At 38.8% G+C, this 56,694-nt stretch overlaps 1 protein-coding gene across 2 annotated transcripts; it reads right to left on the bottom strand.

The window, feature by feature from the left end:
• Positions 1-5,515: 5,515 nt before the first annotated feature.
• Positions 5,516-31,973, bottom strand: arglu1a (arginine and glutamate rich 1a). 2 transcript variants are annotated; one of them, XM_062067753.1, is made up of 5 exons: positions 31,374-31,973; positions 27,217-27,264; positions 23,874-24,099; positions 17,671-17,754; positions 5,516-6,531 (listed from the first exon to the last, which is right to left on the bottom strand). In XM_062067753.1, exons 1-5 carry the CDS (start codon positions 31,700-31,702, stop codon positions 6,367-6,369), a joined length of 852 nt encoding a protein of 283 aa, XP_061923737.1. In that variant the 5' UTR covers positions 31,703-31,973; the 3' UTR covers positions 5,516-6,366. The 2 variants fall into 2 exon arrangements, with proteins under 2 accessions (XP_061923737.1, XP_061923738.1); XM_062067754.1 differs by lacking the exon at positions 27,217-27,264 and having other exon boundaries at positions 31,374-31,968.
• Positions 31,974-56,694: the final 24,721 nt, after the last annotated feature.

Genomic DNA, 56,694 nt, shown 5'->3' with positions numbered 1-56,694 from the left:
CCTCCACAATTTTCAACCCACTTCAACCATTCCACCATCAAAACATTCCTCTAAATTAGGACAAAAACAAAGTTGTTTTTTGAAAAGGAAAAATTCTCGGTTTTCCCAAAATTCCAGGAATTCCGTAATACGATTTCTCAATTCAACATGTTACTACTTCAACATTTCTCGACCGATTTGAAAAATTTCAACACCAACCATTTCAACTAATTCAGGTTTTTTACCATTTTCAAAAAAATTCCTGCTTTTACCAAAATTCCCAAATGTTGGGGAAATTCCCATTCAAACCAATGGGACATTCTTCAAAGTTCCACAATCCCCACATTTTTCAGCCGATTCAAACCGTTCCAACTCCAAAATATTCAGCATGTTCGAAATTGTGTGCTCTCCTTCAACAATTAAAATCAATACCCAGATTTCCAAGAATTCATTTTCCCCATTCAAAATGAATCGTCCATTTGTTAAACTTCCACACTTCGCACATTTTTCAACCTATTCAAATCATCAACACATTCCACTCATCCAACTAACATTTTCCCAAGTTCCAAACCAAATTCTGGTTTTCCTGTAAATTCAAACTCTTCAACATTCAAACCATTCAAACCTTCAAACTATTCTTACATTCATACTACATTCTATCAGCATTTCAGTTCAACTTCAGCATTGGAGCCTTCACACACAATTCCTTCAGGAATTGCCTCGTCTAGTTACATTTGAAATTGTCTTTATTTGGATTTGTTTTTTAAATCTAAAGTATTTAAGTAATTCATCCATCCATCCATTTTCTACCGCTTGTCTCTCTTGGGGCGGCGGGGGTGCTGGAGCCTATCCCAGCTGAATTCGGGCGGAAGGCTTAGTACACCCTGGACAAGTTGCCACCTCATCACAGATAGACAACATTTCCACACTAGGGCCAGTTTAATGTTGCCAATCAATGATCTGGAAAAAATGTCAACTATCGGTATCGAAAATATTGGCTCAGTGTTCACTCGGTATCAGACTGATACCACCATGCGCATTCAAGTTCAGGGAAAAATGTGCACTGGTGGGTACCAAATTTGGTACTTTTATAGGTATAAATACTACTAATTCAGGTCAAATAAAATGTTACAATCATCCGATACCTTACACGTGATGTCACGTCCGGTTGCAGACCCAGAAACCAGTTCTAAACACTCGGCAAGTAAACAGGCGTATTCGTGGCAGACTGCCTTTAGGTCAGTGATTCTCAAACTGTGGGCTTCATTTAGTGGTACAACATATAATGTCTTACAAACCCCGTTTCCATATGAGTTGGGAAATTGTGTTAGATGTAAATATAAACGGAATACAATGATTTGCAAATCATTGTCAAACCCATATTCAGTTGAATATGCTACAAAGACAACATATTTGATGTTCAAACTGATAAACGTTTTTTTTTTTGCAAATAATCATTAACTTTAGAATTTGATGCCAGCAACACGTGACAAAGAAGTTGGGAAAGGTGGCAATAAATACTGATAAAGTTGAGGAATGCTCATCAAACACTTATTTGGAACATCCCACAAGTGAACAGGCAAATTGGGAACAGGTGGGTGCCATGATTGGGTATAAAAGTAGATTCCATGAAATGCTCAGTCATTCACAAACAAAGATGGGGCGAGGGTCACCACTTTGTCAACAAATGTGTGAGCAAATTGTTGAACAGTTTAAGAAAAACCTTTCTCAACCAGCTATTGCAAGGAATATCATCAAAGGGTTCAGAGAATCTGGAGAAATCACTGCACGTAAGCAGCTAAGCCCGTGACCTTCGATCCCTCAGGCTGTACTGCATCAACAAGCGACATCAGTGTGTAAAGGATATCACTACATGGGCTCAGGAACACTTCAGAAACCCACTGTCAGTAACTACAGTTGGTCGCTACATCTGTAAGTGCAAGTTAAAAATCTCCTATGCAAGGCGAAAACCGTTTATCAACAACACCCAGAAACGCCGTCGGCTTCGTGGGCCTGAGCTCATCTAAGATGGACTGATACAAAGTGGAAAAGTGTTCTGTGGTCTGACGAGTCCACATTTCAAATTGTTTTTGGAAACTGTGGACGTCGTGTCCTCCGGACCAAAGAGGAAAAGAACCATCCGGATTGTTATAGGCACAAAGTTGAAAAGCCAGCATCTGTGATGGTATGGGGGTGTATTAGTGCCCAAGACATGGGTAACTTACACATCTGTGAAGGCGCCATTAATGCTGAAAGGTTCATACAGGTTTTGGAGCAACATATGTTGCCATCCAAGGAACGTTACCATGGACGCCCCTGCTTATTTCAGCAAGACAATGCCAAGCCATGTGTTACATCAACGTGGCTTCATAGTAAAAGAGTGCTGGTACTAGACTGGCCTGCCTGTAGTCCAGACCTGTCTCCCATTGAAAATGTGTGGTGCGTTATGAAGCCTAAAATGCCACAACGGAGACCCCCGGACTGTTGAACAACTTAAGCTGTACATCAAGCAAGAATGGGAAGGAATTCCACCTGAGAAGCTTAAAAAATGTGTCTCCTCAGTTCCCAAACGTTTACTGAGTGTTGTTAAAAGGAAAGGCCATGTAACACAGTGGTGAACATGCCCTTTCCCAACTACTTTGGCACGTGTTGCAGCCATGAAATTATAAGTAAATTATTATTTGCAAAAAAAAAATAAAGTTTATGAGTTTGAACATCAAATATCTTGTCTTTGTAGTGCATTCAATTGAATATGGGTTGAAAAGGATTTGCAAATCATTGTATTCCGTTTATATTTACATCCAACACAATTTTCCAACTCATATGGAAACGGGGTTTGTACTTTTATACCCAATCATGGCACCCACCTGTTCCCAATTTGCCTGTTCACCTGTGGGATGTTCCAAATAAGTGTTTGATGAGCATTCCTCAACTTTATCAGTATGTATTGCCACCTTTCCCAACTACTTTGTCACGTGTTGCTGGCATCAAATTCTAAAGTTAATGATTATTTGCAAAAAAAAAACTCTTTATCAGTTTGAACATCAAATATGTTGTCTTTGTAGTATATTCGACTGAATATGGGTTGAAAATGATTTGCAAATCATTGTATTCCGTTTATATTTACATCTTACACAATTTCCCAACTCATATGGAAACGGGGTTTGTATATATATATATATATATATATATATATATATATATATATATATATATATATATATATATATATATATATATATATATATATATATATATATATATATATATATATATATATATATACATATATATATACATATATATATACAAACCCCGTTGATTATGTGTGTGTGCATGTGTGTTTTATATATATATATATATATATATATATATATATATATATATATATATATATATATATATATATATATATATATATATATATATATATATATATATATATATATATATATATATATATATATATATATAAAACACACATGCACACACACAGCATTATTGACAATAACAAAGCAAAAATGAAACAAATTGTCTTACAAATAAAACATGGCACTCAGGATTTGAGGAAAAACGCCACCTTTGAGGCACTGAAGAATAATAAAAAATAACGCCATCTAAAAAAAATTAGAGTAAAATGTTTGATAAAATAAATTTAAAAATAAAATATAAATATTAGTAAGTTAACAAAAACATAACATGGAGAGAATATTAGTATGAATAATTAAAATATAAAACACAATAAAATAATTTAAAAAAAACAAGAGTTTAAGATGAAAATTAAAAAACCTGATGAAAAAGGTGTTTTTAACCTTTTTTGAAAAATGTCAACAGTCTCTGCAGTCCGGAGGCTCTCTGGCAAGATGTTCCACAGGCGGAGGCCATAGTGGCTAAATGCCGCCTCACTGTGGGTCTTTGTTCTAATATTTGGTAAAGATAAAAGGCCAGTGCCAGAAGACCTTAGGGATCCTATCCTAATACGGTAAAAGCATAATTAAAATCTAATAATAGAACTTTAAAATCGACTCTGAAGCGGACGGGGAGCCAATGCAGCGACTTTAAAACTGGTGTAATGTGCTACCGCCTCTGGCCCTAATGAAAACTGCAACTAAGACGCACGTTATAATCAAACAGCCGGTGTGTAATAAGTGCAATACCTACAATATAACAAAAGGCAAGACTGCGACATTGGACTTAATGGCAAAGACTACTTCCTAGAGACTCCGAAGTGTAAGAAAACCACTGGATAGCAGAGTTATGTGTTAAATGTTGAACAAACAATGTGATTGTATTATTTAACAGATGAATATTAGCACATATGTCTTCATTTATAATTAATTAAATTACACCTGTTGGTATGGTTTTACATGTTTTATCTTCTTTTTTTACCTTAACCTCTTTTTATTGAATGTTTCACTTTCTTTGAACTTACCTTTGCCATATTTTACCTACTTTTAGCCTTTTTTAACATTCTTGTTCCTACTTTTTACTTCTTTTACCAACTTTTTACTTACTTATACCTATTTATTTTACTTTAACTTCTTTTACCAACTTTTTACTTTATTGGTTACCTTCTTTTAACAACTTTTGACTTATATTTTTGCTGACATTTACCTACTTTTTACCTTCTATTACATTCCTTTAACTACTTGTTACCTAATTTTACCTTTGTTGACATACTTTTTATCTTCTTTTTGCTTTTTTTACCACCTTTTTATTTTACTGTCGTTTGCCTATTTTTTTATTTTCTTTTTACCTACTCTTACCAAATTTTAACTAATTTCTTAACTTTTTTTCCCTTCTTTTACCTGTTTTTTAAAATGTACTTTTTACCTTTGAACAACTTTTTACTTTCTTTTGACCTTTTTTGACCTACTTTTTACTCTCCTTTAGCTAGTTTTATTTTCTTCTAACCTTCTTCTACCCAACTGCTATCCAAGAATGCACAATAATTCTTCTCAACAAAAGAGGAGAAATACAACCTTAGAGAAAAATGTTATTTAAAACATTTGTATGCACGTACAACACTTAAAAGCTATAGCAAGTAAAATTAAATTATGGAATGGACTAAGCAAAGAAGTTCTCTCAGGGCCTTCAATCGCAACTGGACTGTTTGGTTTGTCTTAGAAGATGTTTTGCTGCTCATCAATGTGATTGTATTATTTAACAGACAAATATTAGCGCACATAAAGTGAAATAGACTTAGACAAACTTTAATGATCCACAAGGGAAATTGTTCCACACAGTAGCTCAGTTACAATGATGGAAAGTGTAAGGATGGAAAGGACAATGCAGGTATAAATAGACTAAATATAGCGATATAAAATATAACATATATATATGTAATATTTACATAATATATGTACATTATATTATGTATACTGATATATTATATTATGTCTATATCATATATATTTTATCATATATATATAATTGTATTGTATTGGTTCAAATGTGAAAGATAGCCTTCCCCACAAAGGTTTAATAGAAAAATGGGCAAATTGTTGCAAATACATGACAAAAACAGCTCCGTCAATGAAGATGTCTCAACAGGTTTATTGTTCATTTCTTGACAATTGAGGAAAATTACATGAGGTTAATGAATTAATTTGAAGCCAACATGTCGTGCACTCTCTCTCTCTCTCTCTCTCTCTCAAACACACACACACAATCACACACACATACACATGCACGCACACAGACACACATCAAATTATATCTTACCTGAATTTGGTTATCCACTACCCTTCCAGACTTACCAAGGGATGCACCTCGTCATGCTAGTTTGCAGTGACAAGGCTACAAAATAAAAAAAAACGTACACAGATCACCACAGAAGTTGATGAAATAACACCTTTGTCGTTGTCACGGTGACCTGTTGTGTGCTTGTGGAAATCATAAAAAAAACTACAAAACAAAATGGTACAGTGTGAGAAAGTTGGAACAAGATAGGGGAATGAGTCCATCGTCCACAAACATGACAGCAGGGGTTTGTGGGTAAATGGATGCCATGATCCCATCATCTTAACAGAACTTAAGCGTGCTTTTCAAGGCACCCTTGATTTGAAAGCAAATAGAGGAAAAGCAAGTTTGGCTTCATGATCCTCTTCAGGGCTCGTTGACGTCTATGTGGACCGGAGGAGCGTTTATCAGACAAAGTTAATTAAGACTTACAAGGAGCGGACATGTTCGAGCATTCTACAGCAAAGGTTCCCTAAAAATGAAATAAAAAGAACCAAAGCACAGAGAAAGATGGAGTGAGGTCCATTCAGGTCTTTCTCCTCTCCAAGTTCATGTTCCACCCACTTCTCCTCGCACGCTGTCAGCACTTCCAAAAACGAAGAGCAGGCGAGTTTGGAGGATTTGATGACGCTGGGGAGAAGTCCTTCACTCTGTGGCCTTGAGCGAGAAGGAGAGCTTGGGTCTGGACTTGCCTTTGCCCAGGATCATTTTCTGCTCCTCTTTTTGCTGCTTCTGTCGGTCTTGCTCCAGTTTCATGCGCTCCTCGTGAATTTTTCTCTGCTCCTCCACAATGCGCAACTGGTCTTCCGCCTGGCGAGAAAACAGGAGTGTGACAGTTATAAACGGTTTAAATAAAACTGTTGTATAACAGTTAGAGACAAGCAAACTTAACAAAATAGCATTTCGCAGGCTTTTATTGTCAATATTGTGGCATAAAATATTACAGCAGCATTTTCAAAAAATGTTGCAACATTTTAGGGCTTATTTTTTTTCAATAACATTTTATGAATTTGTAATCAGTGTTTTTTTTAAGTGTTTTTGGTAACCCAAACCCCAAAAAGCACGGGATTTCAACAAGTCCAAAAAAATATGCTTTATTTTCATCCTAAATTAAACCTTGTCAGTAGTTTTATCAACCCCCCTTACAGGGGAACTGCACTTTTTGGGGGGAATGTTGCCTATAATTCATGAGAGACAAGAGCACATTGTTAATGCATTCTAACTCGTAAATAAAAGTCTGCTTATATGGAGTCAATATAGCCCTCTAAACAACAGCCAAAAACCACCAATACTCCATTTACATTTTGTCACCTGAATATTAATTAAGTATTTGTGATATTATTATTATAAGCGCAAATGTTAAGGACCTATTTTTAGCGGCGCCTTGTCACAAAGAGCTAATTATGCTGCTGTATTGACGTCATCAGCTGGTGAGCCGCTTCCTCGCCTCAGAGCTCCCTAAAGTGTATTCTGGATTATAAATCATCCTCCTCACCTGTATGGTAAAAGGATGAGGACATAATCTGACCATGTGGTCAACTCTGACAGTCAATTTAGACCCGTAAATGGCAAAAAAAGAACCAAAAAGGAGTGGGTAATGAGTCATTCTTCATCTAAATTAAATATATCAACATTCTAACAGTCAGCATCCCAGTGACAGCAGACATTGCACAGTAAGTGATGTTTTATTGTTTGTTGTCTCTCATGAAGTCTGCAGTTAGTAGTAATCAGTGATGTTGTTGAAGAAAAAAGTGAATGTTGGGATGCGTTTGTAAAATGAATGCGCCAGCGTATGCTTAAAATTATCAAAATGCATAAATATTACATGTTACTATGAATGTGCCTGTTAGTACACTACTTATATACTTACAGCGTGTATATAAAATCTTGATAGAAATGTTTATATATATATATATATATATATATATATATATATATATATATATATATATATATATATATATATATATATATATATATATATATATATATATATATATATGTATATATATATTACTTTGGCAGCTTAGTCACAGATGACCATGCTAATTTACGCTCTTGTGTCAGACACTTATTTCGATTTGATGTTTAATTTTTTTTTATTTTTTTTTTTTATTTTGTAATGGTACTTTAATTATTATTAATAGTTTTTTTTTTTTTAATTGAAATAGTTTTATCATCCTATTTTAGTCAATTATTAGTAATATATTTTCAGTTTTATTGAGTGTTGTAATTATACAATGCACATATCTAATTATAATTTTCACATTTTAACTTGATGTTTTGTTGGTACGGTACATTCATGTTTGTTGACAATGCCTAGCATGGCTGTACAAGCCAATTCTTGAGTGACAGTCCCTGTTGCACTTAGTGCAACACACACTCACACACACACATATATATATATATATATATATATATATATATATATATATATATATATATATATATATATATATATATATATATATATATATATATATATATATATATATATATATATATATATATATATATATATATATATATATATATATATATATATATATATATATATATATATATATATATATATATATATATATATATATATTTCATGGCTGCAACACGTGCCAAAGTAGTTGGGAAAGGGCATGTTCACCAATGTGTTACATCACCTTTTCTTTTAACAACACTCAATAAACCATTGGGAACTGAGGAAACTAATTGTTGAAGCTTGGAAAGTGGAATTCTTTCCCATTCTTGTTTTATGTAGAGCTTCGGGGTCTCCGCTGTCGTATTTTACGCTTCATAATGCGCCACACATTTTCAATGGGAGACAGGTCTGGACTGCAGGCGGGCCAGGAAAGTACCCGCACTCTTTTTTTACGAAGCCACGCTGTTGTAACACGTGCTGAATGTGGCTTGGCATTGTCTTGCTGAAATAAGCAGGGGCGTCCATGAAAAAAACGGCACTTAGATGGCAACATATGTAGTTCCAAAACCTGTATGTACCTTTCAGCATTAATGGTGCCTTCACAGATGTGTAAGTTACCCATGCATTGGGCACTAATGCACCCCCATACCATCACAGATGCTGGCTTTTGAACTTTGCGTTGATAACAGTCTGGATGGTTCGCTTCCCCTTTGGTCCGGATGACACAATGTTGAATATTTCCAAAAACAATTTGAAATGTGGACTCGTCAGACTACAGAACACTTTTCCACTTTGCATGAGTCCATCTTAGATGATCTCGGTCCCAGAGAAGCCGGCGGCGTTTCTGGATGTTGTTGATAAATGGCTTTCGCTTTGCATAGTAGAGTTTTAGCTTGCACTTACAGATTTAGCGACAAACTGTATTTAGTGACAGTGGTTTTCTGAAGTGTTCCTGAGCCCATGTGATGATATCCTTTAGAGATTCATGTCGGTTTTTGATACAGTGCCGTCTGAGGGATCGAAGGTCACGGTCATTCAATGTTGGTTTCCGGCCATGCCGCTTACGTGGAGTGATTTCTCCAGATTCTCTGAACCTTTTGATGATATTATGGACCGTAGATGTTGAAATCCCTAAATTTCTTGCAATTGCACTTTGAGAAACGTTGTTCTTAAACTGTTTGACTATTTGCTCACGCAGTTGTGGACAAAGGGGTGTACCTCGCCCCATCCTTTCTTGTGAAAGACTGAGCATTTTTTGGGAAGCTGTTTTTATACCCAATCATGGCACCCACCTGTTCCCAATTATCCTGCACACATGTGGGATGTTCCAAATAAGTGTTTGATGAGCATTCCTCAACTTTATCAGTATTTATTGCCACCTTTCCCAACTTCTTTGTCACGTGTTGTTGGCATCAAATTCTAAGGTTAATGATTTGCAAAAAAAAAAGTTTATCAGTTTGAACATCAAATATGTTGTCTTTGTAGCATATTCAACTGAATATGGGTTGAAAATGATTTGCAAATCATTGTATTCCGTTTATATTTACATCTAACACAATTTCCAAACTCATATGGAAACGGGGTTTGTATATACATATATATATATACACACACACAGACACACACACACACACACACACACACACATATACACTACCGTTCAAAAGTTTGGGGTCACGTTGAAATGTCCTTATTTTTGAAGGAAAAGCACTGTCCTTTTCAATGAAGATAACTTTAAACTAGTCTTAACTTTAAAGAAATACACTCTATACATTGCTAATGTGGTAAATGACTATTCTAGCTGCAAATGTCTGGTTTTTGGTGCAATATCTACATAGGTGTATAGAGGCCCATTTCCAGCAACTATCACTCCAGTGTTCTAATGGTACAATGTGTTTGCTCATTGGCTCAGAAGGCTAATTGATGATTAGAAAACCCTTGTGCAATCATGTTCACACATCTGAAAACAGTTTAGCTCGTTACAGAAGCTACAAAACTGACCTTCCTTTGAGCAGATTGAGTTTCTGGAGCCAAATTGACCCCACATTTGTGGGGTCAATTAAACCAGGAAAAGAGAACTTTCGTCTGAAACTCGACAGTCTATTCTTGTTCTTAGAAATGAAGACTATTCCACAAAATTATTTGGGTGACCCCAAACTTTTGAACGGTAGTGTATATATACACACACACACACATATATATATATATATAGTGTGTGTGTGTGTATATATATATATATATATATATATATATATATATATATATATATATATATATATATATATATATATATATATATATATATATATATACACACACACACAATATATATATATATATATATATATATATATATATATATATATATATATATATATATATATATATATATATATATATATATATATATATATATATATATATATATATATACACACACATATATATATAATCTCACAGAAGTGAGTACACCATTAAACCATTTTTGCAACAGTACATCTTTTTGTGGTACAATATTAGAAATGAAGCTTGGATATATACCTTGGAGTAGTCAGTGTACAACTGGAAAGTGCAAACTGTCATTTCTATAGCAATGTCCTTTAAGATTATCACAACAATTAACACACAACAATCACAACTTTCCATTGCAACTTTTGGGAACAACTGCAAATTGTCTAGTACATTTGCACGCAAATAAGTTGATTGACCATATTGTGCACAGCAGTGCTCCCCAATTATTTTCTGCCATGACCCCCCCTGGGGCACAACATTTTCAGCAAACCCTGTAAATTTAATTAGCATTGAGAACTTGATTATATACATCTATTAATCTGTACAACACATTATGTGCGTTACGACAGCTCCGAGTCCTTATAGCGCTGCACAATTAATCGACATTACGGTTCTAATTACTGCAATAACCTAATTGCAAGAGGCTGAGTTTTTTTCTTTCTTGTTTTGTCTTTGAATCTGAATGGTCAAGCCTGGCTTCCTTGACCCGCTGGCCAATCACAAGTGGATGCAGTAAACAGCAAGTTTGTGTGCACTGCAGTCAATGCAGCCAGTGTGCTATTAAATACTACTTGCATTGTATTATCTGCAAAAAAAAAAAAGTAAAGTGACAGTGTAAAATGGCTGAAGGAACTTCTCCAGTGAGAGCGGTACAAGGCCTGTCAACTTAGTTCAGGTGGATGACGATGAAGATACAACAAGCAGCCAAGGACATGGGTGTTGTACACGTAAAACCCAAATATTTTTGAAAGCAGATTATTGCATATTGTTCTAAAGTGTGGCAACCTAAAAGAAGAATATGTTGATTGACAGTCTAAAAGTACAGTGGAACCCCTATTTAAGAACGCCTCAATCTGCGACCTTTTTGATCTACGAACCTTTAGATTGAGCCAAATATGCCTCAGTGTGCGAACAATGTCTCAGCTTCCGAACTCTTCATTCATTTATTCATACATTTTGTGCAACGCTGGAAGCCCTATGAGGGCTGCTATTTTGACGACATCACTTCCTGTACATGCGGGCACGGCCATTTTGAGGAGGCTGGGCTACCATCGTCGGACTAGTTTACATATTAGCACATGGATTGGCTCACAAATTAGAAGAAACAAGTCCACAATTGCAACAATTATAAAAAAAGAATGTGTATATTGTTGCTGATCTTTCCATAGAGGTTAAATATCTTTGCACGGACAACGAGAAAGTGCTAAACGAGGTCGAAAAAGCTGTTACTCGAAGGGCTAGCTGATATATTGTGATAAAGTTTTCAACAATATTGGTCAACATCAATAATTACTGCTATTTTTTATGGCCTATGGAAAATATGGACCAAGAAAAAAATAGATTAAATGTTAAAATGTGTATTTTAAATGTAACCTTATTCGGATTATAATGCCCTCAGCCATCATGGCAGAAAGGAGAGAAAATGTAAGCAACCATGGAAAACACTTAGACAATCAATGTAAACAAAATTCTAAAATCCCAAACATTTAATAACAACCTCTCTAAATTAAGATGCAAAGTTTAACAAAATAGTGCAAAGTGTGAAAATGTAAACAGAGAAATCTGAGAACAACAATATTTTGCAGGTTTGGTGCCAGGATGTTACATGGTCTGTGTAACATTTTAATTGTATTCTTATTTAAGTATGGAAATTAATTTATGTTATGTAGTAATTATTATTGGACAAAATTATTATTTGAAAGTAGTACATTTGTTATATCTTATTTATTTTATCAATAAAGTCCTGCACTTTAGTTCCTACCTGTTGTTTCCGTACATCCGAATAAGGAACGGATGTGTGTTGAAAAGAAAAGCGCTGCAAAGGACTACGGTCTATTGGGAAAAGTCCAAAAAACTGTGATACTGTCGAGGTGACTTGTCCTATTTTATCGACAATTTCTTCCCTCTCTGCAGCACTCATTTTTAATTTCTCTTCTCACTCCGGGCTTAGAATCAACAGCGAGACAGCTCAACCAAAGTTGAAAGTTGATTATTTTACCTGATTGTATGTAGGCGTGTCCCTCCTATTGTTCACTGACCCTTCCTGTTTTGCTACTTCACCAAACCGCAAGCGCAAGTTCATGCAACCAACCATGCTTCATTATTTCAGGTTTATTCCGACCCAAAAATATAAAAGTATCGAAAAAAAAGTTTGAACGCATTTTATACTGATATCGATTACATTTCTATCGCGATATACAGTACACTGTGTTCCAAATTATTATGCAAAATACATTTTACTCAAATTTTCATCAATAATTGATGCGAATGTCAGTCAGTATACCGTATTTTCCGCACTATAAGGCGCACCTAAAACCACAAATTTTCTCAAAAGCTGACGGTGCGCCTTATAATCCGGTGCGCCTTATATATAGATTAATATTAATCTTCATTTTCATAAAGTTTAGGTCTCGCAACTACGGTAAACAGCCGCCATCTTTTTTCCCCGTAGAAGAAGAAGCGCGCGGTGAATGCTGGGATATATGACGTTTCATTTCCATTTGTGTGTTTATGTAAAGACCCCAAAATGGCTCCTATTAAGTGTGTTGTCTGTCTAATTATAAATAATGCAGACGAGGCGTGTTGGCTGAATTCTCAACGTTTACTCACAGCGTGCTCATAACCACATTCTAACTGCCGGCATACAACTACGCTTCTCAGGGCTACCGCGCATGCTCGTCACTACCGTTGCATGCTGGGTAGTGTAGTTGTTATATTCGCTAGCTCATAACCTCACATTAAGAGACACACTTACGCGCTTAATTCAATACTCGCCGTCATTCCGGGTGGATTGACAAAAGAACTCCAGCCGCTAGATATTGGCGTCAACAGGGCATTCGAAGCTAGACTGCTAACTGCGTGGGAACAGTGGATGACAGAAGGCGAACACATGTTCACCAAGACAGGGAAACGGCGCCGGACAACATACGCCACTGTCTGCCAGTGGATCGTAAATGCCTGGAACTGTGGTCCGAGCTTTCAGGAAGACAGGAATTGTCACTGAACTGCTAAACAGCAGCGACACTGACTCGATTAATGACGACTTCGACGAGACGGAGCCGGCCATTTTGGATGCCGTATTCCCCCCATTGTTTCATTCGGACACTAAAGAAGAAGAATTTGAGGGGTTCGTGGATGAGGAAAAACTTCATAAAGTGAGCTTTACATGTTTATTTTGTGTGTTGTGTTGTGTTGTGTGACATTAACGTTTGAGCAACGTTGAGTTATTGATATATTGTTATTGCTCTGCACTATTTCGAGTGTTACTATATTGTGATAGCACTAACGTTTGATTTACGTAACACGAGTAAATCAGCTGTTTATTCATTTTGGGAGTGAACAGAGTTGTCAGAACGCTGGTTTGTAATCTATTGATAAAGTTTGACTGACCTATCTGACTGTTTTGTTGACATAGGTGCGCCTTATAATCCGGTGCGCCTTATATATGAACAAAGTTTTAAAATATGCCATTCATTGAAGGTGCACCTTATAATCCGGTGCGCCTTATAGTGCAGAAAATACGGTAATTATCAAGTCATCAGCCGTTACGAGTTTAATTAAAATTTCATTGAACAAATCTCGAAATGATAACAGTATTTTTTTACAATAAATAAATACAATAACTCAAAGTCCACTGTTCCAAATTATTAAGCACAACAGCGTTTGAAGACATTTTATAGGCTGTAAAGAACTCAAAATGGTCACATGTTGAATTTGTAGCATTATAAGACCATATAAATTTAAATATTTTTGATTGAAATAACTTTTGATTAAACAGGCTGAGACACATGTTAATATAGGACCCCTTGCTTGATATCACTTTCATAAGTCTTGCATCCATTGAACTTGTAAGTTCTTGGACAGTTTCAGCTTTAATTTATTTGCAGGATGTTAGAATAGCGTCCCAGAGCTGCTGCTTGGATACGAACCGTCACCCACCCTCATAGATCTTTTGCTTGATAATGCTCCAGAGGTTCTTAATAGGGTTGAGGTCAGGAGAGGATGGTGGCCACACCATCAATTTCTCTCCTCTTATGCCAATAGCAGCCAGTGACTCAGTGGTGTTCTTTGCAGCATGAGATGGGGCATTGTTATGCATGAAGATTATTTTTTGTTGTTCTTTTTGTACCATGGAAGAAAGTGGCCAGTCAGAAACTGTACATACTTTGCAGAGGTCATTTTCACACCCTCAGTAAAGGGACCTACCATTTCTCCCCATTTCTGAGATTGATGTCAATGATCTATAGAGCCTTGAGACACAATACCATCCATGAGTTAAACGGAAAAACAAAAACTAAAAGAAGTTTTTGACTTTTAAATCCAATTTGCATATTAATTTGGAACACAGTGTATGTTGATATCGTTTTATCGGCCCAGCCCTAGTTGCTCGTGTGGAAAAATTACAAGTAGCTGGCAGGTGATAGCATCTTTGAGGCTATCATTTGCAAAAAAGTCTCGCCACTTATAAGGCGACTTGATGTCCAGAGGTGACCATGCTGGAGCCAGCACGTACGTACATAGCAAAAGGAGAGCCGTGGGTGGTTGGAAAAGTTTAAAAAGAGGACGCCAGCACTCACAGGGTGGTGCACCATGGTGAGGCTGCTAGCTTCTGACAAACTTGTTGTGGAGGAGTTTATCAAGCACTTCGAGGATTTTATCGGCAAAAGGGGATTTCTACGGCAGCGAGTTTTTAACTGTGATGAGGCCGGGCTTCTTTTTTTTTTTTAAATGCCTAAACAGACTTACAGTATATTACAGCTGAAGTGAAGGCAGTACCGGGACACAAGTCGATAAAGGATCGCATCACACTGCTAGCTTGTGCTAACGCAAGCAGTGACTAAGGTGAGGCCACGCCGAAACTTCCAGACTGTTCAAAATTGCCTCAAATATTCACAGAGACAAGGTAAAAAGGATGATCCTTTTTTGTTTTTTATTGTAGCAACATGCTTGTTAATGTTCTGAAAAGACTTAACGAGACTTTTGTGTGTGTGTGTTTGCACGCATTGACATGTTGTGTCGTTTAAATAAAAGAGATTGTTGAGCCATTACCCCCTAAGTATGTTTGTTTGAGATATATATATATATATATATATATATATATATATATATATATATATATATATATATATATATATATATATATATATATATATATATATATATATATACACACACACACACACACAGTATATATGCACGCACACGCACACGCACACACACACACACGCACACACTTAAAGGCCTACTGAAACCCACTACTACCGACCACGCAGTCTGATAGTTTATATGTCAATGATGAAATCTTAACATTGCAACACATGCCAATACGGTCGGGTTAACTTATAAAGTGCAATTTTAAATTTCCCGCGAAACTTCCGGTAGAAAACGTCTATGTATGATGACGTATGCGCGTGACGTCAATCGTTGAAACGGAAGTATTCGGACACCATTGTATCCAATACAAAAAGCTCTGTTTTCATCGCAAAATTCCACAGTATTCTGGACATCTGTGTTGGTGAATCTTTTGCAATTTGTTTAATGAACAATGAAGACTGCAAAGAAGAAAGCTGTAAGTGGGATCGGTGTATTAGCGGCTGGCTGCAGCAACACAACCTGGAGGACTTTGACAGCAGACGCGCTATGCGACGCTAGCCGCCGACCACATCGATGATCGGGTGAAGTCCTTCGTCGCTCCGTCGATCGCTGGAACGCAGGTGAGCACGGGTGTTGATGAGCAGATGAGGGCTGGCTGGCGTAGGTGGACAGCTAATGTTTTTAGCATAGCTCTGTGAGGTCCCGTAGCTAAGTTAGCTTCAATGGCGTCGTTAGCAACAGCATTGTTAAGCTTTGCCAGGCTGGAAAGCATTAACCGTGTAGTTACAGGTCCATGGTTTAATAGTATTGTTGATTTTCTGTCTATCCTTCCAGTCAGAGGTTTATTTCTTTTGTTTATATCTGCAGTTAAGCCCGATGCTATCACGTTAGCTCCGTAGCTAAAGTACTTCGCTGATGTATTGTCGTGGAGATAAAAGTCACTGTGAATGTCCATTTCGCGTTCTCGACTCTCATTTTCAAGAGGATATAGTATCCGAGGTGGTTTAAAATACAAATCCGTTATCCACAATAGAAAAAGGAGAATCCAATGAGCCCTTTTACTTAAGTTACGGTCAGAGCAAAAAAAGATACGTCCTGCACTGCACTCTCGTCCTTCACTCTGACGTTCCTCATCCACAAATCTTTCATCCTCGCTCAAATTAATGGGGTAATCGTCGCTTTCTCGGTCCGAATCGCTCTCGCTGCTGGTGTAAACAATGGGGAAATGTGAGGAGCCTTTCAACCTGCGACGTCACGCTACTTCCGGTACAGGCAAGGATTTTTTATCAGCGACCAAAAGTTGCGAAATTTATCGTCGATGTTCTCTACTAAATCCTTTCAGCAAAAATATGGCAATATCGCGAAATGATCAAGTATGACGCATAGAATGGATCTGCTATCCCCTTTTAAATAAAAAAAAATCATTTCAGTAGGCCTTTAAGTGTAATCAAGTAATTCCATTAGTAATCTAATTTTTGGTTAAGTAACAAGTAACTATAATAAATTACTGTTTAAAAGTAATTTTCAGAACACTGGTAGTAACAGTAATGTGGCATTGAGTTTAAACTAAACACTTAGCACGTTTTGTTCAAAATACCGTTATATATTCGGTCTAGAAATACTGGGGTATCAGTTTTGGTCCTTATCGCCCAGTCCTAGTGTCCACAAAAGTAATTAAAATCTCCCCTGCAGCTTGCGACGCGACTCCCCTGACACGTCACCACAACACTCCACAATTTGAGAAACACTGAGCTCAACTGTTTTCTGTTGGGTCGAATGAGGTGACATACAAGTGAAGAACAATCTGTATTTTATTTAATGACCTTGTGTGGATGTTTAAGTGGCAAGTTATAAGTTAAAGAGTTTATCAATGCATGTGATCAGGACATCAAAAGTACAAGTAAACAAAAGTATAGTGGGGGACATACCAGCTTGACCTGAGCCTCGGCGATCTTACGGTTATTCTCCTCCAAGATTTTTTCCAGTTCCTCTCGCTTAGATTTTTCTTCTTCCTGGATGGGAGACACGGTGCTATGTTAGCGCACAAACAGGCTACAGGTGCACTATACTTTGTGCACATACTTTCACATGCTGTCCATTGTCACACGCACTCACCACCAAGACGCACACTCAGTTGACTTCGTACACCAGAGAAGTTTGTTCTCTTGCACAACACTACACTGTGGCACGCTTTGTAGTCAGCTCAAATTGTTTGAAATACAGAGTGCGGACACCTCTCCCCAGCCCCCACGCTATAGTTGTTCCAGAAAAGCGTAACCACATTTGGGGTATTTTGTAGTATTGTGAAATAATTAGCTAGTTCACACAAGGATTCAGGGGGAACCCACTCATCGCACTCAAAAAACATTAGTGACAGACAATTTAGAAATATTTACAATATCTGTCCTAAGCAATAATAACAAGATACAAATAAAATAGGGAATAGTTTTGGCTCACCGATGCATGTATACCTACGCATGTTCCTTGCCTGTGTACCTACACAACTGGTGAAAGCATTCAGCATAAACAGTTGAATATTTACTGTCTCGTCCGGACTGTGGCCCCTGCAGAGAGAGAAGCGCTCCTGGGGTGGGTGTGTAGGTAGGTATGGGGGAACTCTGCCAGACCGCACCCGCGGCATTCCTCTTTATAACTGATTTCTGCACTGCTTAGCCTGCAGCCACAGCTCACACTCATGTTTAGTTTATAGGTTTCTGTGCAGTGTCACAGCCCCAGATGACAGCAGAGTGAAGGAGAGAGTACAGCACAAAAGTGGTGTTTGTGTGTGTTCGAGGAGACCCGGACCACGGTAACACTTACAGAACAGGACACAAGTCACAGTTGAGCTGAAAGGCTGCAGGCCAGCTCAGGTCAAGTGCTAGTTAGGAAGGTGGTTACAAAATAACAATATCAATCTTTACAAACAGCCCTATAGAAGAAGGAAGTCATGAGTGAGACACATAGTACATTTCCACCTGAGCTTGTCTGTGTAAAATAGTTCATGTAAACAAACATGTCAAAACCTAAGATAGCTAATCATGTCATAGCAACATTTCTGCTATACATTTGTTTGTCTTAGCTAAAGGTGAAAAAGGATTGTTACTTGGAATTGGTGGTAAAGATAACCTGAACAGAACAAAAAGCCCCTTTTCCAAAGGAATTGTGCGTGTCTTGCCATTTAAATTTCGACTAAAATTGGTCGTTCTTGTAACCTTAATACCTCTTTTCCACTGTAGTGAACTTGGACCTGATGGAGATTGAGTTCAGTTGGACAGACACCAGTTTCCATTGTTCTTGGTAGCGTTACGTCACATGGCCATCCCATCAGAAAATAACAAAAGGGAGATCAGCATCAGCTGTGCAATTCAACTACGTTTATTTGGTCAAATTATTAATTAATTAAAAGCAAGGAGTTATCTGAAGTGCAGTTAAACTACAGCATTGTTTTGAACATTCTCTATATTCCGAATTTGGCAAACGACTAGCCAAACCCCCGGTCCTCCAAAACCACAGCTATCATTGTGTTTAAGGTTTTAGAAATGACTTAAAATGAAGTGGCTGGCTCAATGTCAAACTCAAACGTGTACGGCAGATCATAATTAATAGTCGTTTACGAAGTCGACTAACCGAAAAATTAATCGCTGACTAATAAAAAAAAATCATTAGTTGCAGTTCTAAGGCCCTGCTTACACTGGATCCCAAATTAGATTGTTTTGCCCTCAAGTGACACAGATCGGATATTTATATATCTTTAAGTGCTTCAAATCTCGAATTTATATTCGCATCAGATTTGGGCCACATCAGGCGCTCGCCAGACTCCGTTTGGAATCTAATCTTTCCAAATGTGACTGCAGTCTCAACCGCAATGCGACCGGTTTGCAACTTTTACATCATCTTTGTTCGAGCTACGTCATTTGTGTGCGCAGGAATGCAATTTGCAATTTCCTTCTTCCTCCTCCTGCAGTTGTTTTCCATCGTCTGCCTAGTTCCTCTACACAACAGCCACAGCACAAACCCACCAAAAGGCTGATCTTTGGCGTCCATGTTTTCTGATGTCGTAGTGACTTCCTTGTTCATTTATGGCATCTGGTCAACTTCCTTTGTTTTCACTTTATCTAACTGCACATGCAAGTTACGTCGGGGCCACATCGGTGTCTGTGCGCGTTTATACTGGAGTCTGATAAAAGATCAAATTTTACTGTAAACTAAACAGTCAGCTGGAAAAATTTTACATTTTTTAAAAATTGGATTCGCTTCACTTTGGCCTGCAGTGCAAACATAGTTTAAGTGGATGGCAATATGACATTTATCGCTTATATTTACAACAAAAAAGCTTTAAATAAAGATAACATGTGGGTACCTACTTGAGGCAACACCTCCAGCACTTCATTATGTAAACCGTTCAGAAATCAGCCAAGCAAACTGCGGCGCTAGGTGTGAACGCCAAAAAAAATCAAAAAATGACATCCACAGTTCGGCACCTCTGTGGTGCCTTTACAATAGAAAGTCGTAAAACCGCCACAGTGGAAAAGGGCTCTATGGTGCCATATGTAGAAATGTAATGTCAAGTCATCATTAAATGGCTGATATGTCAAAAGGCATTAATAAATCATGTTGTTTTCGAATACCTCTATAACTGATAATGGTAGTTCAGCCGGGATATGCTCATTTCAAAATTAGATTTACAGTACCAAAATCTTGTTATTGTTTTAATTTTGATGCCCCGCCCTCCACTCTTTGACCAATTAGAAAGTCAGTGGGTGTGTCACATCCAGGTTGCTAGTTACGCACCGCCACCTTCGTCTAGCTACTGCCACTGGTAAAGTTACTAAACATGTCAGACCTTAGTAAATCTAAAAAGCCTCGTTTAGATTTTCAACTTATTCATGACAAAGCCAGGAACAAAACGAGGATTTGTATCGGGATGCCTTTGAAAGATGGAGACGATTGAAGGCGGAGAAGATTTTTTTCATCTGATGCCAAACTTGCTAATTTCCCCCTTGATAGGTAAATAAGGCATTTACGTTTTCTTATTACTTTTAATAAATGGAAATGGACATTTCGTATGTAAACTATATCGTCCAATACAGTCTATGATCTTGTCTAACAAAACTAGTATGTCTGTGCAACAAATGCTTAGCATGCTAGCCCGGTCAATGACACATCAACATATAGGTTAACGGGGTAAATATATGCCCGTTTGCCTGTATGTCGATGTGTCATCCAACTGATAGGGCAAAATATATTTTCGAGAAATAAAACCTATGTTGATTATGGGTAGTGTCATTCTCAATATGCTGATACGCTGAGGAAATGCGTTCCAACATTAGCACGGCTAATTGCGGTTTCTGGTACTGTATGTGCATCAGGCACATATGAGGTGGTATTTGCTTGGCACAATATAATGCATTACATGTAATGATTTTCTACTTTGTGTATTGACATTGTAGTAGGCTATATGATTTATGCGTAACGTGGTTTATGCGTAACGTGGGTTGGCTCATAGAATCGCAGTCTGCACTGAAAAATGTGCGTAAATGGAAGAGAATGCAGTGCGTCAGGTTGGATGCAACATGGAGTTTTGCTGAACGAAATGTGGCGAACATTTTACTGTTGGATTTGTCATGCCATCAAAGTAGGCCTATGTGATATAGAATATATTATTATACATAATATATTTCGAAGGTGGTCCGCGCGGTCAAACTAGACATTTAACAGGGTAATGCCAACAATCTGTCCCGACTCCCGACTAAAATAATGCTGCGTAACTTTACAAATACATTTGGCTAATCGACATTAGTAAAATGTGGCATAATTACTTAGTAAACCATCTTGCAAGAAGCATAAACAAGACAAACCTACAGCGTTGGACTCGTCAATTGCCATTTGACGTTCCTTAGAGTAAGATTCGGATTTGGCTGCGTATCTGGCAACCTCAGTCATGGAGAGTGGGAGGGGACTACAGAATTTTGACTGTGATTGCAGTACCATTTTTGGCCACATTACTACATATGGCACCTTTAACATTTGTACGTTGTGTTACAAAACAGAACCACACAAAAAAGTAAGGGTTTAGGCTCTGTTTACTTTGCGATATAATAACGTTCTGTAAGAAGTGGACGACTAATTGACTAAATGTGAATAGATACTTTGTTACTGTAACTTTAAATGCTGCAACATTACCATTATATCGTGCTAATGTTCCGCTCGTTAAGGATCAACTTGCAGCAAAGTTAGCTATTTGCTAAGGGCTAATCTTGTATACTGACGCATAAAGTAAGTAAAAATATGACGTTTTTTTTCTCTAATGCACTTTCAGACACAACAAGCCGAGGCTGTTGTAAGCGAGCACGGGTTTCAAGCAACAGACGTCGAGGTAAATAACTGCAAAAGAGCAGTACTGTCGCTCAGGAATACGCAATATAACCTGATGTAGTGCTATTTCATTTGTGGTGGTATATTTCTGTGCGAACAAAAAAAACCCAACTATGACCCACAGTAACATTTAAGTGCCAAGAACTCCAAATACCAAAACTAAATGTTTCTGGATACTTGATGGAAAAGGGGCTAAATGCTGTGTCATAAAAAAAATAAAAGCATAAGAAAACAGGTCTATTTATATGTCTGTAGTGGGACAGGAAATCTGAACATAAGGAGTAGTAACATTAGGCACCCTTTAGTGTAGAAAATGTATGGTTAACAATTTTAACTGAAGAGATGTACTTTGGGTTACTGAAAAAGTTCAAATACTGTAGTACGTATCTCACTCTAGAAGTACTGGACCTCTAATTGTAATATAGTAGTGTTTTATCTAAACATAAAAAAGACTTCATACCATGGTACAATCCTCACAGTCAGGGTCAAAGTAAATGATGAATGATGCAAAGCAACTGTGATCTTTGGAAATATCAAACATCCTTTTAGTTAGGCAGGGATTATTTTTTTTTTGTTAAATTATGGAGTTCTTGTGTATACACCACAAGAAATGATTTGATCCCCGGCTGACAATTATTAAAATCTAATAAATTAATTTGTATTGGATTGCAGAAAGGAAGTATTAGACTTGGCTTAATTTTTGTGCTTGCCAATAAGTTTTTGTTCATCAAGCTGTCTTGTAGTTGGGATTTTGGTCCACTACCCATTATAAATCCTTTGTAGACTTTATTAATCCCACATTCATCAGTGTATATATTTTGCCAAACTTACGAACTTGGGGGGAAAATAGCCCTAGTTGTGCAAAACACAAAATTCACTGCAGAGGACGCTGGCTCAGTACACCATAATGAGATTAATTGACACTTTGTTTCCATGTATGTTCCGTCCAATTAAGTCACTTTTCTGTTTACGGTATATGGTTTCACTTTGTTGGCTAACACTAACACAACTTTAGAGTTGAGAAAAAAACAATTCCACCCGGTAGGACATCAAAGTTGCCACAAAGGGTTTACAGTGGGTGGTTTATGCTTCTGGGTACACCCGCCCGTCCCTTTTTGATACCATTGTGAACCTTTCAAAGTTCTACAGAGGAGTTGTACGTGTGTTGTGCAGTACTCCATCTAAGCACAAGGGGCAGTGTTTTCCGGTGGCACCATTTAAGGAGCAGCCATAATACTTGTTGAATATTTAGCTTGTTGGCTTCCTTCATTGCTACTAAACAATGGTAATCAAAAAGAGAAGGAGAGTGTTAAGAACTGAAAATAATCCATGTTTCATTTTTATAACAGTCAACTTCATGAAAGTGTTGATCAGAGATTGGAGAAGGCATTCACAAGAGCAGGCTGTACGCCCTCTAATCAAGTTGTCCACACAGGAAATTAGGTATTTAATGACGGTAATGAATGAGTGTCTATCGTGGCTAATTAGGGAAGCCAAAAAGTCAAATGGCACAGAGCAGTGAGACTTCCTTAACAAACTTTGACAACAGAAGCGCAAATTACCAACTCAAAGCCTAATGTACTATTTGGTGGAAACCCATGTTCGATTGCCCCAAGGGCAGTGAGAATTGTACCATGGCTGAGAGATAAAGGCCTCCTACTACAGCTTCTCCACAAAAAGTTGGAGAGGTTGATCAGAAGGATGAGGAAAGGATGGGGGGAAAGGAGGGACTGCGTTCCAAACGACCGAGTGTTACCTCTCTGGCCTTCTGTGCTGCCAACTCAGCATGCCGCTGCCTTTCCAGCTCCTCCAGCAACTGTCTCTCCATGATGCGCTTTGCCTCCTCAACGCGTCGCAGCACCTCCCGCTCTATCTCGTCCTTACGCTTCTCCAGCTCTTCTTCCACACGCTTGGCCACCAGCTCCTCCACTCGGCGCGCTGTCTCCTCTTCGATAAGTTTTTCCTCTATCTCCTGCTGACGACTAACAAACACATGAATTGAATTCATTAGCTTCTTTGAAGTCTGCATATTTTTGTTGCACATCACACAGTAGAAAAACTACTTTGAGAAAATAGCCTTAAAACGGTTCACTAAGTGAAAACAAGGCAAATATGAAAAATTGCACAGTATTTATATTTAATTGATTACTGTGCAAATACATTGCCCTTTCATGTTTAATAAGATGTGGGAACTTGGTACACTTAATCTGAATACAATTACATTTAATGCCACACCTTTAATGTCTAGATGGGTGTGAGAATATAGCAAGACAGTGGGTATGTTGGCCTCACTGATCCTGCCTGCTACGTCTTTTTATTCTCTGGCAGACCAGGTGCGCATCAGCTGTCTTAAAGGCCTACTGAAAGCCACTACTACCGACCACGCAGTCTGATAGTTTATATATCAATGATGAAATCTTAACATTGCAACACATGCCAATACGGCTGGGTTAACTTATAAAGTGACATTTTAAAATTCCCGGGAAATATCCGGCTGAAACATCGCGGTATGATGACGTATGCGCGTGACGAAGTCCGAGTAACGGAAGTTATGGTACCCCGTAGAATCCTATACAAAAAGCTCTGTTTTCATTTCATAATTCCACAGTATTCTGGACATCTTTTGCAATTTTTTTAATGAACTATGAAGGCTGCAAAGAAGACAGTTGTAGGTGGGATCAGTGTATTAGCAGCGGACTACAGCAACACAACCAGGAGGACTTTGTTGGAGCGCTAGCCGCGCTAGCCGCGCTATCCGCCGACTTCACCTTGACTTCCTACGTCTCCGGGCCGCCAAACGCATCGGGTGAAGTCCTTCGTCCTTCTGCCGATCGCTGGAACGCAGGTGAGCACGGGTGTTGATGAGCAAATGAGGGCTAGCTGGCGTAGGTGGAGAGCTAATGTTTTTAGCATAGCTCTGTGCAGTACGGTTGCTAAGTTAGCTTCAATGGCGTCGTTAGCACAGCATTGTTAACCTTCGCCAGCCTGGAAAGCATTAACCGTGTATTTACATGTCCACGGTTTAATAGTATTGTTGATTTTCTATCTATACTTCCAGTCAGGGGTTTATTTCTTTTGTTTCCATATGCAGTTAAAGCAAGATGCTATCACGTTAGCTCGTAGCTAAAGCATTTCGCCGATGTATTGTCGTGGAGATAAAAGGCACTGAATGTCCATTTCGCGTTTTCGACTCTCATTTTCAAGAGGATATAGTATCCGAGGTGGTTTAAAATACAAATCTGTGATCTACAATAGAAAAGGAGAGTGTGGAATCCAATGAGCCAGCTTGTACCTAAGTTACGGTCAGAGCGAAAAAAGATACGTCCATCGCTGCCTCTCAAGTCATTCACTGTAACGTTCCTCATCTACGAATCTTTCATCCTCGCTCAAATTAATGGGGTAATCATCACTTTCTCGGTTCGAATCTCTCTCGCTCCATTGTAAACAACGGGGAATTGTGAGGAATCCTAGCTCCTGTGACGTCACGCTACTTCCGGTACAGGCAAGGCTTTTTTTTATCAGCGAGCAAAAGTTGCGAACTTTATCGTCGATTTTCTCTACTAAATCCTTTCAGCAAAAATATGGCAATATCGCGAAATGATCAAGTATGACACATAGAATGGATCTGCTATTCCCGTTTAAATTAAAAAAAATCATTTCAGTAGGCCTTTAAGAAGCAGTTACGACACATACCATCACCTAACAGGAAACCGATAAACCTGCTTGTGGTGGGCCAAATGTTTTCGTGGCAGACCGCAACAAAAGGTCAAGAATATAAGTTTAATTTCCTCTATACAGCCCTAAATGTGGACACCCCTACAATAAAATAAACAATAACATAATGAAAAGTCGAGTCACACTACAGTTCTTCGTCTTGTTTTTCTTCAATTTTGAATATATTTATAAAAAAAATATATATATTTTTAAAGTTTATATAAGGTAATTAAGTTATATAAAAATCTATTAATAATTTTAATGCATAAAGAATAAATCAACATTGGCAACCATGCATAGCTAACTGGACAATGTATTGGGACTGGGCTTTACACAATCAGGACTTTGGGGGCAATCACCAATTAGTTGTTTTCGGCAAAAATCTTCAGCCAAAACATGGCTTCGTTTTTGTCTGTTATTATACAGTTAGGCCAAACATTGCGCGAAACAAACTTGCATTTGTCAGAATACCATTCTGCAGAATCGAGTACCCAAACAAAGAATCCCACACTTTGGCGTTTATCTGTGCTTCTTTGAGTACGACTGAAAAGTAAGCTCTTATGGGACCAAATAAAGTTGCGAGTGGGGCTCGGCGATTATAATCATGATCAATTTCAGGTTGATCATGATCAGCTGTGAGCATATTAACTTGATGAATCATGGTGGAAATCTCCACGACTACAGCCAAATCCAAGTCGACGTTTCCCCGCTCCACTTGTGGATGTTATTTGCCTTCACTCGACGATGATTGTTTGGGTGGCGAAAGTGTTGAAAAAGTACTACATAAAAGCATTAAGATGTGAGCCGAGTCTACAAAGGTAGACATAGCAATAGCAGTTTAGCTGCTACTAGTGGAACATATTTTAACTTGAAGTAGCTATCTGTACTGCTATTAATGATGATGCACATTTGCAAGTAGCAATGATGTTAACAGCGTATGTAGCATCATAATTTGAAAATGGTAACACTTACATTTTAAAACATTTTTATTATCCCTGACGAGGCGTGGTTTATTTTGTGACTTGCATTGCTGCACAAACACTCAGAACTGTAAAATAGTTAACTGTTTTATATTTTTCTACATTTGTTATTGTAAAAATTCTAAATATTAGTAATTAATCTATTCTATGTTCGTCTGTTTTTTATTGGCGTTGTTATTTAATCAGAATGTTAATAATAAAAAGTTGATTTAGATTTTAGTACAGATGCTTTAAAACTGGCAGATTAAAAATGTACATTTAAAAAAAAAAAAAGAGTAAAATAAATCGAGAACGGAAGATGTGAAACAATTAACAGTGATAATTTGTTTTGCCATAATGATCAGTACTGTGTGGAAAAATACTACTGGATTTCAAGAAAAAACTCATAGAAAAATACAACGGTACCTCTCCCCTCCTCCCTCTCTGTTCCTTGGCGTCTTCCCCAACAAGAGTCTTTAATAAAAGTAAAATTGATGTTAAATATTCATCCATTTCATTTGATCATGTATATGTATTTTGCATTGTTTTCTGCAAGCAAAATATGCCTATTCTTTGTCAAATGTGTTTTGTGTTCATGTTTGTGGGAGTCTGCAACAGATTAGATTATTTCTCAGGAAAATAAATTGTTGTGGTTTTCGCACTACTCTGTCTTGGTCTTTAGAACAGGATTTTTAATAGGACTAGTAGTTAAAAATCCCTAAAGCACAACGATTGAATGGGGTTGGAGATGTCCTCTTGGGTGGGGTGGAATTTGGCAATAATCACATGGTGCCACCAGTACGACACATCTTCAGTTGTGTTCCCCGACATCATTGGGTGTTTTGGCCATTTATCACAAGACACCCTCTGCCGTGGTTGGCCCACCACAGGCTGACTACTAATGAAAACCGATTGTGTTTATTGAGTGTTAACAAAAGCATTCGTAAACAATTTTTAGAAGATTTTTACTAACCCAAAATGCTTATATTTCGACTAAGATTGAAGATTCGGGTAAAATAATCCTATTTTGCCACTATAATGTGATTGAAATTTGATTTCCAATTGTCAGCCTGTATTCAATAGAGCTTCTTCTTTTTATACAGAATGAAATATAATGAATGATTCTTAAAGATGGTCAAATGGCACACAATTTAATGAATAAGTATTCAAGCAATTACTTAAAGGGGAGTTGCACTTTTTTAAAATAAATTTTGCTTATCGTTCACAATCATTGAGCGTTATTAGGATTTTAAAGATGATAAAAAATATTTGCAAGGTGCGGCTAATGGGAGTCACCATCGTAGCATTCACAACATTGTATATACAGAGTGCAAATATTCATATAATGTAGTAACAGACACATTCATAACAATATGTAATATGTTCAATATTTGCCGTATTTTGGTAATTTTAAGCAATACCGGACCTTATTTCCTCAGCACATTGATTTCCGTTTCCATAGCAGCACATTTCCGACTTCCAGCAACAAATACGTTCCTTCTTACGGAAACAAACGCAGGTGTGTTATAATAATGGCAGATTTGGTAACAGACGACAAAGACGACAATTTTTGGACAAGTGAGGATTCACAACCTTATCTTTTTTAACCTGAATATACGGAGGATGAACTGCTGCCTATAGTAGCGAGCACAAAGTAAGGGTGAAACGTTGAAACAGACGTAAGCCGAGACAGTGAAGTCGGCGTGACTAGACGCTGCAAATGTTGAACTTGGAGCCAAGCTATGCCAACAGAAATGGTGTGCTTACTCAAAATGAAACATAAAAAATGTCCCTGGCCAGCTAGAACAAACAGTCCATCAATTGAGTCACCATAATATTGATCATGATACATGCAGCCCACCATGCTTGTTATTACAACTCAGGGTTTCCCCTTATTGTAGTTGAATGTGGCGCGCCACCACAACATTTATATTACCGCCACACCTTATAAATCTGATTGTTGTTTTTTTACTAGCAAACAAATTAAAGTAATATAATATATTGTAGCCCCCAGAAGAAATCACACAAAGTCAGACGCAATTTTTAACTTGTATTACCAATCTTATGACAATAAACAGCACAATTCCAACAGGTTTTACCTCCCGTGCACACTCTTTCGTCTGTGTAGAGTCTGTGCTTCCCCGGATACACAATAACCATTCCTCATTCTCCGCCAATCACCTTTCAGGCACGGATGGTGTGTTTGTAAACATGGGAACAACTGACATCAAATCCAAACGACACGAACATAAAACGAACAAATTGATATACATATATAGCCTATTATTTGCACACTATTGACAAGTGATGTACCAAAAATTTGACCGCCGAAAACTGCGCTCCCGAAATCGAATGTAAACAAAACATGCATTGCTAGCCACCAAGAACGAGCCGATTATTTAAAATTAGAATGCAAAAAAAAACCTTTTGTCGTCTTGTCTCTCATAAGGATTGTGAACGATAGGCACAATTTTAATCCCCTTTAAATGTGTAATGAATAAAGAATAGAATTTCATTCATATATGTGTTATGAAATGTCATTAATGTATTAAATGTAAAAGTAGATACAATTATTTCAATATTTAATGATTTCATTAATTATTTCATGATCCAATGATTTATTTGAACTATTCATGAACCTATGTGTTAGCACTTGATTAATTTATTTGATTTGTCAAACTACTATTCAATATATCAATATTCAAGTCCATCCATCCATCCATCCAATTTCTACCTCTTGTCCCTTTAGGGGTCGCTGGAGCTTATCCCAGCTGAATTCGGGCAGAAGGCGGGGTACACCCTGGACAAGTCGCCACCTCATCACAGGGCCAACACAGATAGACAGACAACATTCACACTCTAGGGTCGTGAAATGTAAATGAGTATTGTTGGCCGTTTTTGGATGGTTATTTATTGGGCTTTATGGTCAGAATGGAGGACCTCTCATTGGCTCCATCGTGAGCTGACTTATTTACATTTATTTACGAGTTAGAATGCATTAAGAAAAATACATCCGCCATCATGTCTTTCATATTGGTTGTAAACGATAGGCACAATTCCTCTTTAAAGGAATCCAAAGTTTCAGGCTTCAGACTAAACCAATCATTGGACCAGATTCCGGTTAGACCCACCCACTGACTTTGATGGCTGAGTTTGACAAATAAAATACATGAAGCGTTGACACACAGGTTCTTGAAATATCCATCCATCCATTTTCTACCGCTTGTCCCTTTTGGGGTCGCGGGGGGGGGGGGGGGGGGCTGGAGCCTCTCTCAGCTGCATTCAGGCGGAAGGCGGGGTACACCCTGGACAAGTCGCCACCTCATCACAGGGCCAACACAGATAGACAGACAACATTCACACTCACATTCACACACTAGGGCCAATTTAGTATTGCCAATCAACCTATCCCCAGGTGCATGTTTTGGAGGTGGGAGGAAGCCGGAGTACCCGGAGGGAACCCACGCAGTCACAGGGAGAATTTGCAAACTCCACACAGAAAGATCCCGAGCCCGGGATTGAACCCAGGACTACTCAGGACATTCGTATTGTCTTTGGTATGACTCGGCCGGGGTTTGAACTCACGACCTACTTAAATGTGTCATTAAGTATGAGTGGAAATAAATACAACGTGTCATTAGTGTAGAACTACATTTAATTAGTTATTGATTTCATTATTTTACAGTTTAGATAATTATTTAATCAATTCACAAATTAAATATTTATCCAATGATTCCCGGGCGTTAAAAAGTTAAAGTACCAATGGTAGTCACACACACACACTAGGTGTGGTGAAATTACTCTCTGCATTTGACCCATCCCCATGTTCACCCCGTGGGAGGTGAGGGGAGCAGTGAGCAGCAGCTGTGGCTGCGCCCGGGAATCATTGGATAAATATTTAATTTGTGAAATGATTAAATAATTATCTAAATTGTAAAATAATGAAATCAACAACTAATTAAATGTAGTTCTACACTAATGACACGTTGTATTTATTTCCACTCATACTTCAATGACACATTTAAGTAGGTCGTGAGTTCAAACCCTGGCCGAGTCATACCAAAGACTATAAACATGGGACCCATTACCTCCCTGCTTGGCACTCAGCATCAAGTGTTGGAATTGGGGGTTAAATCACCAAAATGATCCCAGAGCGCGGCCACCGCTGCTGCTCTATGCTCCCCTCACCTCCCAGGGGGTGAACAAGAGGATGGGTCAAATGCAGAAGACACATTTCACCACACCTTAAATAATTACTTAAAGATGTATTAGTTTATTATTTTGTCCTATTTGACCCAACATAGATTTTAGCTCAATATATGCTAAGATATCGACTTACTGGCTTTGTGTTGTAGGTGAGAGAGCAAACTAATGGAATGTCTACTCATAAACCTCCATAGTAATGAATAATTGTATTTCTGCAATATGCTGAGGGCCAGTGATAGAGGAGTTTGGGGACAAAAACGACCCCTGGGGTCGCCTTTTGGACACAAACACCCTAGCATTGTCTGGTGCTAAAGCTAACTTAGCATGTTAGCTTCCGTGTAATGTGAGTGTTGATTAATCTCCGGTGAAATACACACATCTTTCTTTGCCGCTCCATCTCCGCTTTCCTTTCTTCCTCCTCCTTCCTCTGCTTCTCGTCGAGGGCATTTCTCTTGCTTAACGTCCGGCCGAAGATATCCATGCGCTCCGGAGGGGACGGAGGAGCCCTTTCCCGGCGAGCCGAGGTTGTGGCGGACCGAGACCGGGAACGAGAAGTTCGGCGCCGGTTCCTCTTCGCTTCTTTTGACTTGGACCTTTTTTTAGATCTCTCCCTGTCTCTGGATCGCGAGCGGCTCCTCTTCTTGCTGTGCTTGCTGCTTTTGGAGTGCTTGGACCGGGATGAGCTTCGGCTTCGAGAGCGGCCCATGATGATGACCACTCTTTAACCAACTATTAGGATCAGTCACTTGTGCGTGATCAGTAGCTTACCTGCACACACGCTGCTTATTCAATGATTATTATTTCTTAAAATTATAACCAGGACTCACGTACCAATTATGATTTAGCATAAATTGTCACTGAACGAGATTGTTTGCCCTACTAGCTTACAACAAGCCAAGATGGCGACGTGACGAAGACGGGGTTCCCGTCATGCACAGCGGCACTCGGTTTGTTTCGGCTGTCCTCGGGATTGCGCAACCTTTCTGAACACAAATTGTAAATACCGTAACAGTCATCCATAGAGATAAAAAAAAAAGCAACAACAACAACAACCATTGGAAATTAAATATATGTAACAGGGTCAATTATGTCTTATAAATAATGTATTTTATAATGTTGTATTCTTGATATAATTACACAAAATGTGTAAGTTACATGTAAAACCTGAATGTTGTTCGATGTTTTGTCAATGTGGAACAATTGTCTCGTTGTCCCTCCTACTGCAATAATTACTGTGACACCTGTCTTTTTATTTGCGTTGGACACGCCTTCCAACTTCCCTTTTGTCTACGATACGGGAGAGGTAGGCGTCCATGCGACGACAGGAAACTTAAATTCACTTTCTTGTTCATTATTATATTTGTGTAGGGGCTCGACGATGGCAAAAAGTTATTGACAAAAATTGTATTCTGTGTATTATCAGTAAAGTGCAGCTGAGCAACCCATTGTGTTCCATAAAATCCACACAACGCAGAGGAAAAGACCACCGGTTACATATATACAAAATATTATACTTATATTATAAACCTGCATAACGTTAAAAATAAGAGAGGCTATGTTATATATACTCTAAATATATATTTACACAGCGACTTGTCCAGGGTGTACCCCGCCTTCCATGGCACCCAAATGCAGCTGAGATGCACTCCCCATGAACCTGAAAGGGACAAGCGGTAGTAAATGGATGGATGGAACAACCATTGGAAATTAAATATATACAAAATATCATACTTATGTTATACACGTATATAACAATAAACATAAGAGAGGGTGTATAGTATATATACAAACCCCGTTTCCATATGAGTTGGGAAATTGTGTTAGATGTAATTGTGTTAGATGTAAATATAAACGGAATACAATGATTTGCAAATCCTGTTCAACCCATATTCAATTGAATGCACTACAAAGACAAGATATTTGATGTTCAAACTCATAAACTTTTTTTAATTTTTTGCAAATAATAATTAACTTAGAATTTCATGGCTGAAACACGTGCCAAAGTAGTTGGGAAAGGGCATGTTCACCACTGTGTTACATGGCCTTTCCTTTTAACAACACTCAGTTAACGTTTGGGAACTGAGGAGACACATTTTTGAAGCTTCTCAGGTGGAATTCTTTCCCATTCTTGCTTGATGTACAGCTTAAGTTGTTCAACAGTCCGGGGGTCTCCGTTGTGGTATTTTAGGCTTCATAATGCGCCACACATTTTCAATGGGAGACAGGTCTGGACTACAGGCAGGCCAGTCTAGTACCAGCACTCTTTTACTATGAAGCCACGTTGATGTAACACGTGGCTTGGCATTGTCTTGCTGAAATAAGCAGGGGCGTCCATGGTAATGTTGCTTGGATGGGAACATATGTTGCTCCAAAACCTGTATGTACCTTTCAGCATTAATGGCGCCTTCACAGATGTGTAAGTTACCCATGTCTTGGGCACTAATACACCCCCATACCATCACAGATGCTGGCTTTTCAACCTTGCGCCTATAACAATCCGGATGGTTCTTTTCCTCTTTGGTCCGGAGGACATGACGTCCACAGTTTCCAAAAACAATTTGAAATGTGGACTCGTCAGACCACAGAACATTTTTTCCACTTTGTATCAGTCCATCTTAGATGAGCTCAAGCCCAGCGAAGCCGACGGCATTTCTGGGTGTTGTTGATAAACGGTTTTCGCCTTGAATAGGAGAGTTTTAACTTGCACTTACAGATGTAGCGACCAACTGTAGTTACTGACAGTGGGTTTCTGAAGTGTTCCTGAGCCCATGTAGTGATATCCTTTACACCAGGGGTCACCAACCTTTTTGAAACCAAGGGCTACTTCTTGGGTACTGATTAATGCGAAGGGCTACCAGTTAGATACACACTTAAATAAATTCCCAGAAGTAGCCAATTTGCTCAATTTACCTTTAACTCTGTTATTATGAATAATTAATGATATTTATCTTTGTGGAAACACTGATCATCTTAATGATTTCTCACAATAAATATATATAGAAACAGATACATATCAATATGCAACACTTTATTTTTATATTTTCTCTAGGTGCACATTTTTAAAATTGAACATTTTCAAATGATCACTTCTAAGACAGTCTTGTGAAATCACAATATCCCATTTTAACTAGCTAGCCACTAACATTTTTTAACAAATCATGAATTACTTTGCACCATGTTTGTACAAATAATAACTCATGTAAAATACAAAAGTAAACTCTCCAATTTTTAAATCATGTCACACTTTGAACTGGACACCAAATCTGTTATCTGTTTCTTTGTCAGTGGGAAGCCTGGCATTGCATGCTGTTAACTAGTGTGTTGTACTCTGGTGTGTAACTTGACACTGCAACTCTGAGTGAGTCTTGCAGATGTGCATCAGTGAGGCGTGTTCTGTGTTTGAAAGGTTTTGTACAAAGAGTATGAATATGGGGGCCTGAAACTTCTCAACCTTGAAGCTATGTGTCTGTCTTTAAAAGCATCAATTGTTCCAAAGATGTATTTAAACATTGAGTGGTACACAAATGTCCTGTTGGACAAAAAACATGTACTGTATCAAAAGAAATTGTATCCTTTTTTACAAGTGATCCCCTCCCAGAGAGTCTGCTGGGAAACATGGCGGGGTTCATAAAGGAAACAATCCACTCATAGTGGTGTTTTCAATTTTATGTGCCAGAAAAAAGAGACAATATTTTGCAGCAGTTAATATGGATGAACTCTAATATTGTAATAGATGGAAAGCCTTTCTTTTGGAAAAATATGTTTGAAAGAGGAATCATTTTTGTCAATGATATTATCAATGAGAATGGTAAAATTATGAAGTATGATGAATTTAGAGCTATGTATGGTGATGCTTGCTCAAGCTTTTCATTTTATCAACTAACTGGAGTAATTGGGAAAAGATGGAAACAAATAATTAATTATGGAACTACTAAATTATTAGTTTGTAAACCTCTAATAAGAAATTCTAGTTGGCAAAAATGAACTAAAATAAATAGAAAAATATATAATTTTTATTTAATAAAGAAATCTTTGAAAGCTGCTTCATACAACACAAATGGAAAATGGGAGGACTTTTTTGACTGCCCGTTGCCATGGGATGCCATATTCAAACTAATCTATAAAACCACTATCGATGTGCAAAATCGTTATTTTCAAATTAAAATTATTTATAACTTCTTACCCACAGGGAAAATGTTAAAATGATGGAATATGACAGAGTCAGATGATTGATAATTTCGTTGTCAGGAGCCTGAATCCACCCTGCATTTGTTTTAATATTGTCATATTGTGTCTTTGTTTTGGGTGGAAGTTGAAAAAATGTGTTTAAGGATTGGTTTGTTTATGAAGCTTAATGTGGTTTCTGTTATTTTAGGAGAGTTCATTGACAATCATGATTTAGTCAATTTAATTATAGTACTCGGTAAAATGTTTATTTTTAAGGCCAAAAACAGATATTCACTTAGTATTACTTTCTTTAAAACATTTATTCAGTATTTTCTAACTTTAGAAAGTTACATGGTTGAAAACGATAATGATGCCAAAAAACATTTAAAAAAAATGAGAAGTCCTCAAAGGCTTATTTTGAAAGTATAATTATGTTTATAGATTATATGATATCTGTTGTTGTGTTCCCTAATTTGAGTGAGCTGCACATAATCTGGACTGTACATAAATGCTTATTTTGAAAATGTAATTTTGTTTATAAATTATATGCAATCTGTTGTGTTCCCTAATTTTTTTCTGTGTATATGAATGAACGTGTGTGTTGCTGAGTCCGACTTGGACATTATCTGGACTGGGCGTGGTTTAAAAAACCCTTTAAACAAATCTAATTTCATTGACAACCTGGTCTGTTGAAGATAAGGCCCTTTTTTAAAAAATAAAATAAAATAAGATAAATAAAAAAAACAACATTTTCTTGGATAAAAAAGAAAGTAAAACAATATAAAAATAATTACATAAACAATAGTAATTAATGAAAATGTTAGTGGACCAGCAGCCTATACAATCATGTGTGCTTCAGGGACTGTGTCCCTTGCAGATGTGTTGTCTATGTTGTGGGAACCAGAATATTGGTAGCAGAAAGAAATAACCCCTTTTGTGTGAGTGGATGAGTGTGCATGGGGGAGGTTGTTTGGGTTGATGCACTGATTGAAAGTGTATCTTGTGTTTTTTCAATGTAGATTTAATTTTTTTTTAAATTTATTTATTTTTATTTTTTTAAGAACAGGCCCGCGGGCGACTCATCTGGTCCTTACGGGCGACCTGGTGCCCGCGGGCACCGCGTTGGTGACCCCTGCTTTACACACTGATGTCGCTTGTTGATGCACTACAGCCTGAGGAATCCAAGGTCACGGGCTTAGCTGCTTACGTGCAGTGATTTCTCCAGATTCTCTGAACCCTTTGATGATATTACGGACCGTAGATGGTGAAATCCCTAATATTCTTGCAATAGCTGGTTGAGAAAGGTTTTTCTTAAACTGTTCAACAATTTGCTCATGCATTTGTTGACAAAGTGGTGACCCTCGCCCCATCCTTGTTTGTGAATGACTGAGCATTTCATGGAATCTACTTTTATACCCAATCATGGCACCCACCTGTTCCCAATTTGCCTGTTCACCTGTGTGATGTTCCAAATAAGTATTTGATGAGCATTCCTCAACTTTATCAGTATTTATTGCCACCTTTCCCAACTTCTTTGTCACGTGTTGCTGGCATCAAATTCTAAAGTTAATGATTATTTGCAACAAAAAAAAAACATTTATCAGTTTGAACATTAAATATGTTGTCTTTATAGCATATTCAACTGAATATGGGTTGAAAATGATTTGCAAATTGTTGTATTCCGTTTATATTTACATTTAACACAATTTCCCAACTCATATGGAAACGGGGTTTGTACTATAAATAAATATTTAGTGCCATCTCGTGTGTTTTTAACAGCTTTTTTGGTGCCCAGTCTGACTAAAAAGTGTCTACCCATTTCAATCGTGGATTCTTACATTCAGGAGGTTTTTATAGGCCGTTTGCATTTATGGATGTACTTGAAATACATGCACGGATTAAAAAAAGAGGATTAAGAGAACATATTTTTATATTATAATCAATGTCTTTGATGAGTAAAACTAGTCGTATTTTAGCCATGAATATTTGAATAAAGTGATTAGTTCACCGCCTTCTGCCCGAATGCAGCTGAGATAGGCTCCAGCGCGTCTTTGAAATCAAATCAAATCAAATCAACTTTATTTATAAAGCACATTTAAAATTGACCACAGGGGTAGCCAAAGTGCTGTACAATGGGCAGGTTAAAAGATAATACGAGAACCGAGCAAACACAACACAACACAAACAGAGCACGATAAAAAAAAAAAAATAGAACATAGAAACAGGTTCACAGCAGGTGTATTATGGGGCGTCATAGCAGGATTGATATCACTCAGTGTTAAAAGCCATGGAATAAAAGTATGTTTTTAAGAGTGATTTAAAAACAGGAAGAGAGGAGGCCTGGCTAACACTCAGAGGTAGGTCGTTCCAGAGCTTGGGAGCAGCAGCGGCGAAAGCTCTGTCACCTCTAAGCTTCAGCCTTGTGTCGTTGAACGGGACAAGCGGTAGAAAATGGATGGATGGATGTCACTGAACGAGATTGATTGCCCTACTAGATTACAACAAGCCAAGATGGCGACTTGACGAAGACGGGTTTCCCATCATGCACAGCGGCACTCGGTTTGTTTCGGCTGTCCTCAGGATTGCGCAACCTTTCTGAACACAAATGCTAAATAACAGTAATCCATAGAGATTAAAAAAACAACAACAACCATTGGAAATTAAATATATACAAAATATTATACTTATATTATAAACGTATATAACATTAAAAATAAGAGAGAGTGTTTACTATATATACTCTAAATATATATTTACACGGCAACTTGTCCAGGGTGTACCCCGCCTTCCACCCGATTGCAGCTGAGATGCACCCCCTGAGAACCGGAAAGGGACAAGCAGTAGAAAATGGATGGATGGAACATCCATTTTCTACCGCTTATTCCCTTCGGGGTCGCGGGGGGCGCTGGAGCCTATCTCAGCTACAATCGGGCGGGAGGCGGGGTACACCCTGGACAAGTCGCCACCTCATCACAGGGATGGATGGAACAACCATTGGAAATTAAATACATACAAAATATTATACTTATATTATACACGTATATAAAAGTAAACATAAGAGAGGGTGTATAGTTTATATACTATAAATATATATTTTGTGCCATCTTGTGTGTTTTTAACAGGTTTTTTAGTGCCCAGTCTGACTAAAAAGTGTCTACCCATTTCAATCGTGAATTCTTAAATTCAGGAGGTTTTTATAGGCCATTTGCATTTACGAATGTATCTGAAATACATGCATGGATTAAAAAAAAGCAGATTAAGGAAAAAACATTTTTTTATTAATGTCTTTGATAAATAAAACTAGTCGTATTTTAGCCATGAATATTTGAATGAAGTAATTACATTTCAAACCACCAAAAAAATTGCATTTCCCTTGCCCCTGCTAAAAGGAAAAGGTATAACCGTCTCTGATGTTAGCTGTGATGAGCAGCAGTAAAATGTCAATGAAAATCAGCCAAGTATATTAAATTGATTTTAATTAATCACATTAATTGTGTCAATATAATGAATTAGTTGTTGAAATGTTTTTTTATTCTATTTTATTTTATACATCTGCATTTTTTATTCGTATATCGTTACATATATTTACATACAGTTGCAATACAGAGACAAAAGCAACACAGTGTTTTGTCTTTATACATGAGCTTTGTTATTACTCATCTAGGCTTGTGCTGTAGAAATGTCAACATTCGGGGCTAAAATGTTGCTTTCCAGTATAACAGGGGTGTCCAAAGTGCGGCCCGCAGCTAACTGTTTACCGGCCCGCCACACATTCTGGAAATACTATTGTAAAAATAAAAATGAACATTAAAAAAAGTGGAATGAGGTGAAATCTAACGAGAAAAGGTTGCAATGTTGACACAAAAGCTGCCATGCTGGCTGTTTTTTTTTCTTTTGTCTTTCTTCATTTTTCTTTTTTTGCCATTGCTCAAAAAATAAAAATAATGACAAAAAATCCATGTAATAATGAATTATTTTCAGGGCTCCAATTACTTCAAATATTTCACTTTAAAATGTTTTATGTGGTAAATATTGCATATATTGTGTAGTAGCCATATAAAAACATAAATAAAACAAACAAAATAATAGTTCCAGCATAAAATCGACAGATATATCTGAAGTTGATCTCGTAACTTAAGTGTTGAAAGTAAAAGAAAAACCTAATAAAAATGTATCACTTTATGAGTGGGGCACCTTTTGTATCCCAAATATATTTAGTGATTTTTTATTTATCTTTTCACTGTGATTACTCAAAAATATGAAAGAATTAAAATCAATGGTGTCCTGCATTATTGATCGTTTAGGGCTCTAATTACTAAATACTGCATATTTCAGTTTTACTATAAAAAAAACTAAGTTGTTTTTGACAGAAAAGCAATAAAACATTTTTTTTAATTTGTATTACTTTATATCAACTTGAAGTTGATATAGAGATTTACTGTAAGCGTTAAATAATTTAAAAAAAATAATAATCTGACTTATTTTTAACATTTTAATGACTGAGACCCTTTATGGTCCCCGGGACCCCTAAAGGTAAAATAAATAAAAAATGCATATATTTTGTTATGGTTTGAAAATGAAAAATATCAAAATGGCCCCCACATGCTTTAATTTTTTCGTGTGCGGCCCTCAGTGGAAAAAGTTTGGACACCCCTGCAGTATAACAAGAAAGAAAAGTAACAAATAGAAGACGAGACAAGAAATAGGAGGAAAAAGAAGCAATGATACAATCAGAAATAATTGACTGAGCGCCCACAAAATGAGGGCAATTGTAACCACTTTGGCAAACTCCAGCACTGAAAATAGACATGCTATATTTAAGAACAGCAGAGTTCAGTCAATCAGGCAAGGTCACACCAATCACGCTAAAAAGTCCTATTTCATTTTCTTACAGGATGTACGAGTCTAATTTTAGTCCAAAGGGACTTTTTGCTGTGATGTAATAGGATTTTGTGATCAGAGAATTGCGATGAAAGGCCTTTTATGTCGACTAACAGTCGTTTACACACCACACCTGTCAAGACCAACATAGAGTGATACTTGGGTTTTGTTTGTAATCTGTTCCAGAAGGTTGAAACAAACAAATTGTATGAAAACTTAAACCATTTTTCCCATAAAAATGTCATAAATAATACCCAAAATAAACACAAAACACAGTTTATCGATAATTACAAGGGGTGCACGATAAATATCAGGCAGACAATTATCGGGTCGGAATGAGGAATCAAGGCAACCCGCACTAAATTCGATAACCAATTTAAAAAAAAATGCTGGGTGAAGGTGAACAAATCAAGCACTCCTATTTACCTGTTAATGCTGTAAACCTGTCTCTTGAGTCCTGAGTTTACTGTAAACAAGCAAGGCGTTGCTTGAGTGGGACTTCTTCACTGTTTCAGAGGAAGACTTTTTGCATGATATTTTTTTACAAAATATTCAGCAAGCATGCCTTGAGAAGGGGAGAAAACATTGTGCTTCAACACATCAAACCTTATCAGCCCACCTGAAACGCCAGCAACGCTACAACAGTGTTTTGAAATCCTACAAAGACTCACATTGCTGAAGAGGCTGCACCAAAGCCAGCCGGAAAGAAATGCTTGCTTGTTCCTATAGCTGGAACGTGTGAAAAGGTTCAAAATAAAATTTGATTTCTGTCTTTTTTCAAGTCCACATGTGATAATACACATATACTACCTGTACTCAAATTGTGTATTAGTCCATCTTAGGCAACTTCATTTTATTTTTGCCTCTTGCCCGAACTCAGCTGTGATAGGTTCCAGCTTGTCTGTGACCCTAAAGAGGATAAGCAGAATATAAAATTGATGCATGGATGAAATATAGCCACATGATATTTATGATAATAGAATGTGATTACATTACTGTGATTGAACAAAATAATATTTTTTTAAATAAACAAATAAATATATTTTTGAAATATGATGAATATATATGAAAATAAATAATTTAACTTAATTTTATTCTTCACATGGCCTGCAGAGCCTGTGAATGATTCAACTTCCTGTGGAATAGTCCACATTTTTCAAACAGTGTCATGTGTTAGGGTAAAAGGACTGAGTAAAAACACAGGGAAAACACTAATGTTTGAATTTTAAATAATTTGTTTTATTGGTAAAAAAACCCAAAAACTTAAAGGCCTACTGAAAGCCACTACTACCGACCACGCAGTCTGATAGTTTATATATCAATGATGAAATCTTAACATTGAAACACACGCCAATACGGCCGGGTTAACTTATAAAGTGCAATTTTAAAATTCCCGCCACACTTCCGGTTGAAAAACTCTTTTGGATATGATTTATGCGTGTGACGTCACAAAATGCACGGAAGTGTTTGGGCCCTATTGGACACAATACACAAAGCTCTGTTTTCTTCGACAAAATTCCACAGTATTCTGGACATCTGTGTTGGTGAATCTTTTGCTATTTGGTTAATGAACAATGGAGGCTGCAAAGAAGAACGTTGTAGGTGGGATCGATCGGTGTCTTAGCGGCTAAGTACAATACTTACAGCAACACAACAAGGACTACTTACCCTGATAGCAGACGCCTAGCCGATGCTTGCCGCCAAACCCACGGATGAAGTCCTTCGTCGCGCCGTTGATCGCTGGAATGCAGGTGAGCACGGCTGTTGATGGGAAGATGAGGGCTGGCTGGCGTAGGTGGAGCGCTAATGTTTTATCATAGTTCTGTGAGGTCCGGTTGCTAAGTTGCTAAATTAGCCTTAGCGTCGTTAGCAACAGCATTGTTAAGCCTTACCAGGCTGAGAATTTTTAACCGTGTAGTTACATGTACATGGTTTAATAGTATTGTTGGTCTTCTGTCTATCCTTCCAGTCAGGGCTTTATTTACTTTGTTTCTATCTTCATTTGAGAACGATGCTATCACGTTAGCTCAGTAGCTAAGTGTGTCACCGATGTATTGTCTTGGAGATAAAAGTCACTTTAAATGTTCATTTCGTGTGCTCGACTCTCATTTTCAAGAGGATATAGTATCCGAGGTGGTTTAAAATACAAATCCGTGATCCACAATAGAAAAAGGAGAGCGTACATAGTTCTGTGAGGTCCGGTTGCTAAGTTGCTAAATTAGCCTTAGCGTCGTTAGCAACAGCATAGTTAAGCCTTACCAGGCTGAGAATTTTTAACCGTGTAGTTACATGTACATGGTTTAATAGTATTGTTGGTCTTCTGTCTATCCTTCCAGTCAGGGGTTTATTTATTTTGTTTCTATCTTCATTTGAGAACGATGCTATCACGTTAGCTCAGTAGCTAAGTGTGTCACCGATGTATTGTCTTGGAGATAAAAGTCACTTTAAATGTCCATTTCGCGTGCTCGACTCTCACTTTCAAGAGGATATAGTATCCGAGGTGGTTTAAAATACAAATCCGTGATCCACAATAGAAAAAGGAGAGCGTACATAGTTCTGTGAGGTCCGGTTGCTAAGTTGCTAAATTAGCCTTAGCATCGTTAGCAACAGCATAGTTAAGCCTTACCAGGCTGAGAATTTTTAACCGTGTAGTTACATGTACATGGTTTAATAGTATTGTTGGTCTTCTGTCTATCCTTCCAGTCAGGGGTTTATTTATTTTGTTTCAATCTTCATTTGAGAACGATGCTATCACGTTAGCTCAGTAGCTAAGTGTGTCACCGATGTATTGTCTTGGAGATAAAAGTCACTTTAAATGTCCATTTCGCGTGCTCGACTCTCATTTTCAAGAGGATATAGTATCCGAGGTGGTTTAAAATACAAATCCGTGATCCACAATAGAAAAAGGAGAGCGTACATAGTTCTGTGAGGTCCGGTTGCTAAGTTGCTAAATTAGCCTTAGCATCGTTAGCAACAGCATTGTTAAGCCTTACCAGGCTGAGAATTTTTAACCGTGTAGTTACATGTACATGGTTTAATAGTATTGTTGGTCTTCTGTCTATCCTTCCAGTCAGGGGTTTATTTATTTTGTTTCTATCTTCATTTGAGAACGATGCTATCACGTTAGCTAAGTAGCTAAGTGTGTCACCAATGTATTGTCTTGGAGATAAAAGTCACTTTAAATGTCCATTTCGCATGCTCGACTCTCATTTTCAAGAGGATATAGTATCCGAGGTGGTTTAAAATACAAATCCGTGATCCACAATAGAAAAAGGAGAGCGTACATAGTTCTGTGAGGTCCGGTTGCTAAGTTGCTAAATTAGCCTTAGCGTCGTTAGCAACAGCATAGTTAAGCCTTACCAGGCTGAGAATTTTTAACCGTGTAGTTACATGTACATGGTTTAATAGTATTGTTGGTCTTCTGTCTATCCTTCCAGTCAGGGGTTTATTTATTTTGTTTCTATCTTCATTTGAGAACGATGCTATCACGTTAGCTCAGTAGCTAAGTGTGTCACCGATGTATTGTCTTGGAGATAAAAGTCACTTTAAATGTCCATTTCGCGTGCTCGACTCTCATTTTCAAGAGGATATAGTATCCGAGGTGGTTTAAAATACAAATCCGTGATCACAATAGAAAAAGGAGAAAGTGTGGAATCCAGTGAGCCAGCTTGTACCTAAGTTACGGTCAGAGCGAAAAAAGATACGTCCATCACTGCCTCTCAAGTCCTTCACTGTAACGTTCCTCATCTACGAATCTTTCATCCTCGCTCAAATTAATGGGGTAATCGTCACTTACTCGGCCCGAATCTCTCTCGCTCCATTGTAAACAATGGGGAATTGTGAGGAATACTAGCTCCTGTGACGTCACGCTACTTCCGGTACAGGCAAGGTTTTTTTTTTATCAGCGAGCAAAAGTTGCGAACTTTATCGTCGATTTTCTCTACTAAATCCTTTCAGCAAAAATATGGCAATATCGCGAAATTATCAAGTATGACACATAGAATGGATCTGCTATTCCCGTTTAAATTAAAAAAAATCATTTCAGTAGGCCTTTAAAGTACAGTTGGGATAATGAGTAACAATTCATTCGGTTTTAAATGATTATATTTCATAACAAAGTCGAATTGTAAGAAGCAGGGACAGCAAACAAAAGCTATGTTTCTACTGTTTAATCTTTTACATAATTTTTTATTGAATATGCAATTACATCAATGTGCACACAAAACTTTGCATAATGAAAACATATTTTACAGTTAATTTTGTTGTTAATTTATACATTTGATTTCCTGTGGACACAAATGGAATGACCCAATTTGTTAAAAAAATAAAACACTTGTTTATTATTAGCATAACATTTTGCCTTTGAAGCATTACTCTGACTGCATTATAATATTGATGATAAATATATAGGATGTGTTTTTTTACTACACTTGTCCTGATACAACATTTTCACCTCCGATACAATACCGATATTGGAGCCTGAAGTACTGGCCGATACAGATATTGATCAGCACGAATTATACATATTTGTATTGTTTTGTAGTGCGGAATTTTGGAAAAGCTTAATCAACGAGTTAAACAGAGAACAATAGGAAAACACTGACCTATTTATTATTAACTATTTGAAATTGATTTTTGCTGTCTTCATGTTGAAGTGGATTGGTAATTGGATTTTTGGGGATAACCCACAATAATTAATGGAGTTAAGATCATGCGGACACGTTTGTTACTGGATACTTTCTAATACGCTTCTGCCTCGGAGACTTGGTATGTGTAATTAATATGCAATTATAATTATTTGGTACTACTTTATATTGACAAAAATGGGTTGTTTTAAACTGCAATATTGTTCAATTAAGGACAGTTCTTATGTCTAGCTCGTCTGCTATTGTGTGCTTAGCTGTTGTGTAGCTTCTAGATCCTAATAGCCTGTAGCCTGCCATGTCCACCTTCTGTAAATAACTTGACTAAAATACTAGAAAAGACCAACCTTGTGTGATTATTGGAGGACATTTAGATGTTACCTGACTGTACAGTAAACACGCTGCAGGACTGCTTGTATCGGAGCAGTTGCAATCCAATACATGTGGGTTTTTTTTGCTGATACTGGGCCAATATCAGATATCATTATTGAACCAAAACACAGCTACTCTTAAGTTTGTTTTTATTGGTACTGCACTGTGTAGAAATGTGTCTGCTATAACAAAGGCATGCACAAGATGAATAAAGAACCAATATATCCTTATATCAGTGATGACACAAGCAAAGAAGTCTCATTCATAAAGTTTATATCATGTTTCATTTCTGGATAACTGGTATAGAAAACGTATGGATATTTGGACTTTGCAGCTGGGACCTACTGTTTCACGGGTACTTGACAGGTCCGCTGATTTTGCCCCGTGGTTGTTCTGCAGGGGGAAACACTTAACAAACACAGGATCTCTTTAAAAAAAGGCCGACTATTGTCGCATTGTCATGTTGATAGCCCAGAGGTGGTGCTGTAAAATGCTATTGAGTAAGGGGAGTAGCAAGTGAGCTCACACACACTGAACGCTTAATAAAAAACACATTTACATCTTCTCAGAGCATGAGCTGAAGAGGTGAGAGGATGGAAACGTTGCTGAAGAGTTTTAGGAAAACACACTGGTATAGCTGCTCTGAATCGCATTATTGATACCAGTTTTACTTTAGGGTCCAGAGAAAATGTCTCCAGTTCTTCGTGTTTTTACTGTTCTGGCTAATATGGATTGTTCTCTCAGTAAAGGTCCCGTCGACATCAGAATCAGGTTTATTTGGCCAAGTATACTTGCATATGCAATTAATTTGTCTTCGGCAGTTGTTAGCTCTCTAAACATACAACACATAGACAAGTATACATTCGATGAGCCAGCAAGATTTTGTGCAAAGTACAAATATGTGCATAAAAGAGATATATAGTGACAAAAAATGTAGAGAAAGAGTAGTGCAAAAAAAAGCCAGGTGCATGGTCTGTAATGTGCAATAAGCTTGTAATGTGCAATAAGTCAAAATTGTAGGTATAATGATTGATGATAAATTGAACTGGAAATCTCATGTAAAAAATATACAACATAAAGTAGCAAGAAACACGTCAATAATGAATAAAGCAAAACATGTTCTAGACCAAAAATCACTTCATATTCTCTACTGCTCGCTAGTGTTACCATATCTGAGTTATTGGGCAGAAATATGGGGAAACAACTACAAAAGTACACTTCACTCATTAACGGTGTTACAAAAAAGATCAGTTAGAATAATACATAATGTTGGATATGGAAAACATACAAACCCTTCATTTACTGAATCAAAAATACTGAGATTCCACGACATAGTGAATTTGTAAACAGCTAAAATTATACAAAAAGCAAACTATAACCTGCCACCCAAGAATATACAACAATTCTTCTCAACAAAAGAGGAGAAAAATAATCTTAGAGAAAAATGTAATTTAAAACATTTGTACGCACGTACAACACTTAAAACCTTCAGTATATCAGTGTGTAATTAAATTATGGAATGGATTAAGCAAAGCAATCAAACAATGTACTAATATGATCCACTTCAAGAAACTCTTCAAACTTAAAGTGTTTACAAAGTACAAAGAAGAAGAACCATGATAAACATTCTGAATGTATCTCATCCATCCATTCATTTTCAAGACAATATTACTCATCTCACCATATGAAATATAACTTACTTCACCAATTATTATTTATTTATTTTTATTGTTATTACTTATGGAGTATATTGTGGATAAATTGAGAACAGGAAGTGAACAAAAGTTTTAGCAACTGCTATGTAAAGGAAAAGGGGTAGGAAATAAGCTCTGCTTCTTCCTACTCCTTTTCGAACATGTTGACTAGAGAAACTGGAAAATGTGATGTATCATGTTGTATGCATGCATGTTCGCAATAAACTCAAACTCAACTCAACTCAAGTCTGTAATGTGCAGGATGCATGAGTGATAAAGTTAGTAGTGCTAGTAAAGTCAGGCTGTGCTTGAGAACAGATCAGATCACCTTATCTACTGGGAATGGGAATGTTTTCACCCCTGAAACGGGAACAGCTTCCAGAGTGGGAAAATCTTGTCAATGCAATGATGATGTCGTATTTAAGAAAGCAGTGTTAAACTCTACCTGTGTTCTTTAGTTGAATAGTCAAACTGTCTTCTGGAAGATTTACAAGCATTTATTAAAACAGGTCGCTGGTAGATGTTACAGCGCTGGTCTCACTACCTCAAAAGCATTGTTGATTATGTGCGTGAACATCATGAGCGGGGCCTGTAAGCAAGCATCTGAAAAAGTGAGAATTATTCACTCTAGTAAAAGAGCCTATAAGTCCAATGGGTCAATGAGTGCAAGGTCAAAGAGTTTTCACAAGGGTGGGGGCCAGTCCAAGGAAAAAGAAGTGATGAAGCTATCAGTGAGGGAATTTTTTTGTCAAAAGAATGTTTAGCTAATTAAAATTATTATTGTAATTTAGCCATCCATCCATTTTTTACCGCTTGTCCCTTTTGGGGTCGCGGGGGGTGCTGGAGCCTATCTCAGCTGCATTCGTACATGTATATATGTTAATATCTGAGGATAGTTCCTCCTTTTTAAGAATTTGACCTTTGTACCATTCTTAAGACAGTCTGAGGTATCATATTCGGGGGGAAAAAAAATATTTTTTTAAAGGATTAGACCAGGGGTGTCAAACGTACGGCCCGTGGGCCGGATCAGGCCCACGAACAGGTTTTATCCGGCCCGCAGGATGAGTTTGCTAAGTATAAAAATGAGCCGAAATGTTTGAATGAAAGAAACTGCTGTTCTAAATGTGTCCACTAGATGTCACTATAGCAATTATTTGTATCTTTGTAGATTATGCTACATATGTAAAAAAACAAAAACAAAAACAACAACACATGATGTAATTGCACCAGTCAAACAAAATGAGAAAACTACATAAATAACATCCTGTAATTTGATTTTGATATTATTTTTGTATCTTCATGGATTGAAAATTAACACCAATGAGTTGACTGATGAACATTATCACATAATTTATTCAGAAAATATAAATAACGACAAATAAAGATAGGACACTATTAACCGCAACATGTAAGTGTAAAAAAAAAAAAAACCTCAACATTATGATTTGTACATTTTCAGAATGTGCTTGTTCTATTTTTAAACAAAGAATACAATCTGAAGTTGTCTTTATTTTGAAGTTATCGTGCCATGATTTTACCAGTCCGGCCCACTTGGGAGTAGATTTTTCTCCATGTGGCCCCCGATCTAAAATGAGTTTGACACCCCTGGATTACACATACCAAAACACACATCAATGTGTCCAAAACAATATATAGACCAGCAAGACAAATGTATGAATTTTAGTGATTATAAAGCAGCACTAAGTAACTTTTCAACCTTCATAAAGAATTTTCATAACTTTTGGGATGATACATCGACTTACAACTAGTTGAATGACACCTCTGCCATGGCCTGAGCGGTCAGTATCCACACAAAAAACTACAAATGTGCAGCCTGCTTTACAACATAGGTCACTTCTCCTTTCCCCATTCGTTACAAAGACATAAGTCGATGCAAACGCCCACGTGCAATTAGTGCTATCATGGCAAAAGCTGTAGAACAACCATAGAAACTAAAAAAAAATTTCTGAGGAGACAAAAAAAAGAAAAGGGGAGGTTCCCTTGATAAAAAGACAGTCAATGATCAACATTGGCCCGGCTTTGAAAAGCTGGCGTGAGCTCAAAGACAAGGAGGGATTTTCTACCCATGCTGCCTTGGCTTTGTTCCTGCTCAAATCAAAATGATAATGCCAATGTTAACTATCGAAAATTGGCGTGGTAGCAATAAAAAGCCACCAGAGTGATAGTTTGCAGTTCTACAACAAACTCAAAAGTACTGTCTAAAGAAAAACAATGCGATGACTGCACACCGCAAATATAAAGTTTGAGTAAAATATATAGGTTCCTACTAAGGAAAGATCAGTAATACTGAATAACTGTGGTATCATCATGTCAGTTTGTGTGTAGATGACAGTCATTTTTAACGATTTACGACGCATTGTGCTGGTGCTCCTGGAAAGTGGGGTCTCTTCAGGCAAAACACTACCACTTTGGTGCACTGGCGCCGACAAGGTCAACCAAAACTGAACGTTCTTAAGTAGGGCTTTAAGTTTATATTTGCTATAATATCCTAACAGCAGATTAAGTGAAAACTTTGAGTGTGTGAAACCTTAGGAGGGAAATTTGAGGTTTCAGAAAAAGAGGTGAGTCAAATTCAATTGACCCTTTGGACCTAACCTGCTCGCCGGCCAGTTTATGAACAAACCTTGAGTTTGTTCTTGTCCGTTACCATAAACCTGAAGCAAGCTGTCAGATGTAGTTTTCTGTGTAGTTTTCTGTAAGCATAGATGAAGATTTACAGTATGTAGGGAAAGTATTTTGAGGCCATGGTAAGTTAAATACACTATCATTTCAAAAGACTGTTACGTTGTGAACATACTGTCAGTCAAAAACATTTAAAAAACCATGAATTCAAGATATTTACTACTATTTGGATTTGTTTAGATTAATAAACAAGTATTATTTAGATTTGTACTTATTGTAAATATAACTAAAATCTGTGCTATATCCAGCGTCCTCAAAACTAATGCAAAATTGTCCACTGGGGAGGACAATGGTTCTCAAGAGAACAATATTTCAATTATTACTAAAAATAAAGTGAACTGGTAAGAAGAAAACATTTTGTAAAAAAAACACTGTAGATATTTACATTGATAATCAATTTATTTATTTTTTTTTTAGATTAAAAAGTAGATTTGATTCAATGAGGGTATTGTTGTGCTCGTAGCGTGAAAGATAGACAACTTGAAGTATAGTTGACACACAAAAACGTGTGCGTCATTTATTAATCAAAGCACAAGCAAGAATGAACGCTTTCATCACAAACACTCAAAATATTGCGGGAACAACAAACCCCCACCTTTGTGAGAATCTACTGACGGCCACTTAAAGGGGCCGCGCCGAATTACTCGCTCTTAACTGCACACAAAGAACAACATTGTCATGTACACAATAGAACAGTACGGTGAACGATGATGACAAAGTCAAATAACAGGTGTGGTGAATTATGTCCTTAAATCAACCGCTACACACGTCCTCCCAGAATTCGCCATCACAAAGGAAAACAAACTGTCAATGGACAAGGGCACGGACGGGCCGACCAGACCGGGTGCGCCGGACTGGTACAAACGCCGGGGAGTCAGTAGGGGGGACCGGAAGGGTACCAGTACTGTCTAAGGTCCCGGGGGCCTGCGTAGAAGGATGCATTACATTATCATGGGGCCTAGGTAGAGCGGGCGGACGACCCCGGTGCGGGGGTACGGCCGTTGTAACCGGCTGACTAAGAACCAAGTGGGCCGCTTTCAGCCGGTCCACCGTGATCTTTTCAGACCGACCCCCGATGTCCAACAGAAAATGCTTATGTCCGCTCTCTAGGACGCGAAATGGCCCATCGTAAGGAGGCTGCAGGGGACCGCGGTGGGCGTCGTGGCGGACAAAAACAAACGCTGCTCCCCTCAAGGAAGCGGGAACATGAGACGGCGTAAGGCCGTGTCGAGAAGTGGGGATGGGGGAAAAACTCTTGGCAGCATCGAGGAGAGCAGCTCGCTGCTTACTGGCGGACCAAGGTGCCGTCGTGCTAGAAATAAAGTTATCTGGCACCCGCAGGGGCTGGCCATACACCAACTCTGCCGAGGAAGATTGCAAATCTTCCTTGGGGGCAGTCCGAAGCCCCAGCATCACCCAAGGGAGCTTGTCTACCCAAGCGCTGTCCTTCAGGGACGCCCTAAGCGCTGCCTTCATGGACCTGTGAAATCGCTCACACATACCATTGGCCTGCGGGTGATACGCCGTAGTGTGGTGGAGTTTCACTCCCAAGCTCTCGGCCACAGCGGCCCAGAGCTCAGAAGTGAACTGAGAGCCCCGGTCGGATGATATGTCCAATGGGGTACCGAAACGGGCAACCCACGTACCAATGAATGCGCGCACCACCTGGTGGCGGACGTCAGAGGTACTGCCTCCGGCCAGCGGGTGGTCCTGTCGACTATCGTGAGGAGGTATGTGCAGCCGTGTGAGGATGGGAGAGGCCCCACCAGGTCCACATTGACATGGTCAAAACGGTGCTCCGGAACCATAAACGGTGCCAGTGGGGCCCGCGTGTGGCAGTGCACTTTTGAGCGCTGGCATGCCACACATGTGGAAGCCCAGTCCCTAACGTCTTTCTTCAGGCCACGCCAGACAAATTTTGCAGCAACCAGCTGCTGGGAAGGTTTCCTCCCAGGGTGGGAAAGGCCGTGGATGGAGTCGAACACGCGCCGCCTCCAAATGGCGGGCACAAGGGGCCGTGGCCGACCGGTAGCGACGTCACAAAGGAGCGTAACCCCTGTGTCCTCAAATGGGACCTCAGACAACCGTAACCCTGTGGCTGCAGCCTTCAGAGCTTGGATGTCCGGGTCGTCGGCCTGGTCAACTGCCATTTGTGCAAAATCGAGCCCCACATGGACAGCGCTCGCGACGGCTCGGGAAAGGCAATCAGCAATGACATTGCTCTTACCAGCAAGGTGCTGGATGTCCGTCGTGAACTCTGAGACGTAGGAGAGGTGCATCTGTTGCCGAGCCGACCACGGTTCAGCCGTCTTGGCCATCGCGAAAGTGAGGGGTTTGTGGTCCACAAAAGCTGTGAAAGGCCGGCCTTCAAGCAACGAACGGAAATGGCGTATGGCCAGATAGAAGCCAAGGAGCTCACAGTCAAATGTGCTATATTTCCGCTCGCAGGGGCGCAACTGCCTGCTAAAGAAAGCCAAAGGTTGCCAAGTGCCACCCGCCCACTGCTCATGCACTGCACCTACAGCATAATCTGACGCGTCCGTGGTGATTGCAATAGGAGCATCGGGTAATGGGTGTGCCAGCAGGGTAGCGCTAGCGAGAGCAGACTTGACCCCCCAAAAAGCACTGTGCCGCGCGTCAGACCAGTCTACCATGTGCTTGGGAGCAGCTCCTTTAAGAGCATCGTACAGCGGCCGCATGAGGTCAGCTGCCTGGGGAATGAAACAATGGTAAAAATTTACCATGCCAAGGAACTCCTGAAGAGCCTTAACCGTGAGTGGGCGGGGGAATTTGCGACGGCAGCCACCTTCGCTGGGAGGGGAACTGCCCCGCACTGCGTGACACGATGTCCGAGGAAGTCGATAACAGACAACCCGAACTGGCACTTAGCTGGGTTGACAATGAGCCCGTGTTGGCTAAGGCGCTGAAAAAGGGACCTGAGGTGGGTCACATGCTCGGCCTGAGAGGTGCTCGCGACCAGGATATCGTCCAAATAGACAAACAGAAACGGCAAATCACGTAAAACAGAGTCCATCAACCGCTGGAAAGTCTGTGCGGCACTCTTAAGGCCAAAAGGCATACGTAAAAATTCAAACAGTCCAAATGGGGTGATGACCGCTGTCTTCGGGATATCAGAGGGGTGGACCGGCACCTGATGATAGCCCCGGACGAGATCTACCTTAGAAAACACAGTTTTCCCAGCGAGGTTGGCGGAAAAGTCTTGTATGTGGGGGACCGGATAACGGTCCGGGGTAGTCGCGTCGTTGAGTCTGCGGTAATCACCGCATGGCCGCCAACCACCTACGGGCTTCTCCACCATGTGGAGGGGCGACGCCCACGGGCTGTCTGAGCGGCGAATGATCCCGAGGCGTTCCATGGTCTCGAATTCAGCTCTAGCGATGGAGAGCTTAGCAGAGTCCAGGCGCCGGGCTCGTGCGTGCACAGGGGGGCCCTTGGTGGCAATGTGGTGTTCCACACCATGCTTGGCGGTAGATGACGAGAACGTGGGCTGCGCCAGGGTGGGGAACTCAGCGAGGAGGCGCAGAAAAACGTCTGCGGTGGGTAGCATGCTGGAAAGCCTGATCGAGTTCGTCGCGCTGAGACTGCACTTGTACGAGCAGAACGTAATCGCATCCACCAAACGCCTGTTTTTTACATCCACAAGGAGGCCGAAAGCACAGAGAAAATCTGCATCGATGAGCGGCACCGTCACTTTAGCAGTCACAAAGTTCCAACTGAAACGCTGTCCACCAAAACACAGTTCCACGTACAGTATTCCATAAGTGCGGATAGGGCTGCCATTGGCCGCTTCCATGGGGGGGCCATGTGACTCAGACAGCATGTCCAACCTTGATGCTGGCAGGACGCTCCTCTGCGCGCCGGCGTCACACAGGAACCGTCGTCACACAGGAACCGTCGTCCAGAGAGGGAGTCCTGGATGAAGAGCAGCCTGCCAGTACTGCCAACGCTCATGGCCACTGCTGAGCGCCGGCCCCGGCGTTTCCTGGCGGCGGTCCACGAAAACTGCACGGGGGATGGCACCGCCTAGCTTTGGTCCAGAACTTTGCGTGGAAAAAACATAGTCCAGAATCCGGTTGCCGCCTGGGGGGCGCAGCAGCAGCAGCAGCGAGAGTGGAAGAATCTGCCACGGGTCTTTCTGTCTCAGCCGGAAGGAATGCAGCCACATATGCCGGTTGGGAAGCTAAAAAAAAACTTATCAGCTTCAGCAGCTAGTTCGCGGCAGTCCAAAATGGTGGTGTTGGCTAAAGCAGCCCGCACCTGAGTAGGCAGGAGTCTCAGGAAATACTGCACGAAGAAGAATCCAGGTGTGTGCTCACCTAAGAGTCCTAGCATGTTGTTCATTAGTTCAGAGGGCTTGCAATCGCCAAGCCCCTGCAACGAAAAAAGCCGGTTAGCTCGCTCCGCGTCGGAAAGATGAAATGTCTATAAGAGGTGAGCCTTCAACGTGCGGTACTTGTTCCTCTCCGGTGGGTGCGTAATGGCGTTAACCACTTTGGTCGCCGTCGCGCTGCCGAGGGAGGACACGACATAATAAAACTTAGTGTCGTCCTCGGTGATACCACGCAGGGCAAACTGTGCCTCCGCCTGGGCAAACCATGCAGTCGCGGAAGTTTCCCAGAACTCGGGCAGCTTTAGAGAAACCGCATTCGCCGTCATGGTCGATAAGAATCACTGAATCCGTTCAGTGAAGCGTCGGGGTCACCAGTGTTGTGCTCGTAGCGTGAAAGATAGACAACTTGAAGTATAGTTGACACACAAAAACGTGTGCGTCGTTTATTAATCAAAGCACAAGCAAGAATGAACGCTTTCATCAGAAACATTCAAAATATCGCGGGAACAACAAACCCCCACCTTTGTGAGAATCTATTGACGGCCACTTAAAGGGGCCGCGCCGAATTACTCGCTCTTAACTGCACACAAAGAACAACATTGTCATGTACACAATAGAACAGTACGGTGAATGATGATGACAAAGTCAAATAACAGGTGTGGTGAATTATGTCCTTAAATCAACCGCTACAGTATTTAATTATTGTGAATAGAACCAATTTACAGTATGGGCTGCAGTATATGGTTAACAAAAATAACATCTCTGATTTTAGTATAGATAATCCAAAAAAACATATATAACCACTCAATGACACTCATTTTGCATTTGCATTGACTTTACATGTCAGATATAATTAAAACAAATGGTAGTGATCACTTAACCTGACTCTCGCCAGATCCTTGTAGTTTGCTGAGCTCCACACAAGGATGCGGGATTTCATTGATGTGATGTAGCGCCGAAGCGACTGTTTGATTCAAACAACAATGGCGGCACGCAGCGAGGAGTCGTGTGCTGACATTGATTCTGCTATTGCAACTGTTTTGTCGAATCTATCGAATATTAATTCTTTAAAAGATGAACAGAGAACAGTTTTGAAGGCATTTATTAACTTTTCGCTCTGTCGTTATCCAATATGTCGGCTGTTCTGTTTTGGATTTCCCAGCGTCGCTCTCATCAGCGTCAAGGCTTGATTTCGATGTGAGTGGTTGAAGTAGCACGTCATTCAAGATAACGGACAAGTGGTTTATCCAATCACATACGATGATTTTTTTTACAAGGTCCACCTTCTGTAATACATCTCCTATTGAGAAGTCCCAGATCCTTGTGTGGAGCTCAGCAAACTACAAGGATCTGGTGAGAGTCAGGTTAGTAATCACGTCACTTCAGTCCAATATTTATTTATTTACTTTATTATTTTTCCTTCTCAAAAAGTGTTCTTATTCACCTTAAACACACATTGCAAATGTGTTAAGGCTGCTACACAAAAATGTTTTTTTCTAATTTTTAAATTAAAAAAATATATATTTTTTTTAAAATCCCCACCTTCTACCATCCTAGTCACGTCCGTTGTGTCCTTGGGCAAGACACTTCACCCTTGCTCCTGATGGGTGCTGGTAGCGCCTTGCATGGCAGCTCCCTCCATCAGTGTGTGAATGTGTGTGTGAATGGGTGAATGTGGAAATACTGTCAAAGCGCTTTGAGTACCTTGAAGGTAGAAAAGCGCTATACAAGTATAACCCATTTATCATTTAAATCTGAGGAGATTTTTTTAAAATCTGTTCAAAAATCACACCAAAAGATTGACAAAAATCAGGAACTGAGCCGTTTTGATCTTTACGTGTGTGATGTGCTACAATGATATCAACACAACACAACACGTATGAAGGCTTCTGTACCCACCAACCCACCGATATCAACACAACACGTATGAAGGCTTCTGTACCCACCAACCCACCGATGTCAACACAACACAACACGTATGAAGGCTTCTGTACCCACCAACCCACCGATATCAACACAACACGTATGAAGGCTTCTGTACCCAACAACCCACCGATGTCAACACAACACAACACGTATGAAGGCTTCTGTACCCACCAACCCACCGATATCAACACAACACAACACATATGAAGGCTTCTGTACCCACCAACCCACCGATATCAATACAACACAACACATATGAAGGCTTCTGTACCCACCAAAGGGACAGACTATAGTCCTCCGGCCCGAAATATAAATATGAATAGTGTCAATACCAAGGTAGGCATTGGTGTCAGACTGGTTATAGCGTGATGTGTAGGGCTGCAACTAACGACTATTTCCATTGTCGACTAGTCATTGACTTAGGGAGTAATCGACTAGTCGGATTATAAAGCGTACACATGCTCAGTTGCTCTGATTTAGCCATCAACTTTTAAATCCAGCTTGAGATATTTTAGGCATGTGCTTACTAACAACAAATATGTTATGTTATGTTATGTTATGTTATGTTATGTTATGTTATGTTATGTTATGTTATGTTATGTTATGTTATGTTATGTTATGTTATGTTATGTTATATTATGTTATGTTATTTTCATTTATATTGGTTATATATACTGTTTCATTTTACGTGTTACATATTTGTTCATAAATATGTATTCATACTGCTCATTGGGCTGTTACAAAAATGTTTATGACTATTAAACCTTTGTCTATTTAAAAGTAAGGACAGGAAAAGTGCAAAATAAAACAAGTATATGTTTATGTTTAAAAAAGGACAGTTAAAATAGCAGCAATAAAAGCAAACGATAAAACAACAAAAGTCACTTGCTCAAAAAAGAAACAAGCATTTTGTGATGGTGTGTTTAACAAGCTGCGCACTGATAGATATTATTGATTATTG

Source organism: Entelurus aequoreus, linkage group LG13 (assembly GCF_033978785.1).
Source record: "Entelurus aequoreus isolate RoL-2023_Sb linkage group LG13, RoL_Eaeq_v1.1, whole genome shotgun sequence".
NCBI lineage: Eukaryota > Metazoa > Chordata > Actinopteri > Syngnathiformes > Syngnathidae > Entelurus > Entelurus aequoreus.
This window is presented reverse-complemented; position numbering and strand designations above follow the sequence as displayed.

Bases quoted from the DNA above. Each gene is read 5' to 3' on its own strand.
- arglu1a (XM_062067753.1), bottom strand. From the start codon at position 31,702: ATGGGCCGCTCTCGAAGCCGAAGCTCATCCCGGTCCAAGCACTCCAAA. The intron at 17,755-23,873 runs GTAACACTCGGT...TCTCCCATCCAG, and splicing joins CAGCACAGAAGGCCAGAGAG to GAAGAAGAAAAATCTAAGCG. The intron at 6,532-17,670 runs GTATGTCCCCCA...TTTTCTCGCCAG, and splicing joins CCGAGGCTCAGGTCAAGCTG to GCGGAAGACCAGTTGCGCAT.